The sequence below is a fragment of the Lepidochelys kempii genome, chromosome 1 (genome assembly GCF_965140265.1).
Source record: "Lepidochelys kempii isolate rLepKem1 chromosome 1, rLepKem1.hap2, whole genome shotgun sequence".
In the NCBI taxonomy this organism is placed as follows: Eukaryota; Metazoa; Chordata; order Testudines; family Cheloniidae; genus Lepidochelys; species Lepidochelys kempii.
In genome coordinates this window covers 303,362,492-303,434,580 of record NC_133256.1, presented here as the reverse complement: position 1 = coordinate 303,434,580, position 72,089 = coordinate 303,362,492, and positions in this window count along the sequence as shown.

The window sequence follows — 72,089 nt, the reverse complement described above, 5'->3', positions numbered from 1 at the left end:
GTTGAATAATATTCAGTGAATACTTGTCTTTATTATTCAGACAGCTGTAGTGACATCACTCTTGTGCTAATTAGGAGGGCAAAGACTTTCAGTACCCGCAGCTGACCATCTTTTTAACTGTGAAAAATGTCAATTGAATAATAATCACTGTTCTGCTAAAGAAACCCAGCAGCTTATCCCAAAGTACAATACTCAATCAAAAAATGTTGGACAACATTCATGTGACCTTTGCCCGCTTTCAAAATTTGGTATTAATTCAATTGTTTTTTGTACAGGATTCTCCAGTGAGTAATGTGGGTTAGATTTTCCAGGATGACCCTTGCATTTTAGCAAAACAGTGATTATATTTGGGGTAATGCTATTCAAAGGCTCTAACCCTATAACCTTACTCACACGAGTGAGAAACTTTTGCTTACAATAAGGACAATAAGCTCTACTTTTATGTTAAGGGGCTGCAGGGTCAGACTCAAAGGCCCAATTCAACAAAACATTTAATAGTATGGATTCAATGGGACTTCAGCATGTTTCAGTGCTTTGCTGAGCAGGAGTGGACCATCCTAGTTAGTAGTATGGTCAATGTTCTTAAACATAAAGGATTTACAAAGAATCCTATTTAATATTTTAAATCCCAAATTAGGCAACTGTCTGGAAATAGAATGCGTAGGAAAAGAGGTGAGAAAGTTAACATGGGTTAAAACATAAAAACAAGGTGTGGGAGGCTCCCTTGATCTGGGGTTGCTTCTATTCTCTGGCAATTGCAGAGTCCTTCTCCCGCTTGTGCTAGACAAAAGTTTATCCAAACAAACACAGGAAAAGAGTTCTTTCCCTTTTCCTCCCTGGGGACAGGAAGAGTAAGAGTAAAAAAAAAAAAAAGTTCAATCTCTTAGGCAGTTTCTCAATCACCTCTTTGGGGCTCATCTTATCAATAGGCTTTTAGTGTCCTGGATCAGGGCCAGGCCCCCTCCTTTTGGGAACCCCACTCTGCACCTGATCTGTACCATCTCAGGGGTGGCAAGATCTGTGACTGTCTTCACTGTTTTACCCCTACAGCCAGCTGTCTTCAGAGCATAGCAGTCTTCCCCTAGTTGCCTCCCCTTCCTGTGGCAGACTTTTCCCTTTTACTCTTCCTCCCTCAGAGGAGTTAGCCTTGCAAGTGTGTCTGGTTAGTGCTGGCTGGGCCCAGAAGAGCTCGTTAGCTTCCTCTCTACTAGGGTGAAGGTGTGTCCCCTCGCAGACCTCACTCCTCAAGTTGGAAAGGCTGTCTTGGGGTGGGTTGTCGCATCTCCAATTTCCAGAGGAAAGTCCTTGGCACTAGTACCGTCCTTTCCTGCTTGGTGTTGCACCTTGAAAAAAACTGTAGGGCTGTAATATGCGGTACCACCACATCATATGCAGGTCTGAACCTTTTATGATATGGAACTAGCACAGGGGAGCATGATCGTTGATCAAGGGGAAAGGGTTGCCTAACAGGTAATACCTGAGGTAATCCATGGCACAATTAATCACTAGTTCCTCCTTTTCAATAATCAAGTAGGCCTTTTCTTTAGGGAATAGCTTCCTACTCAAGTATAGGATTGGGCATTCTTCTTCTTCAAAGTCCTGCTAGAGCACAGTGCCAAAACTGACATCTGAGGCATCTATGTGCAGTATGAATTCCTGGGAAGAACGGGAGCTGAAGAATATAGATGTACAGCACAGTTGTTCTTTCAGGTCGTTAAAAGCTGTTTCACAGTTCCCATCCCTTCAGAATTTCTTCGAGTTGCTACCTTTTATGCCATCCATAAGGGAGACTGTTTCTGAGGCAAAATCAGGGATAAACATCTGGTAATACTCTGCCAGGCCTAGAAACCATCTCACTTGCCTCTTCATCCAGGGAATTGGGAATGTCATTAGGGCTTGCACCTTATTGATCTCTGGTTTCAGGAGGCCCCTATACAGTATCCCAAAAAAGATTAGCTTAGTCACAACAAGACTACATTTCACAGGTTGGCAGTGAGGCCTGCATCTTGAAGGGCCTTTAGCCCTGCTCTTACATGCTGCTGATGGTCTCCCCACATAGGACTGTAAAAGACAATGTCATCTATGTAGGCAGCAGCCTACTGATGATGAGGACTGAGATCTTATTCATGAGCTGCTAGAAAGTGGCAGAGGCCCCATGGACCCCAAATGGCATAGTCTCCAGCCGGAAATGCCTGAAGGGGTTGAGAAAGAGTTTTATCCTGTGAGGATGGGGATAAAGGGATCTGCAAATTACCCTTTGTGAGATTGATAGTGCTCAGATACTTTGCTGGTCCAAGCCACTCGAGTAACTTGTCTATCCTTGGCATCAGGTAAGCATTGCATTTTGAGATGGAGTTAACTTTCCTGAAATCAATACAAAACTAGACCAAACCATCCAGTTTAGGAACCATGACTAGTGGGCTCTTCCATTCACTTTTAGACTCCCTAATTATCATCTGCAGCATCATTCATACCTCTTCCCAGATTGTGTTCCACATATTCCTTGGTCAGGGTCCAGAGTGGTCTCTAGCTGGTGTTAGATTAACTGTGTTCTCCCTGGCTAAAGGGAAAATACAGTAGCAAAGACCTCAGTCAATTGGAGGAGTTGCTTCCTCTGTGTAGGGGTAAGTCCCTCACCCCCAGGCACTTTTTTGTGGACTTGGAGTACTTGGTGTCCTAATTTGAGCTCTGTAGGGGAAGGAGTTATCAATAGGGCTTCTTGTGTCTTCCAAGGCTTAAGAAGACTCACACAGTAACTTTGAGTTTCCTTCCTTCTACCCTCAGTTTTATTTTATAGTCCACTGGCCCTACCTGCCTGACAACTTCAAATGGACCCTGCCACTGGGCCATTAAGTTTGACTCAGAGGAAGGAAGCAGAGTCAGGAGTCACCCAAGTAGAAGGTCCATAGTCACACCCCTCAATTATAATTTTGTTCCTGCACATGTTGGGCCTTTCTTAAATTTTTTGGAGAAAAACCCGTATGTCCCTGAATCATTCCCTTAGATGTGAGACATACTGGGTTGCACTTAACGCACTTACGCCCTGTTCCTCCCAGCCAAAATTCCCAGTAGTTGGCAGGCATAAAGTAAGCCAAAGGGAGACAATCCCGTAGAGACCCATGGGACCTCCTTTATGGCAAACAGAAGCTGAGAGAGTAGCTGGTCCCAGTGCTTGGGGTCATTACTAACAAAGCATTTCAACATTCCCCTCAGAGTTTTATTAAATCTCTTCACTAGGCTTACAGGTGGTAACCATGGTTTTCAGGGCTTGACATTCAGAAGAGAGCATAACTTGTACATCAGCTAGGAGGTGAAATTAGTCCCTTGATATATAAATATTTCCCAGGAAAATCATAAGGTGAGAAGAGCTTTGGGAGCTCTGGGGCTATTGCCATAGATTTTACTGAGAGAAGGGGAACAGCCTCTGGATACCTAGTCTCATAATTGACAATTACTAATATGTACTAGTACCCCAATGTGGTCCCATCCATGTGCTTGACCACACCCATTCTGATTCTTTCAAAGGGTTTCTTAATTAAGGGCACAGAGCTCAAGGGTATGTTAGGAACCCCCTTTTTGCTGGTTATCTGGCAATCTTGGCATGTTTGGCTAGTAGAACTGAGTTACCTGTGACAGTGTCTACTCTCTTCCCACGTGCCCAGTGCATGGGTTACCATGGGTTGTCATGCACAAACTGCTGTGCTGTTGGTGGTAGTTATGTGGCACCAGAAGTTGTGTCTTTATTATCCCAGTTTGTTGATTTCTTTCAATTCAGTGTGGATGCTCTTTCATGAGCACAAAGTGCTTTGATGGTGGCCTTTTTGTTTGTTTGTTTTTTGTTTCGGCGGCAGAACTCCGGCTTTTTTTTTTTTTTTTTTGCTTTGGCGGAGGCACAAAAGAAATTTTTTGTGCACACGGCCTCTTAAAAATTATTGGCTGGGACCCAGAGTAGTGAGCCAGCCTGGGTCCCCCCCACTCACCACTAGGGAAGTGGCTAGACTACAGAACTGGGAGATACTTCCCCCCCATGCCCAAGAAGGGAGAGAATATGGATGGTGGCACAGCTGGAGGCTGAAATGTGAAAAGGATGCTGCAATTCCTGGGTGGAGACAGATCTGCAGACAGAGAAGGTAGCAGGAGAGGCACTACCAGGAGAGAGTGTGCTGGCTGAGAGAGCTAATCCCTGAGATAGCCAGCAGGAGGTGTCGCTTTGGTGAATGAACCCTGTCAAAATCCTTACAGATTGTTTGGTCACAATTTACTCCACCACCTAAGACTTTCTTCCAGGTAGAGCCATTTCCAACAGTGTTCCCTCAAGTGCTGTGCTACAAGAGTCTGGCTCCATTGAGGTAGGTTTCAGGTCTAAAACATTGGTCGTGGGTTTCCTTGGAAACGTCTAAGTAGTCCAAAATATTAATAGTCCTTGTTTATAGTCCTTAGTCTGCTCTAAATCCAGGTTATGGTAGGTCATCTGTGGCGGACCCATCAACTATGGAGCCAAAATCAAAGCCCACTGCTCAGGCAGCCATGGGAAGCTAGTGTCACCCTCTCAAATGTTACTAAACAGGCCTCACGATCATTATCTGGCCCCACATCAGTTATCTTCATAGGTATGGAAGGGGGACCCACCTCCATGGAAGCATGCCCTGCTGGGACTGTAGGGGAGTCTAAGGCCAGCCCTATCTGTTGTATCATTTCCTTGTGGCACTGTTCCTGCTGGGTCATCAGTACCCTCAGCAGCGGTTGCATGACTTGAACTTGCTATTGGGTGGTCCACTACTGAGCAATTGCTGCTGGAACTGCTGTTGCTGAGCTGCTTGCTGCTGCTTCTTCATTAGCCATTTACACCATGCTCAGGTTCCATCTTGCTCAGAGCTGCTAAGCTCTATCTCCCTCCATGGATTTTTTAAGCCCTTGCATCAGGCATAATTGTGTCTGCATTCTCCATCATTTGTGGTGTGGGGCAAGCCCCCTTGGTTCCCCATCAACCACAATTTAGGGTTATTTCTCTTCCCTGGCACTCAGAGTCCTTCTCCTGCTTGTGGTAGACAAGAGTTTCTCCAAACACAGAAAAGGGGTTCTTTCCCTCTTGCTCCCCGGGGACAGGGAGAATCAAAGTAAAAAATAGGTGTTCAGTCTCTCACGCAGTCTGTCATCCCTCTGGGGCTCGGCTTATTTGTAGACTTTCATGTTCTTGATCAGGGCTAGGGTCTGTCCTTAGCTCCCCACATTTTGCTAATCCCACTCTGTATCTGGTTCTTACAGTCCCAGGGGCAGCAGGGCCCTCGACTGTCTTCCTCTTGGCTGATCTAGTCCTATAGCCAGCTGTCTCCAAGGCACAGCAATCTTCCCCTAGCTGCCGCATTTTCCTGTTGCAGACTTTTCCGTTTAAGCTGCCTCCCTCCAGGCAGAGCAAGCCTTGCAGGTGAGTCTGGCTAGTGTTGGCTGAGCCCAGAAGAATTTGTTAGCTTCCTCTCTATTAGGGGCATGCCCTCTCACACATGTACAACGATTAAAACCCTACCTACAGCCAGATCTCTCAAAACCAAGATATATTATCCAATGAGCCAAGGGAGCTTACTAAATAAGCTAGGCTGTTCTTGTGCCACTCATCTGTCTGTGACAATATCATTCTTCCACAAGAAGATCTTCCAAGGGCAGGATTTGGTCATTGGACAAGGCAAGATATTTCATGAATTTTTGCAGTTAGAATTATTCATTTAAAGTTGTTCAAAGTTTAACAAACCATGACATGACTACTACCTGTAACGTGACCTCCACATCCCACTGGTAGAAAGGCTAACGAGCATTCCTGCACTCAGGCAGCACCAGATAGATGCACCTGCAGAACATGGCCACAGAAAAGGGAGTAAAATTTGCCCAGGAGCAGAGAGGCTGCTGGGGACTTCTAGTGAGCAACAAGTATGGGGGAGCCCACCTGAAGCAGCGGCTAGACTTTCCTCCCACCACCCGCCCCTTTGGTTGGGGCAAACAAACACTACGAGCTTGATTCAGGCAAGGGGCCCTGAATGACTACATCCCATCAATGACCTGTGGCAATCTGGGGAGCACCTCTACAGACAGGTGAACTGTAGCTGGACTCTAAAAAGACCATGGGAGTGAGATGAATACTGCCAAGAACAGTAATATTGCCCAGAAGTTGGGCTCCCATAGGAGACCCGGGGCAAAAGACTCAATGAGACTATGGCAGAGCCCAGGCTGAGGGTTGGCCTATGGCATTATATTACTGAAACAAAAACAAAAAAAGATGCTGAAAAGACAGGCGTAACTTGTGTTACAATACAGCAGCACAGTTTGAGGCATTAGGTTATCATTTCCATTCCAAATTCTTATTTTCAGGGGCACATAACTTGGTCATAAAAAATCATTCAGGATTTCCGTGAGGTATACAAATGTATCATACCTGAAAGCATCTTTTGGACCATTTTTAAGTTGCAGAATGGCTAGATGATCCAAGTGTCAGATATTTTTTGTGCTCCTTCAACTCAAAAAAGTAGTGCATTAACTAACATTTCATAGGCTGTTAGACCACATTGCTAAGTAGTCTGCTTTAGGATACTGGGGAAGAAAAAATAAATGTGAAATAACCAACTTATTTCATATAGAAATGCAGTTTTCTGAATATTGACGATTTTTAAAAGTGATGTATTCATGAAGAATTTTAGCACAAGACTTTGGACCATATTCAGCCCTGACATAAATAGCTGCAATTCCTATTGAAGTCAATGGGAGAAGTATCTGCCTATACTGTACTATGTAGCCATGTCGGTCCCAGGATATTAGAGAGAAAATCTATGAGGTAATATCTTTTATTGGACCTATTTCTGTTTGTGGGAGAGACAAGCTTTTGAGCTTACAGAAGAGCTCTGTTTAAACTCGAAAGCTCATCTCTCTCAACCAGGGAAGTTGGTCCAATAAAAGCTATTACCTCACCCAGCTTGTCTTTCTAATTTACTGTACCATGCCCTTTATTTCTATGTCTGGGAGCTAGAAACATGTAATAGCCTTAAATAAGCTATTATACACTAAGGCAGGGGTGGGGAGAGGATAAGAAGCAGCAAAATTTGGGAAGGCAGGCTGAAATTATCTTTATTTATATGGAGAAGTTCCCATATAGTGTGCTAAAAGTATGCATTTAGTCATGCAACAGAAAATGCGAAGATATAGCTCTTTTGGAACCCTAACTGGAAACATAAGATGGGGCACCACCCATTCCAGCTGGCCCTGAGCCACAGGGCAGCCTTGGGCTGGGAGGGCCGGCCACACCCCTGTGGATAGCAATGGCATCCTCTGGCAATTAAAGCCCTCCTTTGTTGGAGGGGGCTGCTATTGGTCATACCCAATGCTTGTAAAACAAATTGCTTGCCTGATGGTAAGCTGCTGACCATAAAAGACTCCTGGCATTAAAATTAGGTATGAGTCCACTGTCACTGAAGAACGGGACTGGATTCGCAGGGAGGCCTGAGCTCAGTGCAGTACCTTGCAGAATATTGCAGGTCTTAGGCCATAAAATGGCTGGGAGTCTTGGAAAGGCTGCAGGTCTATGAATAATGCAGGCCTGGTTGAGCCTTGGGTTGAAGTGGTTGGTAACTATGGGATATGGCAGAAGTCTGGAATTGAGTATCAAAAGGGAGGAAAGCCAGTGACAGCTCAGAGTGGTGGTCGCCGCTTTTCCCTCTTTGATGGTAGCAATGACAGGTGGCCCTTAGCAACTATCTTTCTTTCCTTTTTTAAGTTAAAGATTTAATAAAGTTGCCGTCATTTGGCCAAACGATTCTAATTTCTGACTCCAACTTAGTAGCCCCTGCCTCCCGAAAGCATCAGCACTGCTAGATGGTGTCCTACTACTTATTTCTAATCAAGTCAAGCCAATGTTGGAGACCATTTAAAGTGCCCATTGCTCATGATGATTTGTGTTCTTCTTAATACAGTAAAAAAAAAAAGGAAACTTTTATGTTCATCTATGATGAAATGCACGTAATGGGCCAAACCCTGTTGCTCGGGACACTGCTGAATATGCCTTTTTTATCTATTAAGGAGAATACTGTACAGTGCATCAGGGCATTCATCTTGCCACACAGATGATTCACAATTTTGGAAAAATAAATCCTGACTGTTAAAAATAAAATTGGCTTTTAACCTGCTAAGTAGTAACTATAGGCCCTAACATCCCCTCCCATTATGCTATATGATGAGGAGCAACTGGGTGCTAAGTGCATGAAAATGGATCTGGGTGAGAGTAGAAAAAAGGGAAGTAGGCTAGGTAGCAAATGACCTACTCAACATGTGATACTATCAGCTCCTCTATACCAACTCTGTACTTACAATATGGATAATTGATTAGCAATGGGGGGCGTGGTTTGGCCATGGAGAAGCTGGGGACTAGCTGATCAATACGGCATGCTCCCATGGCAAAGCAGAATAGTGAAATTTACACAGAAGAATTCTGTTTCCATTATTGCTGAATTATGGATTACTAACTCTGTAGATTCCAAATGCCTTCAGAGGTGGCAGAAGGGTGCAGTGAACTAGGGGCATGCTAAGAGCCAATGCTCTAAGCACCATGGAGACAGCCTGATTATAGAGCAAGACAAAAAAAATGGTAATGGTTTCCCACAGACATTTTTGAAAAATAAATCTTTAAAACATTTCTTTCCACTTTCTTTTCACACTCTCTTCCCTTTCCCCTTCCACTTTTTCAGTGGCAAAAGGGAAAGGGAGAGAGAAAGAAAAGCTGAAAACCTGTTTGAGGGAGGTTTTTTGTTGTGTAAAAATGGGAACATTTCAAACAACACAAACTTTCAATGAATGTTTTTATTTTAAAATGTTGTTTAAAGGCCCCTTTTTTTGCAGGGGAAGAGGAACATTTTTGGATGAAAAAAAAATTCAGCCAGGTCCACTGTTTCTGCTCGTCTGGCCTCAGATCCATGGAATTAGATGTAACTTTTCCATGGGTCCCTGCCTTCCGCACACAAGGCATTCTGCACAGCTGCAAGCTGTGCCTCATAAAGATGAGAATGTGGAATAACTTGGCAGACATCAAACTGAGATCTTTTTGGTATGCTCTCCACTTCCAAACAAGGCCAAACATAAGAGAAAATTCTACTTGCCTTAGTCCTAAAAGCAATTCCATGGGACTTTTGTGGGATAACTTGAGAGGAGCTTGGTCTACACTTGAAAGTTATATTGACAAAGCTCCATCAGTCAGAGGTGTGGGGAAAAAAACATGTGTCTGACCTACATAGCTTTGCCAACAAAACCCCCTATGCAGAAGCAGCCACTGACATAGCTAATGTTGTTCAGGGAATCTTTTCCTACACCAAAAAAAAAAAAAGAACACTTCCTTCTCCTTTACTCCAAGCATATCTGCACTATGGAGACTATCCAGCATTGCCAAGTCAGCATAGCCCTGTAGTGTAGAAGCAGCCTACATTGACAGAAAAACCCCTTTTGTCGGTGTAGTCTGTGTCTGCACTTCAGGGCTATGCTGACATAGCTCTGCAGGTACACTCTCTGTAGTGTAGACATACCTGGAGTAAAGTGAGAACGATTTGACCTGAATTTTGTAATTTACGTGATTTTCAAAGCACATTTTAGTTTTGCAAAGCCACTGTAATATGTTTCATCTGTTCAGGTGATTTTGGCACAATCTTTATACAGTTTCTCTACTTTGCTATCTCGCATACCCTTGTACTACTGAGTAGGTAAATTGTATCTTTCACTATTGCACAGAGTGAAATTTTGCAAGTAAATTTATAATCTAAATTATTAACTAAAAATAATATTGCTCTCCTATTTTGTTTTACTGACATTAAAGAATTTTTTTTATGATGGAAGTGAATAAAAAGAAGAGACGCAGTGTTTTTAAACAGTACCCAAAGGATTTTTAAAAAACAGAAAATTGAAATAATTTTGTAATGCTGGCATTATTTGCTATTTAGCTATTTTTTAAAAAAAATGTGCCTGTCATTAAAACCACCTTAAACTACATTCCTTATGAAAGAATTGAATCTACTCATTTGTATTAGTTTAGCTTTAATGCCAGCACTATGGCTTATAAGTGCAGTATTAGAAAAACAATAGATGTCATATGATGCTTTTATATCTCCTTTATGTTTGATTCCTCATTGCTTTTTCTCTTTTTTTCTTCAGCTGCTAACCACTCTCCCCCAAATACAGAGCATCTGCCAGTTCCATTATACATGAACTTAATACTACTTAATAAAATATAGAGCTCCAGTTGCAATCTACCATCAAATTGGATGTAATTTAAATAAAACAATAATGGCAAAGTATCAGATAATTCCTATACATTTCTGTATGATAGATGCTAATATATTTACTCTGGATTTTGATGAGTTAGTATCATTTGCACAATTAAAAAGAAAACATTTCTGTACGACATATTTGGGGCTGGAGCTGTTAAAGTGGCTTTAGACTCAGATTTGCACATTTTCTAATCTGGTGTCAACATTACAAACACCTCTAACACAACTGGCATTAATTCTTGGCCGCCTCAGCAAAGGGGCCAAGGCAGTGACAGCTGGTGCAAAATAAGTGGTGGGGCTGACAATTATATCCTCACTTGCCCCACATACAAACAAATATTTCTGACCCCCCCCCTTCCAATACACAAACAATACAATCATTTCTGATTTCCCTAGTAAAGTCAATAGAATCATAGAAGATTAGAGTTGGAGGAGACCTCAGGAGGTCATCTCGTCCAACCCCCTGCTCAAAGCAGGACCAATCCCCAACTAAATCATCCCAGCCAGGCTTTGTCAAGCCGGGCCTTAAAAACCTCATCTATCAGCTAAACAATTTGGAACTCCCCCACTTGACACCCACCTCCCAGCCTTTCTTCTGTAGCTTCCACCACTGCTCTACTGCTTTGCCAGGCAGCTCCCCTTCACTCTCCTCCCTGCCTCCCACCTTCTCTAGGTTACAGGCACCACTGATCCCCTTTTTTCCCAGGTCACAGGCTCCCCTCACTCTGTCTTCCATTCTCCCTTCATTGGGAGGGAGGGGCCTGAGGAGCTAGCAGCCAGCAATCCCACCTGTCCCTCCTTCCCATGGTGCACTATGTGCTACTGCACACTGCCAGGACTCCCCCTATCTCCTCCTCCCCAAACAACCACAAATCTGATCTAGTCATAAGAACAAAGGACTTCACAGCTGGGAGACAAGAGTAGATTAGCAGACTCAAGCACAGACATGTTATTCTGTAGACTCCTCATTCTACAGCTGCAAGTAAAGGTAAAAAAACCTAAAAAGATTATAAGGTAATCAGTCTAATTCAAAGAGTCTGTAAGAACGATAAGGGAGGGGAAAAAATCTGTCATTTGGGAAGAGTTCAATACAGACAATTCAGCCAAGGCCAGGGTACAATGGAGACTTGCATGGGTAGAAAAGCAGTGAAAACGTATTGCTACTCCTCGAGCTGGTTGTGAATTTTCTGATGGAATGTTATTCCACTGGAAAATCTCAGTTCATGGTTTGACAAAAGTGTGCAGATTTTGACAAATTTCCATTTAAGAGAGAAAGAGAAAAAAAAATCTGGCATGAAGCATTTCAATAATGTCAGAACAGAACATCTTGACATTTTTGGAACAGAATGTTTTGATTTTTTTTTGCTTCAAAAATGAAATTTTGTTTCAAAATTGCTTTTATATTATAAACATTTTTAAAAAATTAAATGCGAAAATCAACATGAAACGGTTTGATTTGATCAGAACAAAGTGTTGCAATTGACCGACAACAAGCATGGAATATTGTTTTGCAGGAAATTTTTGTTTCCGTTTCATTCCTGAACCAAAAGAAATTTCAAACACGTGGAGTTTCCCTTGAACTAGAAAATCCAGCTCCTGCCTTGCTCTGATTGGTGTCATTTTCCCATGTAGTTTGGGGGCATTGGAGTGGGTCAGTTTGTTAGAAGAAAAGTGACTCAGGATATTTCCTAGTCTAAGTTATTTATTTAAAATATGCACAAAAATCTCTGTTTACTTTGAACAGATATGGCAAAAACAGCAGCAAGGCTACACTCGTAATTCCGCTTACATAACCCCCAGCTAAGGCATAGTTGTGTTCAGCTCCATAGCCAGAAATGCTCCTCTAAATCTGTGTCTCTCAGCTTCTCACTTCCAGCAGACAGTCAGAGGGTCCTATACTGCCAATAGGAGTTGTATGAGCAAACAACTGAATTAATTTTGCGAGAGTGTTTAACAAATTTATGAGTAAGATTGTATGACAGGGTTGCTTGTGACAGCCCCAGGGCTCACTTCTAGTTTATGTCTTTTGTTCCTCAAAGAACATGCTTCGGGGTTTCAGCCAGCCACCTTCAGGGGTCAGGTAGTGATCCTCCCACGCAATGTTTTCTGTTGTTTTTTTTTTTAACTCTCCTTCCTCTGAAGCATCAGGGTTAGCCACAGCTGGAAATGGGATGTAGGACAGGGAGGGCCAGGGCTCTGAGGTGGCACTAAGTGTTTGTCTCTCGGATGCTTAGCTGGGTGGGTCTTGCTCACGTGATCAGGATCTGATTGCCACATGTGGGGTCAGTAAAGATTTTCCCCCCAGGTCAGATTGGCAGTGACTATGGGGTGTTTTTTGCCTGCCTATGCAGCCTGTGGGTACAGGTCGCTTGCCAGAAGTATCTGGGTATATTTCACTTATTCAGTTCCCCGCCATTGCAGAGACCTCGGGCCCTGGTGAACCTTGATCCCTCCTATTCCCTAGCTGTGGCACATAATAGCCCAGTCTCCTGTGGGCTGTAATATTTTGGTTGGTGTGAAGGTTCTGGGTGGTGAAGGTGCCCAGTGATATACTGGGTCAGATGATTTGGTGGTTCCTTCTGGCTTTAAACTCTAGGACTCATTTGGGAAACCCCTGAGCCCAAAGTCATATGGCTTTCATTGTTCCTAATACTGAGCATGGGCTAGTTTAAATGGGCTTATTCCATTCTGTTTAGATCACTGTGACATCTGCATAAAGCAATGCAAAAAGCAACATTACTGACAGCTGCCACATGAGGTTTCTTCTGCACTGTTTTTCTCAGAGGAAATGTGCATATGGTGGCAGGGACATTTTTTATTTTTGGCTTTGTTTTTTTTCCACGTGATGTGCTCTGTGCCTTTACCTGTGCCCTGTCTGCTGCATAAATGAGTTTTACTCTTGTAGTGGACAAGTCCATTGTACCTGAGGAGTGGAGTAATGGAAAGTGGTCAGGTCCTGATGTTTTAGGTGATCTTTTAGATTTCCTGGGCCCTTTAGTGCCTTGAAGATAAAGCCTGAAATCTTGCTGTGATGCAGTGTTCTATGGATAGCCGGCATAGCATATGGAGGGCAGGACCAACACACTCATGTTGGTGAAGAGCTCTGGTGCTGCATTCTCTACTAGCTGTAATTTCCTGAACACTGGAGCTTTCATGCCAGCTAGATTGCAGAATTGTAGTCCAGGTGGAAGGTGATGAAGGTGTGAGTTGCCACGGCCATGTCATTGCTCAGTCAGCTAGCTAGCTGGAGGCACTACTGACTGCTCAGTGTCAATGACAATCCAGGAGCATTCCTAAATTTAGGACTGAATTGATAACTTCAGAGCATGTATCTTCAATCAGAGGAGACTGTAACAGGATTATAAGCTCTTCAGAGTGGTTTACTCTGCCTACCAACATAAGGTCAGTCTCACCAGGGTTTAACTTCAATCAGTTCTTCTTCATCCATGATCTGATCTTGGCCAAGCACTGGTCTAGATGACAGTGGTGTACTCGTATGGTGTGAAAGCCAGGCAGAACTGTGTGTCAGCAGCATGTTGTTGGCATTTGTGTCCATGTTGTCAAACTAATTCTAGTCACTGCATGTAGACGTTAAATAAGATTGGAGAGAGATCCCTATGCCATTCTGCATGTGAAGGATCTGATCACTGAGCTGCAAGTTTCCCTCATTACACAGAATTGACAGCAAGGTCACCCTCTTGTGGTGTCTCAGCTCGGTGGGATGGTGCTATAGAAACCTGTGGTTTGATGTGTGAGAAGAAGCCTGTTGAATGTCAGGAAGATAATCAGGTTTCAGAGTAGCAGCCGTGTTAGTCTGTATTCGCAAAAAAAAAAAGGAGTACTTGTGGCACCTTAGAGGCTAACAAATTTATTTGAGCATAAGCTTTCGTGAGCTACAGCTCACTTCATCGGATGCTCAAGTACTCCTTTTCTTTTTAGGAAGATAATCAGTCACCTGGAAACTAATGAAAAAGGATATTAAAATAAGTGTCCCACGTTTAAGTCAGTTAACACAGCGCGTGTCACTTTTCACTGGCATAAGTTGGTATTTATACCAATGTGAGGCAATTTTATTAAAAATACATAACACATTAATACTAATCTATTTACATGATGCCTTTCCCCACAAAGGATCCCAGTTCACAGATGCTGCAAATTATATATACAACAATTATTTTACTCATCACTAAAATACAGATGCCTCTAGGTTAGAATGTGGCACTCTTTAGGAGTGCAGAACAATGCTACCCAGTTTTCGGAGGGAAGTGAAGAATACTGTTTATAGTTAAACATGGATAATTTACACAGACAGAAAATAAGTGTGACTCAGCTGAACAGTAACTGAGAACAGAATTTGTTTGGCTCCTTAATCTTGTGAAAAATATAATGGGCTACTTAATGACTACAGGTGACCAAGACTGGTTGTACATATCATCCAAAAGAATGTACCACCACCACCAGAGTGCTCCATAACGTCTTCCTGTAGCATTGGTTCAATAATCACTATGGGCCTGATCCAAAGCCCACCGACATCAATGGAAATACTCGCATCGGCTTCATTTGGCTTTGGATGGGGCCCTTCGAGGGAGAAGTACTACTTACTGAATCACTAACACTTTAAAATCCTGTGCTGTCCTTGGGGAAGTTTAATCCTTGTTAAATGTTTTACTTTGTCATGGAAAAATTTAACTGTGGCCTTTACTATTTGAGAGCGAAGTGGGACTGATATATGTAATGGTGATACCAAAGTACCAACCCACTTAGATGTAGTATTATCTTCAGTAGGCTTGTTATATGAAATATTTTTAAAAATACTTACCTATTCTGCCGTTGAATCTGACAGTGATCAAACGTGGAGCAGCTTTTATTTTTTTAAATGCTTCTTGGAAATATTTTTCATATTTAGTTCAAGTTTGCATCTCAATGTGACAGCTACTTTCCCCTAAATATAGGCCATTATTCTTTGGTTATTATTTTATTAGTGTTTATTCGTGATTCTGTAAGAATAGCCTTACTGGAGTGAACTGTCTTTCATGATCTTTCAGCACAGTGTACACTTTTATATTTCCCATATTACTACCCATTCAGGGTGTGATTGTGTTTTAATTAGCAGATTTTCTGTTTTACAGGAGTGGAACTCATTAGCTTCTCTCAGAAAACAAACCACATCCCAGGAAAAAAAAAGTGTTCCACGCAGAATTTATACATGATAAGAAATTCATTCCACAAGTGGAGTAAGACCTTTAAAAGACCTTTATCTACCTCACAGAATAAATTTGATACGGCTTACAAACCATTATGTGAACTCTTCCTCTCTGTGCGTGCAGATAAAACACTCTCCTCTCCTAAGTGCTCCTGCCATAATTTCCATTCAGATGGTAACACTGGGGCAGTTTACTGTTCTATACTTGTTTATGGTTACATATCAGATTGTAAAATATTAACATTTATTTCACTTCTTCTAATAATATTTTTCAAAATCTAAGCAGTTTAAAAACATGTTTGTATGAGAAGATCCATTCAGTGGGATTGGACACCTTGCTGGTGGCACTGCTGAGACTGCTTAAAAAGTCCAGTTGAATATCTATCTATCTATCTATATATATCCTGACAGTACAGGCTACAATGAAAGATGGCTGCACTGTAAGAACTTTTGGTTTATATAGACTTGCTAACTTCTGACATTGGGATGTTTAGCTTTATATGTGTGAAGCATTGCTTTGGTCAGTTTATAATAGCTTGAAAGGTGAAAGATTTTGGCAGTCTGGCACAGCAGCATTCAGAAGTGGACACAATATTGGCAAATGGAAAGATCGTTAAAAGATGCATTGCAAGCTTAAAATCCTTAGGCCCCGACTTTCCAATATGTCTGCGCCATGCAGGGGCTCAGGAACAGCCTGATTCAGAGCCACCTGGCCCTGGCACAAGTTAGGGTTGTCCCTAAGCAACACTAACTTACACTACTGGCACAAGTCTTCAAAGACCTTATGTCAGCAGGGGCGTGCACAAGAGAGGGCGAGGAGGGGCACCGGCCTTCCCCAATAATTGACAGGGTCACAGAGCAGAGCTCCTCCAGCCCTGGGGCCACCATGGCTGGCAGAGGTGTCACCTCCCGCCAAAGGAGCTCTGCTCTCCCCACCCGGCCAGAGGAGCTCTGCACTCTCCCTTTCTTTTGCTATAATGAAACTCTGGCTATCACAGCCAAATGGCTTGGATCACCAGGGGTTCATTATAGCGAGGGTGTGCTGTGTTTCCTCATAAAATCATGTGTTTAACATGCCCCTCTAAAAGTGGTCAAATTTAAATTCCTGTGCCCACCTCCGTCTGTCAGTGAAAGATCGGACATAGTGGAGACCTGCTCCATCACATCCTCTCCCCTCTCTGCCCTGCCAATGACCGACCCCCTGGTATACTCATGACACTCAGTCTCCTTCCTCTTGCCAGTGGTGGTGGTATTACAACGGGACAGAAAGTGACAGAGCCACATTTATTTCAGGGAGGAGATTCCTGAGTAGAAGGGTAACTGACACATTTTGTGGTACATACGGTGCAAAGCAGCCTTTGCAAAATAGAGAAACCTGCCCATATATTGTTCACATAAAAACACCTACAGCATTCAGCCTACCCAGTAATGATCAGCAGACAGTTTAATAGGAAAGAGCTGGAAACATAAGCTGAGAATCCTATACATTTTGTAGACTTCGTAGCTGTGCTGGCCCAGTGGAAAGGAAATTAAATAAATGTGCAATTGTTAAAATTCAAACTTTTAAAAAACTGTGTGTATTAATTATTTTCGACAGAATGAAAATCTTTGCTAAAATAACAAAATATTAAGGGAGTGATTCTCTAGTGTGTGACTCCACTTTTATGCCCAGGTAACTTGTTTGACGTCAAAGTAGTTACACCAATTTTTGTTGCATTTTGCTTAGCCAGTTAAATCCACAGGCATGTGTTAAGAAAAAAAATACACATTCTATGGTGTATGCTTCCCAGCTGTGTGTAATGTTGGCTTCAGTCTCAAATAAACATATTGTATACACCTCAGAAACCTATCACTTAATACACAGCCAGCTTAAGATTGTTGACTTGAAATTCAGAAGAGGATTAATTATCCTCCATTTCTTTAAGACTGGCATCTTAATTGTAGCTGGGAAAGGCAGGTTGGCTTTGAGGAAAGTTAATTTTGTTCATTTGTCATTGACAACATCACCTGCTGAGCTAAAATGTTGTTGAGGACAGACACACTGGAGGGAGGGCACCAAATATAATGCCCACAGTACCAAGTGCTGGTTAAGTGTTTTTCTGATCCAGCAGTAGGGGGAAAGTGTTGCCTTGCATCTGACTATTTAAACAAACAGGAAATGTTGTGAGAAACATTCTTCTTAGAGTATTTCCGTTTGGGAATAATGTGATAAAGCTTTTTTTTCCTATGTTATTTCCAACTGGAAATACGATGAGGAGGCATGTTTCTCATTATATTTCCTATTTGCTCAAGTACATGCCCGCGCCGGGGGAGCCGTTGAATCAAAAAGCAGGCAATGCCTTGGAGTTTTGATGCAGGCAGGCAAGCAGGTGAGAGAGAATTCAGTCTCTCTTTTTTTTTTTTCCAAATTGGTCCAAACCTTGGTTCAAAATGAAAATGGAATTATGGCTTGGCAGGCTTCCACAATGGTTAACTCATCCATGCTGACAACAACCCTGCAGCTAACTGACCTAACTCAGAATCCCACATGCTTTCCGGCATTAGTTATTAAGATTCTATGGATTGGCAAGACCAGGACTGATGGCTGCAACCTATTCTTTCCATAGAAATCTGCTGATACCTTGAATATGTCTCTTTGCTCTTTTGTTTCTTCTCCACTGCCTATGCAATCAGCATTGTTTCCCTTTTGAAACCAATATGTACTGTACAAAGTCATTTTATCTTTGCACCGTGTGAAAGACGACGTACATCATTGCTTTTTTTTTTTTTTTTTTGCTATTTGTCAGAGAGCCAGGGCCAGACCAAATCCTACATACACCACGTAAGTCTTACAAAATAGGGCTGAAATGGGACTTAAATGGCGCATAAGCCTTGTGCTGACACTCTGTGAATGAGCTGCTCTCAACAGAGCTAACACCAGAAAAAGAAAGAATGTGATGCTGCCTGTAATGTGGTTTCCTGTCAGTCCCATTTCTCCATGCCCCCCCCTCTTCCATTTAAGCATTCTATTTTGGCACAACTCAGGATGTGTGATTGAGTGTAAGAAGCAAATGGTGTCAATTAAGCATCAATACAATGAAGGAGCAACTCCCTGAAGAAAAGGTGGTATTTATTCGTGCTTGCCATCTAAATCCATTCTTCTTGGCACATATGCTTGAGTGGGGCAACTACGTTTCCTAGTGAGCAGGCAAAATGTCATCCCAACACATGGCCATGAGTGCAGGCAGCCAAGAGCTCAGTTACTGTGTGAACAGTAAGTGTATTTGATGGCAAGATTTCTAACTAGAAATGTCAAAATTGCTGTCCATCCTGAGCCTTTGTGTCTATAGTTAGAGGGATGTATGCCTTTATCACTTCAGCTCATATCTGGATTAACTTCAAAAATAAAATAGGCTTTCACTGCCACAGAAGGCAAGTTTTTAGCTCTGTTTAATCAGGATTTGTGTTTGGGGGGGAGAGGGGCGCAGAATGCTCTGTTTTATGAAGATCATTAAACAATTTCTGTGTCATAAGGGCTTTAATGTGATATCTTTTTTTATGGTGATGATAATGTTTGGCGCTTGTAATGGATTTTTCAGTTTCTCTCTCTCGCACTCCCTAGTGATGTACAGAGCAAAGTTATTAAACCTGTAGAATGGAGAGTTCTTATCCACATTTTATTTTCAGTAGCTATATGCTGATCTGTTTTATCCCCAAAGCATTTTACTTGGACATCATTTTAACATTTGCATTTTCTTTCCCAGCGACTTTATTACAACAACAACAACAACATCTTTACAAAAGGGTAAGCATTATCCCCACTTTACAGATGGGGACACTGAGGCACAAGAAGACTTGTGACTTGCCCAAGCCAATTTGTGGCAGAGATGGCAATAGAACCCATGTCACTTTGCTCTCAGTACTCTGCTATGATTCATTCTTTAATTGAAATGGACAGATAAAATGTTGAGAAATAAAATGCCAGACATAACTATTAGTGTGAAAATGGTGTGTTTGCAATGGTTGTAATGTAATGTTGTTATATTGTACAATTTGTATCTTATTTACATACTACACAGTGCTAAAACCAAATATCTACTATCACTATCCCTTTTTAATACATTTAAGGTTCCAGGAGGCACCAAAAAAAAACAACCCAAACCTAAACAAAACCTTGGAACTTAGTAACGCATGTAAACTTGGAGATTGCCTAGGAACTAGGAGATGAATGAAAGAGACTAAACTGGTCAAAGAAGAAAAGCGTACTGCTTCCTTCATTGTCCTGGAAAATGTATTTGTTAGGTGGCTCTCTGACCCAGAAAACAGGAAAAGATCCTTCCTAGGGCAGAAAGGAGATCAGTGTCTTTATAGTAATCTCTTATGATAAACAAAAGATGAGTTTTCCCCTTTTGCGTCATATAGGATTTCAGAATTGCCCTCCATTATTCCCTACCCCTCTTCTAGGTGTCGTGAAGTTGCAGACATTGAGGCACAAGTGGCTATGACTTAAAGCAGAACTCAGTCTTAACATGCAACCTCATCTTCTTTGCTTTAGAGTGTAATTTTCTTATCTATTGGTCAAATTCTGCTTTTGGATGAGCACGTATAGCTCCTACTGAAGTCTATGGGACGTTTGTGTGTATCTATGGGGAGACTGTAGCCTTTTAATCTTTCTCTCCCAATTTGTTGGCCACACCTTGTTCCATACCAAGAGAGTGAGGAAGCAGCTACTGTCGAAGACAACATGAATGTAACATTATGTGAAGTTGCTAATTTTTAAGTTTTTGTCAGTTTAAAGAAATGGAGCTTAATTCCTTGATCAAAGAATACCTACATCATCTATTCAATGCACCTGCTACTTGGCAAGTGCTTTTCAATGTGTGAAAAGCAATCTTTCATAGAGGCATTGTTCATGTAAAAGATATACTTGGTTAGTAATAATAATACATGGGGAGTAGGATGATCATAAAACTGGCCTTTGTTTCTTCACAGGAATTGTTTCGTGGGATATACCCTTACCAACAAAACAATGCTGTGATCGTAGGATGATGAGTCAATGTGAATTTGTAACAGTCCTGAGCTCCTGCAGACTTTTTTATAGTTTAAGAGCTTGAACAAAAGCCCAGTGGAGTCTTTCCAGTGATTTTAATGGGCTTTGCCTCAAGCCTCATATGTTCATAGTAAAACAGTTCAGCATAATTCATAGGCTGTCTTCAGCACACATACATCATAAGATGTCTCAAAGTCTTCACCTCAAGTACAACAATCCTCATATTTGTGGCCACCAAATTCTGACCTTTACTTAAACAGACAGAGGTTGATCACCTCTGTGGTTCCCATTATCAAAAACTTTGCCTCTCTATGTGGGTGTGAACACTTCCATATGCACTTTCCAAGCACTGGTGACCAGAGGCGCTGACGTTTTAATGTGCCAGGAGGTTTTCCCCCAGGCCCTGCCCCACTCCCCACCCTTCCTCCAAGGCCCCACCCCCCGCCCTGCCTCTTCCTGCCCTGTTCTGCCCCCACCCCTGAGTTCACCTCACCCTTGCTCCTCCCCTCTCCCCCCAGCACCTCAACAGTTGATCATCAGCACGCTGGAGACACTGGAGGAGAGAGAGAGGTGCGGACTGCTGGGGCTGCTGGCGGGTGGGAGGTGCTGGGGCAGGGGGAGGAGCTGATTGAGGGGATGGGGCTGCCATTTTTTTTCCAGAGTAAGTGCCTGTGCTGCTGACTATGTGTGACATGTGTTGACTATATATGTGCTCACATGACACATGAGAAATTGTGTGCAGACAAATGAAGGTAGTGTGAAGTCCCCTAGACAATTCAGTGCTGTACCTCAATAGTCTAGGAGATTTTCAATAGAAATATCTCAGTCAACTTTGACTTTTCTGAAGAAAAGCATGAGGCCTTAATTAGCTGGGAAAAGAAGTACAAGATAGACTCAAACTCATAGACTTTAAGGCCAGAAGGGACCATCATGATCATCTAGTCTGACCTCCTGCACATTGCAGGCCACAGAACCTCACCCACCTATTCCTGTAATAGACCCCTAACCTCTGGCTGAGTGGCTGCAGTCCTCTCCTCATGATTTAAAGATTTCAAGTTACACATCATTCCATTTGTTAAAAGCAATTGAAAATCTCACGAATCTCTGCTTGTAGTTATACACAACAGTGACAGTCATACTTCTAAACAGAATTGATTGGATTCCTTTTATTACATTATATCAGTAACATTCTTTTTTCATTCTTCATGCCACTGTGCAATGCGGCTACACCTAAGTTTTAGGTGTAAAATTAAAAAAAAAAAAAGTCAATGTGGTCCCAAACGCCCAACTGCCTTTTTCCATGGGGCAAGACTCAGGCCACCTTCCCAAAAGGATTTCATCCCTGTTTGTCGTGCACATTCAGTATACGGGGGCCCTTTCCCCAAGCATTAGATTTAGATTTAAGAAGAGGAGAACTTGCCAATTACCACCTCTGCCAGGATGTACCTTCCAACCCCTGGACTCTGATGCAAGTATGATAAATTACAATGCTGTAAAATGGACAAAACAATCACATATTCATACAGGACCTGATTCTGCCACTCTTACATTGAGCACTCTGTCACAATCCAAGTAGCCACTTTTATTTCAACTTCAGTAAGGATCCTCAAATTGGGACTACAGACATTAAGAGGAGCCACTGCTAAAGAAATGGTAGATCAGGGTGAAAAGGTACAAAACAGCTCTCAGTTCTTAACACAGAAGGTTCACAAGATTCCTACATAAACCTAAATCACAGAGAACAAACTAAAGTACTAACAAGCCTGTTGTAATCCCTTACGGAAAGTCAGGTTTGGGGAGGGAAGGTACTACAGCTGCTAAAAGAGAGCAAGGCAGCTAATCACACTCTGCAGACAGCCTAAAAAGCTGGTCTGGGAAAAAAAAAATCAAGGGAAAACCATTTCAAGAAATTTTGGAAGTTATTTTTATTTCACAGTTTGAAATGTATCAATTGTCACAATGTTTCGCAAAGTTTTCCCTGACCATTTCTTTTTTTAACCAAAATCTTAATCAAAATCATTTTGACTTTTTTTTTTATTCACCCCAGTCCCTGTTTTTCTTTCCCCAGGCCCTCTGTTTTCACTAAGAAAACCTTTCTAGTAAACAGAAAAATTTGAATAACTATTTCAAAAACAATTTTGATAACATTTCTGTAAAAATTTCTGCATAAAATATAGCTGAAATTTCATGAAAAACAGAACATTTTGTTCATGATGATTTCTGCGAAAAAAATCTTTTTTTTTTTTAAAGGGCAATGTTTGATCAAAATCCCCACCCTCTAGTTGTGAAAAAAATTAACCAGCTCTATCAGACAGTTTGTACTAGCCCACTCATTTAATCCAGAGCGATGACAGTTTAAAAACTCACTAATCCTGTGTCTCTTAATCATTGTGGATCCATACCATAAAATAGATTGGAAGTGGACTTTGCAAAGCCCCTGCTGCACAGTGGGTTCCTGTAAAACCTGCATGTTTCTGAAGGAGGCAGAAATATTCATTCTTACCATTGTCTGTAAGGTAAATAAATGATATGATATAATCAGAATATTTTCACTTGCATTAAATTTCACAAAAAGTTTTGGTTTTTAAATGTAAGTAGGAGCTGATACTGCATTTGCAGCAACTGATAGTCAAAATGTTCATAACTCAGTAAAAGAAAGACTACAGTTAGTCAAACTACTGGTATTCATGGTACCAAAAGGGATTATAAGCACTTGCTTGATGTGTAAGACAATATTAGCAGTGCCGTTGACCTTTTAAGTTCTGCCAGTAGGGAGAGCCTGAAATCTTTTCAGACAAAAACCAGATAGCTCAAAGACCACATAGTGCATTTTCATAAAGCCATCCTGACACAGAGAATTTAACCGCCATGATCAATGTCACTGGGCCAAACTCATGTACTGACTTGCATTTCTATGCTATGTCACTGAAGTTTCACAGGGTGTAATTTGATTCATTGCAATTACATGCAATTTAAAATTAATGATCACTTTTTAAAGGAGGTAGCCAAGGGCAGGTGTACATTTGTGCAGCCTACTGTGTACCTACCTATATATGTACATTCAGTTACCAGGGTTGAAAGTGCAAATCAGGTAATTGTATGTATACATGGCTATCTAGCCATTTCTCATGCAGTCACCTAATTTGTTGTGTAACTGCCATGAGTGTGCAGTTATTTGTGCATGTAGACCTCAGGCCTCCTTTTATAAGTGATCATAAATGTCCATGAATACTGGTCCAATTTTGGGTTAGAGCTGTGCAACCTCACTGAATGTAATGGGTTGCAATGGTGTAACTAAGAATAGAATTTGGTCCCATAGCAATCAGTGGAATTTTAATGAGTAAGGATTACAGAATTAGGACCTGTATGCTAGGAAACTCGAGGTTATGTTGGGTATATGTAAGGTAACTAAAAATTAATCTGAGATAGTTTGGCTAAAATATATTTTGTAGGAAAATTCAATTCTTCAGAGGTCTGTTATTTAAACATTTGCACTACATAAAAAACATAAATGCCACTGTCTCTCAGTGTGCTACGTATATAACAGACATGAACTGAGAGACAACAGTGGACAGACGCATGATACAATTTACTTTAATTGCTGAGAAATAATGCGTAACTCTTCCAAGGTAGATCATGGCATGGTGAAAGCCACTAGGTCAAGAACATATTCTATATTCTAAGTGCGATATGCATTGTATTAAGCCACTCCTCAGAGATAATGTATTAGCCCATTTTAGTAAGTCTTCATGTGAAGAACTGCCTGTAAGCACAGAGCGCACACAGTCATTTAGATAGATGTCAATATCTTTTAAAAAAACTATTTTACTTCAGGGTAACCATTTGTGTAATAAGGTGATACACTTATTTTCATCGAGTATCAGAATCTGGCCCAAAGTAACATAGACTCACAATACCCCTTGTGAGGTGTCTGTTATTTTCCCCATTGAGTAAATGGAAGCATTTAGGCTTTAGGGTCAAACTGACTTCAAAGTAGCAGTAGACATCCAATAACTTTGAATGCAAACAGGTGGTTCAAGTTGCATACTCAAAATCTGAGCTAGAAGCTAGCAACCAGTTTTTCAAATGTTGCCCTTAATGTCCATATGCCTCAATTTACCCAACAGGTAAAACAATATTTACCACACAAGGAGTAAATTACTTGCTTAGCATCACACAGTGAGTCAGTGGCAAAGGCACTGATAGAATCCAAGTGTCCTGCCCTGCAGACTTCTTTAAACAGTAGATACATTCCTTCTTTATAAATTGAAGCTCTTGCTTTATCCATTACTGCTTTGGGTTATGTCGTAGCTTTTCTCTACCTTTAAAATAAAGGATAGATTATTTCAAAAATTATCTTTCATTTAAATTTACTTCAAAAGGAAGGTCAATTTCATTGCTATATTTTGTTTCTCTGTGTTTAGGTATCTCTCACATTTGTCTCTACACACTTTTCTTCACATTCATACCTTGTCAGGGACTGTCTGAGCTAGAGGTCAGAACAGGAGTCAGGGAAAGGGACTTCGGGTCAGAACTGGGGTCAGAGGCTGTATGCTAATGCCATGTCACAGTCAGGAATCACAGCTGAAGATCAGGAACAGAGTCAGAGGCCAAATGCCAAAGCCAAGGGTCAAAGCTGGAGTCAGAGAACGGGGACAGGAACAAAGCTGGGAGTCAAACAGCATGGTCTGTAGCAGAAGCAAGCCAAGATACACCTTGCATCCCAACTGGCTTATATAGCATACCTGGTCCAATCAGGGGCTCAGGAGCTCCTCCAATCAGCTCCCTCTGGGCAGTACCCTTACTGGAACTTAAGGCCCTACAACTCCCAATTCTCTTGTCACTAGTAGAGCTATTGGGTAGTGTTGTGGCTGCGGCAGCAGACCATCAGCCTGGGTTTCGGATCTGCAGATCTTCCTTGACCAGGCATACACAGCTGTGACTCGCTTGTGTTCCATAGTTACACCTGATCACGCCAAGTTTTAATGTTGTCTTTTATGTCTGATCATTGTTTGTAGCAGTACAGTAAACACTTCAGGGGTCCTCAGACTTTTGTACTGGTGACCCCTTTCACACAGCATGCGACCCCCCTTTATACATTAAAAACACGTTTTTATATATTTAACACCATTATAAATGCTGGAGGCAAAGCAGGATTTGGGGTGGAGGCTGACAGCTCGCGACCCCTCATAACCCCCTAAGGGGTCCCACCCCCAGTTTGAGAACCCCTGCACTACACTATAAATGCTAAGAAAACGAAATACAGAAGTGTGACAATTTTCAGGTTTTAAAAAGAGACACTATTTAACATTCTAAGTCCCAAATAGGAGCCCAAAAATAAAGCTATCATATGGTTCAGTGGACAGGACACTGGACTAGGTTTTATTCCTGGCTTGCCACTGACCTGGCCTCTGAACTTGGATAAGTCACTTCACCTCACTATGCCTCTGTCTCCCCTCACATCTTTTGTCTGTTTTGTGCATTTAGGCCATAATTCTAAAAAACCTCATGCAAATAATTAATTTGACTCATCTGAATTGTCCCATTGAAATCAAGGGGCTACTCATATGTTTAACATTAAACACAGAATCTGGGCCTTAAATTGTGACCTTTTGGGAGCAGGGACTATGTCTCACTATACGTTTGTGCCGGTCACAGCGCAATGGGCCCTGTCATAAATATAAAGGGAAGGGTAAACCCCTTTGAAATCCCTCCTGGCCAGGGGAAAACTCCTCTCACCTGTAAAGGGTTAAGAAGCTAAAGGTAACCTCGCTGGCACCTGACCAAAATGACCAATGAGGAGACAAGATACTTTCAAAAGCTGGGAGGAGGGAGAGAAACAAAGGGTCTGTGTGTCTGTCTTTATGCTGTCTTTGCCAGGGATAGACCAGGAATGGAGTCTTAGAACTTTTAGTAAGTAATCTAGCTAGGTATGTGTTAGATTATGATTTCTTTAAATGGCTGAGAAAAGAATTGTGCAATTGTGCTGAATAGAATAACTATTTCTGTCTGTGTATCTTTTTTGTAACTTAAGTTTTTGCCTAGAGGGATTCTCTATGTTTTGAATCTAATTACCCTGTAAAGTATCTACTATCCTGATTTTACAAGGGGGATTTCTTTACTTCTATTTACTCTTATTTCTATTAAAAGTCTTCTTGTAAGAAAACTGAATGCTTTTTCATTGTTCTCAGATCCAAGGGTTTGGGTCTGTGGTCACCTATGCAAATTGGTGAGGCTTTTTATCCAACATTTCCCAGGAAAGGGGGGTGCAAGTGTTGGGAGGATTGTTCATTGTTCTTAAGATCCAAGGGTCTGGGTCTGTAGTCACCTAGGCAAATTGGTGAGGCTTTTTACCAAACCTTGTCCAGGAAGTGGGGTGCAAGGTTTTGGGAAGTATTTTGGAGGGAAAGAGGTTTCCAAACAGCTCTTCCCCAGTAACCAGTATTTGTTTGGTGGTGGTAGCGGCCAATCCAAGGACAAAGGGTGGAATATTTTGTACCTTGGGGAAGTTTTGACCTAAGCTGGTAAAGATAAGCTTAGGAGGTTTTTCATGCAGGTCCCCACATCTGTACCCTAGCGTTCAGAGTAGGGAAGGAACCTTGACAGGCCCCTAATCCTGGTTCGAGCTTTTGGGCACTACCATAATATCCCAATAATAGATAATCATTGTGGGCTGACCTAAACCATAATAAATTGACAGAATTTCCACTATAGTCTAAAGGGCTGTTTCACCACTGTCTTGCATCCTGAGCCAGATTCTGCACCACGCACCTTATGTCGTGTGCAATACCTGAACAAAGTAGGTGTAAATGCTCCCAAATCAGAATGGCTGTATTTTACACTCACTTGCCCAACTGGAAGTAACTACAGAGGTACAGAGGATGCAAGGCCCTAAATATGTAGATTTTTTTTAAAATGGCACTATTTCCGTAATTTAGTGAACCTCCCACAAAAAAACCCAATATTTTCTGCTGCTTGTTTCTGTGCAGCAACATGTAGCCCACATGATTAGCAGAACTATACTGACATTATCCAAGATGTTTGGTCATCATAAAGCGAATGTAAAATGAAGTTTATGCTGTTTTAAATTTAATTCTCTTCTGGCCAATGTATGTGGCTCTATTATCTTCAATGGATTTTCACCCTTTTACACCAGCAAAGAACCAAACAAGTAACCAATGTTTACCAAATGAAAAAGGAAAAAACTAAGGGGGAAGATGTTAGGTTAATCCTTTTTAGTGGATCATACAAAAAATGTATGGTGATAAAAGGCAAAGTAAAACTATTAGAAATACTTGATGATATCCCTGTACATTTTTTAAATAAAAAGTTGAATAGCATGTAAAAGCCCTTTTAGCAATTGAATCACATTGTTATAAACTTCAAAAATGCCAGGAGGAACACTCAACAATCCAGAAGCTAAATTCCTGATTGCTATTGTTTTTTTTTCTTCTTTTTCTTTTCATATATTTATTTTGGAGTACACCTTACTGTTGCTTTCATATACTTGTATAATGTTCATTGCTGCTAAGAGAAGTCACACACATGTAGAGATTAGAACTCTCTTATCCAAAGAATTCAATTTTGAAATGAAATACAGGCAGAGCAAATATGAGATACATAAGGGATTTGGAGACTTTGTTAAAAGTAAGGAAATGGTATTGGGATTTTGTTAAATGATAGGCAAGGAAATCTTCCAGCTACCACAAAGTGATGTCAGAATGATATTTCCATGAACTGGGAGCAAAGGAGGATTTTCTTACAGGAGGAGGGTGGGTGGGACATCTGAGGTTGCTCCCTGTGATATACATGGAGCATACATTTATTGACTGTAGTTACAATTATTTTCTTCAGCCAGCATGTACAGAAATGAATGTGTAATACCATATAGGTATTGGAATTTTCAATCCAAATCAGAATCCTAATTAACTGTAAATCAGTAAAGCCAGTAGCCCGAGGTAAGTTAAAATGAGAACTTTGTACATGAAAGGCTATATGTGCCCCCAAATCTAAGTATTCTCTACTTATAAACTGCCAAATTCACTGAATTAGCTTCGGTGGCTTCAATTATGCTCCTCGGGGATATACAAGAAGAGTTAATCCAAAACAAATATGAGTTTGCACCTCAGAGAACAAGTCATTTTATGGTTTTATATCAAAAACCTCTGACATAAGAAAGAACACAAAATATTTGTGCTAAGGAAAGAATATAGTATTAAAGCCATCAGAGAATTTGGCCTATTGTATTTCATCAAGTGCCTCTTTAATCCGTACATTTTTATGTTGAAAAGACATTAATATAAGGGGGGAAACTACATAAACATCATTGAAACTTACAAGCACATTTGGAATTCACACAGAACCAAGCTCAACATTCGAAGAGAAGCATGTTACAAAACAGATGGAACAGGACTGAGACCGAGCAGTGTGTTGTCTGAGATACACAGAAGGCTTTTGATTGCATAGGTCATGGGCTTGATTTTGATTTCAATGGAATCAGGATTAGGCCCTAACTGAAAATTTGGCTCTATGTGCTCATGCAGCACACAACAAAGCAAAATACCGTAATCCCTCTGTGCATGTTGGGGAGTGTTTGATTCCTTGTAACCCTTCTGCCAGGTGGAGCCAGCAGCAACCTGAGCTGGGTTCAATATCTAGGGGTTCCTTTCCATTGATACAACACAGAACCGGCTCGAGCCCCCTCCCAGTAATGTGGGAAATTTACACACCACCTCTGAGAGGCAATACTTCCCCACTCTCAAGCACAGAGTCTGAGTGTAGAAAAGAAACTTTTAATAAAAGGATGGAAGTAACTGGGTGTTAATCTGGGAAAACACTGCAAACAGGGTTCATAAACATAAATCATAAGTTAAAGACCCACCCCCAAGTAGGCTGGGCAGTGTCCTTTTCCCCTCAGGTTCTTAAGTCCAGCAACCCAAAAGTCCCTTTCACAGGCCTGACCCTTCCCTGCGCCCCACTCACAGTTGCTGTCCTTGGTCAGTGCAGACCCATAGTTCAGAGGTGCATCTGCAGAGTTCAGCTCCCCCCTGGGTGGAGTAAAGAGGCACCTTACTCGCTTTGCTGCACAGGCACTCGCTCGCCGGCCCTCTCTGCCAGCTGCCGTGCTGGCCACTCCTGCTGGCCGCCTGCTCGCTGCTTCCACCGTGCCTCTCCACCAGCTGCCCTGCTGGCCACTCCTCTCTGCCACCGCCCTGCTGGCTACCTGCTCACCGCTCTTGCCGTGCCTCTCCACCAGCCGCCTTGCTGGCTGCTCATTGCGCCTCTCCACCGCACCAGCCACTAGTTCACCAGCTGACTGTCAGTCGCCTTCTGCTGCCACTTGCCTCTCTGCTGTGACCTCTGCACATCTGTCTCTTAGTAATTTTCAGCTCTTGGCAGGCTGGGCAGAAACACTGCCCCATCTCAAGTGATTTCAGCTCTCAGTGATTTTTAGCTCTTAGCAGGCAGGGCAGAAACACTGTTCTGCCACAACTGATTTCAGCTCTGATTGGGCATTTAACATAAGAAAGAGGCTCCTAAGGAAGCCTGTTTAGTTCTATTTTTGAACAGTGGGGAGGAACAGGTTAAACCAGTCTAGGAAATACCCTTGATGCGGTTGTACAGCCTCCTGGCTGGGGATACCTGCCCCCACCCTTCTTACTTTCACAGGGCTCTGACATTCGAGCCTGTGGCTTAACGAGGTTCTTTCAACTGAGGGTGGCCCCCTCATTTGGGACAGGTTAAGCACAGTCCTGCTTTCCTGTATTCCTACAATAATTACAACATTGGTAACCATATTTCACTACCCCTGCATTCAGTACCCAACACCAGCCAAAGTTGATCACTTTGACACCACTGTATCTGCTGAATATGTGAACAGAGCAGGAGCAAACCATATTTACATAAACACACCCAAGTCATTCCCTCTCCCAGCTAGCTGTCAGGGAAGCATTCATTCAGACCCTGCTTACATCCTCCCCGCAGCTGAGAATTTCTTAGGGTCGGGGCATATTAAGGCAGGGGTGTCTACCTCTTCTCTTACCCCAGCAACCTCCTCTGGAAATTCCAGATGCACTATGACATACCCTTGGTAGGGGTATTCATCCATGCTGAGGCCACACAGGCCAAGGCCTGTCAGTGGCTGTATAGGCAGGTGCCTAAGCATCCATTGGTAGAATGATTGAAGTATAATCGTCACTTGAGATCCAGTGTCAACCACCGCTTTACATTCTGTCCCTTTGACCTCACAGTCACCTCTGCTTGAGGCCCTATCAGTCCTGAAGGGATCGCAGCTGGACAGTCTCTTCTAGGGGAGTCTTCAAGTCCTGTGGGCCTGGGTGGCCCCCTTTCCCAGACCCTTTGGCAGTTCCTCATCCCCTCCCAACTGATCCTCAGCTTTCCATACACTAAGGAGGGATTTTCTTCATTACAGCACTTAGCAGCACTGTGTCCATCTTGACCACACTGGTAGCAGAAGAATTGTCCTTTCCCCCTTTGCCTGGGTGGGATGGTGGCTCTAAATGCCCACCATCAGTACACTGCTCACCATCAGTACACTGGCTGTTCGTGTGCTGGCTGGCTCAGAGGGTTGGGCTTCCCAAAACTCACTGGCAGCCTGCCTTGCTTCCTCCTCTCTGACTTCTTTTATCAGCTGGGAGTAACTTGGGGGCTGTTCCTGTTGTTCTCTTAACTGGAGAGGAAGTAGAATCAGGTGCTGATATTGAGTTCCTCTTACAATTTGAGCTGGTCTGTCCTGATCCATCTGCTCAGCAGTCATGGCTCCCCTCTTGACAGCTCTCTGAAGCACTCTCTCCAGCATCTGTACATAGGCTGAAACCTTCTCGCCCCTTTGCTGTCGGGAATTAAGGAACTTACAATAACTGTCTTCACAGCCCTCCACGCTCCCAAAGGTGTGCTCGAGGGCCTCTAGGGTGTGCTTCACACTGACCCCAGGGTTAGTGAGCTTCAGGGTGCGAATCACATCTAATGCTGGGCCCCTGAGGCTCTCTACTAGACATCTTCACTTTTCTGCATCTGGTATGGCCCACTCCTTCAGCATTTCAGTGGTATGTTCTAACCAGGGTTCCAACTCCTCTTCCCCAGGTATTGGTTCCTGCTCTGCTTACACATGTAACTATCTTGTTTCATTAATGCTTAGTCATCACATAATTTTAACACAATTCACAGCCAGAGTCTGCTACACTTAATCAGGCTGAGTAGTACCTCACTCAAGAAGTTGCCCTGTTGATTCTAAAGTTGGGATTTGGGGCCCCGTGGATTCCAAGGCTGGGATCTCAGCTGCTGTACTTCAACATTCTACAAATGCAATCTTGCCAAAATGTTGTGCATGTCTTTCCTCAGGTATATCGTCATTCACTTCAGCAGGCTCCTCAGTCCTACAAAGCACACTCTGAAAACTGTCAGATATAGTGAAAAAGAAAGAATAAGAAATAAGCATAAGTAAATTCTGACCACAGGCTAATACACCAATGGACTCCGAAATCTCATTATTTAGGTTCAGAATAAGAAAAGGGGACCTGCCCCTTCTCTCTACACTTTCAGAACACACTTAAGCGATCAGAACGACCTGTTACAGAAACTGCAAAACATAACAAATCTGAACAAAACAAAAAACAGGCAGTGAGAGTGAGGTAGGAGGAATCCTGGGGACTATCCGATGCCACAAGGTCAATCTGCCCTAATCTCCCCAAACTGTGAATCTGAAATGTTGATGACAGAGAGTATTGCAGAAAATACTGATGGGAAAAAAGAAGCGTGGTGGGGAACAATGAGAAGGATTAAACAATGCTAAAATCTGTGGGTTTTAAACAATGCTAAAATATCAATGATCATCTTCTGATGTATACAATTTACCATATTGCAGATATAAGTAACAGAAACAGTAGGAAACTGAGCAATGGAAATTAGGCAGAAAAGCAGGGGGGAAAATACCTACTGTAGAGATCCATTCAGTGGTGGATTAATGATTTTGCCTCCCCTAGATCCAGAAATAATTGCCCCCCCCCACCCCAGCTCACCTCCGCTCCGACTCCACCTCTTCCCCTGAGCGCACTGCCGGGTCCTGCTTCTCCCTCCTCCCTGCCAGTGCTTGTGCGCGAAACATCTTCGTGAAGGAGGGGGGGGCGGGAAGGGGGGGGGAAACGTGGTGCGCTCAGGAGAGGAGGTGGGGCTGGGGGAATTTGGGGAAGGGGACCAATAGGGGCAGGAAGGGGGCGGGGAATGGGGGCGGGGAAGGGGTGGAGTTGGGGCAGAGCCTGGGGCAGAGGGTGCGAACTGGCACTGGGGGAAGCAGCCTCTGGCTGCTATTATAAATTTGCTGCCCCTGCAAATTTGCCACCCTAGGCCTAGGCCTTGTCAGCCTAGGCGTTAATACGCTGCTGGATCCATTACTCTCCCAAAGGAAATGGTGGAAGCCCCACACAGCAGAGAACAAGTCCTCACTGGAAGGAGGATGAATGACAGAACCTCTCTTCTTCAAATCCCACCTCCAGTACCACTTCTTTCTAAGGGTTGTCTATGGGGTGAAACAAGAGTAGGAATGGCTCTGGCTCAAGCAATGAGCCTGTTAGAAACACAGATTTCTGTTATGCGTTGTCAATGGATATGGACAATTTTCTCTGTAACACCCCAGAAAAACCACCCCTAGCATGAAATCTTGGCCCCATTTAAGCCAATGAGAGTGTTGCTAATGACTTCGGGGGGGGGGGGGGCAGGATTTCATCCCAAGCGTTTGACTACTATAGGCATATTAACAAATATAAAACAAAACATCTATGTGCCAGATACTAAATCTCTGTGTACTAGGTGTGCCCCTGCTGGTTTGCAGCACATGCAAACTAAGAAGGTCATGTGGTACTATCAAGAAGTAGACTAACTTCAGCCATCCTGGGTACAGGACCTAATGTGGTAAAAAGCCCACACTGTCAGGGTTGTGGTGCAACTTAGATCTGCTCCCAGACCAGAATAACTGCCACCAATGGAAGGCAGGAGTGCCAGTACCACCTTTGTATTCACTAAATGGTTGTCTAATAGCATGTGTTTAGCCACATCTGTCAGCTACATCAGAGAACCTGCTAAATGTTCCATTCGGGAATGTTATGGATATGTGCAACATTCCTTGGAAGGGTTTAAAAGATCCATACACTCATGAATAAATTATAAGAAGATATAATTATGGTATTTTCATCTCTGACTGATATAATTTTGCTCCAGTATTATCTAAGCACATGAAGGGAAGCTACTCAGATCAGCACTCTAAGATTTCAAGAGAAAAGAAGCAACTCTAAATATTTGTGAAAAGTGACATATTTGGTAAATATTGCCCCAGATAATTGTTCAGATTATCCACTGGGACCTCAACAGAAATGTGTTTCAGATAATGCTACTACTGTATATTCACAGTCCAGATGATGATGTGTTTACTGTGAGTTACAAAAGTATTTTGAAGCCAGTCAAAAGTATCTTGAATAAATTAAAAAATGCTAAAATCAGACTAGATACAGGGATAGTTACTGGCAGAATACTATCCATGTGTATCTGCAGATGTCACCCACAGCCCAAACCACAAACATAGAGCACAGTCCTGAAATTCTCAGTCAGGTCCAGCTGGTCTCCTCTGTGCAAGAGGGTGTGTGTGAAAAGGACACTCCCCCTCCTTCTCTTTCACACGCACACATACACACACACACACCTGTGCAGTGGTCAATCATAACTGTAGTTCACGTGTAGATCCTGTTCTTTCCAGGGTACAGGTATTGCTTCCTTCATTCATTCGGTAAGACACAAGATTCCCGACAGGTCCCACAGCCCCCACAAACTGGTCAACAGATCTTTTCAGCTACATAGATGCATCATAAGGTAGACCCTTCTGTGCTCCAGAGAACTGAGGATGAATACTTTCCAATGGTCCTTTTAGGCACTGCATTTCAGAACTACACCAACAAAAAACTGAACCCTAATAATTACTCAGGCACGTGCTAGAAAATTTAGAGTGGAATTTTCAAAGGGCTCAGAGGACTTAGATGCCCAACTTTCATTGAAGATCAATAGGAGATGGATGCCTTAGTCCCCTTTCAAAGTTTCAGCTTGTATAATTCAGCAGTACATCCCTATTCAATAAAGCATTTAAGCACTTGCGTAACTTAATCATGTGTGTAAACCCCATTAACTTCAATAGCAGTTAAGTGCTGCTTCAATGCTTTGCTGAACTGGTTTCTTTGATCCTGATCCAGCAAAGCACTTAAGCACATGCTTATCATTAAGTATACGTCTACTCCCACTGACTTCAATGGGCCTAACTTTCATGCTTAAAGTTAAGCATATGTGTAAACACTTTGCTGAATCATGGCCTTTTTAATAACACAATGGTCCAAATTCATCTGTCATGCAACTCCAGTTAAATCAATCGATTTAATGCAGAGGCCTATGGTCCAATATATTCTGAAGGCAAAAAAAAAAAAAAAAGTCCATTGGTTTGGAAATGCCAAATATTCTAAATAATAAAATTAAACAAAATTTAAATAAATGGAATGCTTTTAAATAATTTTAAAGATAATGTAAATCAAATTAAAGACCCAGTTCAGGAAGTACTTAAGCATGTGCCTTACTTTAAACACATGCATAGTTCTGTTGAAGTCAACAGCACTAGTCACATGATTAACTTTAGGCATGTACTTTAAGTACCTTAATGAATCAGGACCCAGGTATATAAATTCTCTTTCATGTATTGAATTAAGTAAAATCCTTAAGAATTCTTAAATCGTGTCGCTTTGCCTAAGAAATCAGAAGTGCTGCTCTACTCTGATGGTTATATGTTCACAATAAATCCAGGCACAAAAATCAATAGAAATATTTAAGCCTGTGATGCTGAAGGAGTGTCCTTTGGAAAAAGATCAAATGTTAAACAATTGAATCTCATATCACTATGGCACATTATTACTACAGGCAAAGAATTGTTGACATTCATATTTATTAATCTTTTTTTCAGAAGAGTGTGGAAACATTTGGCAAATAAAATATATGTGATTTAATTTATGACACCTAATTGTTCTAGATTTTCTGGGCTTCTCCACTGTGATGCAAATTAATGTGAACACGTTTATATAAAGTACGTTGTATAAGCAACTTACTAATTGGTCAGATATTTCAAATTTTATACAAGTAGTTTGTTTCACAAAAAAAGAATTATGCAAGGAAACTAAATAGATTCAAGAAAAAAATTAATGAGGTCATACGGATATGTTTTGTTTATGCAGGATGCCACAACTATATCCTAAATATATCATAGGTTTATGTTATCATAACAATGTGTCATTCCCAGCTATTAATCTATGCTACAGAGTACTGCATGTATATTTAATATTCCTCAGAAAGACCATAAGGCTTATTTACATTTTCTATAGGTATTGAGGTTTTAAGGATATTTTAATATTGGGCTCTAACTCTCTACTGTCAGAATGCTGTAAAGTAAGTAAAAAAGATTAAGCAATGATCTAAGCTTAGTCAAATCTATGTTCCGAATGCCAATAATGATGATTTGCCCTCAACAAAGACAGTTTCTAAAACGATGTCATTCTTCAACTTTCACAACACTGTGCACTCATCACTTCATACAGAAAAATATTTGAAGAGGAGCTGAATATTATATACAACACATGTGATGGCATGTGTTCCGATAATTTTAACAGCAAATCATAAGGTTAAAGAAAGTATATACATCAAGATGAACAAATGGATTCCTAGTTGTAAGAGTAATCCTATTTAAATAAATCTGGCATTTAGCTGAAAAATTACTGCTAGAAAGTTGCAATATCTAGAGTAATGTGATTTTATTTACTTTTAACGTATAGTTAAAAGCTTGGAATCATTTTTCTGTACTTCACTACAATGTCCGCATCTTAGTCACAGGACAAAGTGTAATTGGTTTGTTTGTTTTCACCATCTTGCATTGTGGAAAGAACACAGTTTGCAGAAATTTAATTTTGATTATTAACAGGAAATTGGTCACAACAACGAGGGAAAATTGTGAAAATTAGTGTGCACAAGGTCTAAAAGAACAAAGCATGGCCATTATTATCATTTAGAATTTATGAACTAAAATGTATTTTTAAGACAAAGTTAATGCCTCCCTTTGAAATACTTGTGTTAAAATCAAAAACACAACTTTAATAGGTGACAGACATAGGTACTGTATGAAGAATTACAGCTTAGAAAATTAATAAAAATAGTATCTAAAACAGTATTAGTAAGATATGAAGCTCATTCATTAATGGTCTCTGTGATAATATATCACTGAAAATGTTGCATGAAGGACAGTCTTTGATAGGATTATGTACAGTATAATAGCAAGATATTGAAATTAAAATTCACTGAGAAGATACATCTTGTGAACTGAAGGGTAAGAAGATAATAATGGTAACATTAATAATAATAAATAACAAGTATAAAATGATTCACATAAATAGAATTTCCATCAGCAATCATTATTGTAATTATGGGAATGATAAAGTAATAATCTACAATAAATAGCTAATCTTTATTGATTCACTATTTAATTTCTTTTTTAAAAAAGCCTTTAGAGTTGCTGTCAATAACAATAATGTGTACAAGGAGAAAAAGTTATACAGTGCATAAATGGTAATAAAACAGTACTGCATAATCTGTTTCTAAAGAACCATTTGAAGATATTTATATTCTTTGGTGCAAGAAAAGAAAAAAATATTCCTAAAAGAATTTCCCCACTTATTTAATGAATGCTGTGGGATTTACTTTAACACATGGTTCTGGGGGGTTCCAGAGACGTATTGGGAAAATTCAGAAAGTTCAGTATCTGGCTTTTTAATCACAACCTTCTCCAAGGTTGGAATTGTTCTTCATCAATGGCATCTAGGAAGAAAAGACAGACCATCAGCAGTCTGACCTACAGCAGCCCTAGGGGCAGTTCCACTGCCACCAGCAAAATTAGCACTAACGGCAACCAAAAGGCCAAGCTAGGGGCCAGATAAGAAAAATAGCAAGGAACTAACTATTACTGGTAGGAAATATATTCCAGAATTTAGCATATGGGTCCTTCAATTGCCAAACAAACGTTCTGCTAGGCAGTGGGACTTCATTCTAATGCTAAAGCAGATAAAAGAGAAAGGGTCAGAAGGATCTCAAACAGTATTTAACATTGGGGGCTGACAAGATCACTGGCATCGTATTGTTGAAATTAGGGTCCAGTTTTAATTCCCTTTGGATTTGTAGCAGAACTTATGGAAAAAGCTTATGTTGTGTCTGAAAAAAAATACATTATTATGAAGAGAAAGACTAAGTTTTAATTCATTTTTTATTTATTCTTCACCATAAAGATGCCTTTTCTTAATTAATAATATAGATACACCTGGCCTTTGAGCCTGCAAACATTTAAATGTCTCTTCAGCCTCTTTTATTTCAAGTTAAGAAGGAGTTGATTCATAAAAGAATATTTACTTCTATGGTATATAGCATTTTCACAGTTGTGCTACGTGTTGTAAGACAATGCAATGTATAAGAGCCCCAATCCTAAAAACATGTAGGCAGGTGAATACCTATGTAAATAATCCCTTTGAACTTAATGGGCCTATTCATTTGGGAAAAATTACCTACATATGTGTATGGATCCTTACTGTGAAAACATGCAAGAATGTATGGACAGTGTAATACATTAGAAAGGAAGTGGCAACTAACAAAAACAATTAAGGAAAAGAAATGCCAGAACTCTCGTGGGAAAACAGACCAGTACTGGGTGCATGTTGTTATCTCCCTCTCACAGCTTAAATTCATATCCTTCCAGTGATGGCATCACACATGCAGGCATTAAGACGAGAACAAATGATCATTGCTGCACTCCAGGTATTTGATGTCCAAGTAGACTGTGCTGCTCGTACAAAGTTGTGGGCACAAAAATAGAGGCCTGGTTAAAGTTGAGATGGAAATTTGCCCCTGAGAACGTTGCATTATTTCTTTGTAAACTGTATAAGAAACATATTAAAAGGAGTTGCTGCTTATGTGAGATTAACTGGTGATAATTTGAAATATTTGATATGCTCAGAAGTTCATCAAAAAGACACTGCACCTTTAGGACAGACGTCAATGATATGGTTTGCATGTAGTAAAAAGCAAAATGTTTTATTAGCATGACAACTAACCAGAAATATGCAATGCTTAACATTGTTGTTTTGTTTTTAGAAAGAACATCTCACAACCCACCCATACCCAAGAGGGGCCAGATGACACGTGGTGCAGAGTATTGACAGATGTGGGATATGTCTAGATATGTCTAAAGACATAGAAAAAATTCCATATGAGGAGAGATTTAAAAATTTTGCACTATGTAGTTTAAAGAAAATATGAGTAATAGGACACAATACGCAGATATAAAATAATATACGATATATAGAATATATATTTGGAAGTCCTATTTACCCTTTCTCATGACATTAGAACAAAGAGACTCCAATGAAATTAACAAGCAAGACATTTGAAAATAATAAAAAGAAATACTTATTTTTCATAGCCTGTACTTAACCAGTGGAACTCATTGCTGTGAGATATTATTGCAGCTTACCAGGATTCAAAACAGAAGTAAACATTTATAATACCAACTCCCATAGTTACAGTAGACAGGACAAAACATTCTATAGAATATAAAACTTCATGTATTAAGACATAAACCAGACAGCTGCCTGGGTTTAGGAAGAAACTTCTCCCATAGGAAAGTTGCATAATAATTGTTCATTAAGTGGTTTCTTGCACCTTTCTCCTTAAAAGCATGAAGTACTGGCCAATCTTGGAAATGGGATAGCGTACTAGATGGACTGTGAGAATTTCTATATTCCTTTGATATTAATAGTTTTCTTTGATTTTCCACAAACCAAGATGGACTAATCTGACTTCATCCCCTAACAGCCAGGTTCCTCTTTTAATTGTTATTGGTATTTTATCCACTTAATTGCTCATCTTCTCTGAGTAAGACATTTGGTACTAACACCTTTGTGGCATTTATGTGTGCCAAATTTGTGGGATGGCTCTGATAATTATTCATTATTCATGACTATAAGGATAATTCTACAGCCAGATACCCTGCAAATTGTAAGTACCTATAATAGGGCTGTCCTGAGGCAGACTTCTTGAATGTTATTTCCATTTGAGGAATTTAGATAAGTTTGTTTTCCCCTAACTTGAGTTTGAATATCTCTAATATTACCAATGTGGCCATCCCTTCCTGAAGCTGATCCTTCTTTTCAGGTAGTGCACTCATTGCTGTGGATGGAGAAGTCTAAGGATTGGGAGCCAGTCAGACCTAAAAAGGAAAAGAGCTAATGGATTGCTTTAAAAAATTGAAAAAAATATGTGAATAAGTATGTGACATTATACACACTGTAAATGGGGTATGCAATCTTAAAAGAATAAAGCCATAAAATTCTGCTGTTTAGCCTATTGTTAATTAGATCATTTAAATATATTAAAAAATAACTACTGAATTTAAACTGTTCCCTTTTCTATACTTTTTTTCTCTTGATGATTTCTTGTAAAAGTAAAATGATCTCATGGTTATTTGATAGCTCTACACTTTAGTCAAGATGCATTGTATAAAATATAATGCAGTACAGATGTCAAACCAAGAGCTAAATAGCTTATATTTCTAAAGACCCATGAAAAAATATTAACACTATAGAAACAATGGTTCAGTAATTACTTTTTGCTGTGGAATAAGGTTAGGCATTTATCCTTATAGATCCCTAATACACTTAAAGTCAGCTCTGCCCCTGTGGTCCTTTTACCTTTGTTGATAAATGTATTGCACAGGATAGCTTGTATGACCACTACAGTATTTGAGGTCATGCTAGGCTGTTAGCACAAATGGTGTGAACAATAGTTTATATGCCACTTAACTCCTTGGGAGAAACAGTTAACCTTGCCAGAGAGGACAGATCAGTCATGTACAGTTATTAAAGTCTAGAAGGTTTTGTTATACTCTGAAATACTTTTATAAAAGTACAGTACTCTTCTGGTATTAGTGTTCCCAAGCAGGAAAGCAACAAAGCAAACAGTCATCTTTAGTATCTTTATGAAAGGGGTATTCAAAGTAAAAAAAAAAAAAAAAAAAGTTTTCACAGATATGTCTCACTCAACACACCTGCATTGCAGAAGCTGCAAATATATTTTATGTTACTCCATCATTAGACTTCCTGGTGCCTAAATTCCACCAAATTAACAATACAGAAATCTATAGCTCTGAGAGATACAGATTATGAAAGATTTCTTTTGGTGGCCATAGCACTGAAATCAAAACACAAACAAAAGTGGATCATTTTGATTATAAATTTCAAATTCCGAGACATAATTTACAATTATCTAAAGAAAATACCTTGGAAGCAATTTTAATCCCCATAGTCACTCATGGATAGGGAGGGCAGAGTGAGCAAGGAAAAATGAAATAGAATGGGAATTTTACTATGGACCTATCTCCATCTCAAGAACAGAATCTGGCAATGAGACTGACATTAAAATCATCAACTACATTTTAATTATGTAGTAATGTAGCCACACTACTATGTACTGTGAGCCAATGACTCTGTTAACTTAAACAATCTAAGCAGGGCTGGCTATGAGATCTCCAAGGAATGCCGAGGTACCACAGGAAATGGTGCTGGTGATTCAGTCAGTGGCACTCTTCATTCTAAGACAATATTGAAGAAAGGGGCCTCTCTCAGGTGAAATATAAACATATAAGTCTTCAGCAATTGGTGTCATTCAAGATTCCATGGCACTTTTGGCCCATAGGAATGCTTGGGCCATCGGGAACCTCTGGATGTCACAAAGGAAGGTTGTAGCAGCTACACAGCTTCTGAATGCCCAGCAGAAGGTGCATCCTCTAGGCAGTTTGTCTCCTTGCTGCCCCTAATGAGAGCTGTACCTAACTGGTAATTGAACAATATATGAAGACCACTTTACCACAACTGAAATGGCACCACCTATGGGATGACTCACAACAGCTGTGCAGTTGTGTACAGAAATGGTACACAGCAGTTTTAGGAAAGAAGTAATAAAGAATACCATTTCCCACATGCATGTGGGAAGAAATGTCTTAAGGGGTAAGCTGTAGCAAAAATCTGTTTCTAGATGCTTAGTAAACTACATAAGTTTATGTACACATTTACTTATATGTCAGCATTTTGTTATTAAGAACTGATACACCAGGAAGGAAGTCAAGTGTATTTTCCATGGCTTTAAGAGTAGGGAAGGAAAAAAAAAAAGAAAAAAGGAGACTTTTACCACCACTGCCTATTTAAATCTTCCAACTGGCAAAATTAAACCATGTCTCTTTATTTATTTATTGTACTTGTAAAAAGATTAATGGGGATGTGATTCCTTCAGGCTTTTACATATAACCCCTTCACACAAAGAACAAAATTATACAGTGCGGCAAACGAACTAAATTAGCTACATTTATTTAAATAACTGCTATGGAGGAAACAATAAATCAACAAAAATCCTCACAAAAATGTGTTTACAAAGTGTCTTGTAATTTGTTTTAGCAACGACACAGATTTTTAGCTCTTAGCTAAGCTTCCTTCTAACAGGCTATTATCATATCATCTGTTAATGAGTGTTTGCTATAGAAAGAGTCAGATTTCTAGCAACCAAAAGTATTTGTAACTTCTACCGTACTGTCCTCTAAGACATGGCTGCCCTACCAACATGAAATAGATTTTCCTAATAAACATTTTTTCAGAGGTTTTTAAAAACTTGGGAGACAATCAAAATTAAATGACAGAGCTTTGTTAAATCAGAAAAAGAGGTTATTTGAATGGTCATAATCATGCAATTATCTCATCTTCACTGAATTTCAAAGGGCTCTATCTATATCTAGTTCTATATCAGGAGTAAGTGAGTAGGGGGAGCTCTAATGCTGAACCTGTGATGTATTCATAAATCAGTACTTTCAGAGCCTGTCATGGGCTCCATAATGAGGGTCATTATTCAGGCAGAGTGTCAAAACTACTATCAAAGGACCTTCTCAGAATCACAATCATTCTGTTTCTTGTTAAATAAGCAATGTAGTACACAAAAATGGCAAACAAGAAGCAGGTCAATTTGATACAGTATGAGGGCACAGAGACCTCTAGAGTAATTTACCCTCTGGGAATTCTGATGGCTTGTGAGATAAATTATATACACCCTCGGAAAAGATTAATGGTAATAAAATCCCTGGAATATTTTCAGAAAAAAATGTCCGTATGTATGTACGGCAACTTCAGTAACAAAGAAGATATTTTCTAAAGACATTTTAACAACTGCTAGTAGCTCTGTGGAAAGCTCCTAAATCTTATTAGCAAATTGGCAGCACTCAGTGGCAGTGCCATATTTCGATTTTCTGAGAGAGTTTATTTCAAAAAACCCGACAGCTTTCCTATGTCAAACAGAAGGGGGTTTGGAAAAAGAAAAGGGAAGACACTCATTCATTGCCAAAAATAGATTCCATGAGATGTACATGTATTGATCTCCTTTTATTACCGGCAATAAGAGATGCAACAACAGAAACTATTAACAAAATGTCATGTGGACATTTGACCAGACATGGTAAACTTAAATTATTTAAAATTGATTGAGATCAAGCCTGCTAAGTACTCAGCACTCTCTATGCCTTCTGAAACCAATAGGAATTGAGGAGTTTCAAAGCTTCACTAGTTCAGGCTTCAGCAGTACTCCATTTGTCCACCTCATACAAAAATATCACACCCTGTTCATATGCATATAGACACCTATGTATGTTCACATACAGTATATGGCCAAGATTTTCAAATATAGGTGCAGAAAGTTAGGTTCTTAAGTCTAAAGTTCAGCTCCTACATTCCTACATGGAGAACCATACAGGCTTACCCCTCTGAACCTGCAGAGCTCCATTTACTTCAATGGGGCTTTCTCATGGCTGCAAGGGTCAACTGTACAGAACAAGCAGCACAACGCGAACCAGCATCTAAATTAGATTGCTGATTTTTAAAAGTGGTTTCAATGGGAGCTTATGGGTGCTCAGTTCTTTTGAATATCAGGCCACTTAAGTCATCCCCAAATGAGGATTTAGGAGCCTAACTTTAGGCACTAATTTTTTTAATATCTTGGCCACACATGGATGTTGGTGTGCAGTGTTTGTGTTCTGTGGAAAACTCAGCAATCATTGCATTCAACAAAAAGTATAAACAAAATATTGCTCAAAAAATTAAAGCTTGGTTCTTATCAAGGTGAGCAGTAGATTAAAAAAAGTCTCACTAAATTCCTCATAAATCCCTCAGCTTCACTTTACCAAACTGAATTTTGTGTGACAATCAATCCTACCCTGTCCAGATTTATTGTTTAAGTAAATTTGTATCTGTGGAACAATCAAAAGAAAACCAATTACATTCAGGCATTTTTTTATCCATCTGTTTGGATATAACTGTCTATTAAATGGTGTTTGCATATGAGGCAATGTTCTATTGTATGCATAGATACTCAATTATTTAGGTTATACATTTGAATAAACTGTGCAGTTAAAGGAATACCCGTGTAATGTAGGACAATTACATTTTCTACCACAGTTTATAGGTTATTAAACTAATATTAATTTCGCCCACACTACTGGATATAGGAGCCTAACCTTCACTTATGAAAGTTCTTTTGTTTATTTGCATGTTTCTACCCCTACAATTAGCAGCCATTGTTAGTCACTTCAAATGATATCAAATTATGTAAAATAGTCATAGCAAAAATGTTGCAGGAATAGAAACTACCAAAAATTAATTTCACCAAAGTGTGTACATTAAAATGTAGGACAGTTTAATGCAATTGTACAAATCTTAACTATTTATGATGGGCCTCCAGTTTTATCTATAAGAAAATTCCCATTATTTTTAAAGTTTCTTTTTCTGACTAGTAGAAGAAAACAGCATGTAATTCTATCACTCCAGCAAATCAGAGTGGCTCCAAAGGGGAATCCAGTTTTTTTTCCTGTTAAAATAGGAAAGTCAAGTAATACTCAACACATAGAAATCAGCCAATTCCTACAGTCTCTGAAACATCAGTTTTCAGTTACTCATTAAGCTAAATGCTCTGAAGTGCCAAAAAACAAAAACCTACAGCCCCAACATTTAGGCAGTATAGGGCTTTCCACTGACTTCAGTTAGCATTGGATATGCTCTAGGATTGTGATTTGGTAGTGTTTTCCACCCACTTTGCACAGATATAAATGACTACAAAATGTGGTGGAGAATCAGGCCTTCTAGCTGTATATATATACTAAAAGAAAAGTCATCATAGACTCATAGAATATTAGGGTTGGAAGAGAGCTTAGGAGGTCATCTAGTCCAATCCCCTGCTCAAAGGAGGACCAACACCAACTAAATCATCCCAGCCACGGCTTTGTCAAGCCGGGCCTTAAAAACCTCTAAGGGTGGAGATTCCACCACCTCCCTGGTAACCCATTCCAGTGCTTCACCACCCTCCTAGTGAAATAGTTTTTCCTAATATCCAATGTAGACCTCTCCCACTGAAACTTGAGACCATTACTTCTTGTTCTGTCGTCTGCCACCACTGAGAACAACCTAGCTCCATCCTCTTTGGAACCCCCCTTCAGGTAGTTGAAGGCTGCTATCAAATCTCCCCTCACTCTTCTCTTCGGCAGACTAAATAACCCCAGTTCCCTCAGCCTCTCCTCATGTGCCCCAGCCCCCTAATAATTTTTGTTGCCCTCTGCTGGACTCTCTCCAATTTGTCCACTTCTCTTCTGTAGTGGGGGGACCAAAACTGGATACAATACTCCAGGTGTGGCCTCACCAGTGCCAGATAGACCGGAATAATCACTTCTCTCAATCTGCTGGCAATGCTCCTACTAATGCAGCCCAATATGCCGTTGGCCTTCTTGGCAACAAGGGCACACTGCTGACTCATATCCAGCTTCTCGTCCACTGTAATCCCCAGGTCCTTTTCTGCAGAACTGCTGCTTAGCCAGTCAGTCAGTCCCCAGCCTGTAGCAGTGCATGGGATTCTTCCTTCCTAGGTGCAGGACTCTGCACTTGTCCTTCTTGAACCTCATCAGATTTGTTTTGGCCCAATCCTCCAATTTGTCTAGGTCAAGCATTCTTTTGTTTTTGTGTCTGATAATGCATGTATACATTAGTTTATAATTTTAAGCTAATCAAAGTAACGTTAAAGAAACAAGAACATCTCATCATCATTCTTTATCAAAATATCCCAAGCACTGAAATATTGCAAAGATTGCTGTTATGTTTTCCTTTATGCAAAAATGTAGGATTGCAGCCCTATAGCTTCTTAATGGAGAAGTCATTTGCGGGTTGTTCAATGCGTAACTTGAATGTGGTGTTCAGGAACCAGTTTATTTGGCTACCAAAATCATAACCCTCCTTAGCTAAACCTCAGCTATGGCTGAAGATATTTTGCCACTTGATCCTTTATTTTTTGTTGGTTTGTGTTTTTATTATGATGTTGCCTGAAAGAAAATGCCCTTCTAAGTGAATTTACAGGAAATACAGGAAATACAAACTAACGGTGAGCCTGAGTCTTCTCCAGTGCAAAACCTACCTTATTAATGAAAAAATAAATGTTCACTGTACAATTACGTTCAAAATGTGATTGTGAAGGTATAGTATTGATGGTTCTTCACTTGTGTGCCTGTTATAGATTTGTAATAGCATTACAGCTATTTAAGATGGTATGTTAGTGATACCCATGCTCCCACCCGCTCCCACACCCCAGCCACCTCCCCCAACCAGGGGCACACAGAGACGTGCCAGCAGCGAGCTGCTTCCGGGAGCGGCATGGGGCCACTGGCCACAGAATGCAGGCAGCACTGTGCCGCCGGCCAGGACTCAGGAGCAGGTTGTCGGGATGAGAGTTGTCCTGCATTTGGGGGGCCCCCTGTGATTGGGGGCCCCATGCCACTGCACTGTTTGTTTCATGGTAAATCTGCCTCTGGTCATGAGTATCTTACTTGTAAGTACATTGCAGCCTCTGTACTTCAGAAGGCAGAGTGACACCAGGGATATAAAGTTTAAACTACAATTTTCTTTATTAGTTATCTAACAAGATGACTTCTACAGACTCTGAGACTGCAGACTCCGAGTGTTCCTGATTTAGATGAGGGACCCCTTCTACAGGGAGGCCCTCTGGTGACTATACAACTAATTTTAAAGAGATAGTAACACAGTATACCCACACCGGTATCCCTGGCATTGCTTTGCCACAGATGATGTTGTTTATATGTCATGACACAGGCCAAGCCAATGAGACATCACAGTGTAATTATGGCAAAGCTATGCCTGGAAGATCCACAGCAAATAATTTGAGGGTCTCTATAAGTCCACTCAGTGATGAAGTAACTTTACAAGGTGAAGTATTGCTAATTTTTCATAGAGATCATAAAAGAAGAGAAATAATCCCAGATCGGTGAAATGGCATAACAACATATATATGTGAAAAATGGTATTGTAAGCATGGCAGAAGGTATATTGAATACACGAAAAGCCTTTCAAAGGCTAGCAAATCTTACTCTGGAGTTCTGAGCACAGTTTTTTAACTTTCCACATTCATTTACCCACTGAAAATCAAGTCTATTGAAGGCCAACTGTAAGCCATGATTTTCATCAATAATACTGTCCCAAGCTAATCAAGGACATACTGTGTTGCAATGTATTTTCTCCTTTGAACATGATGGAAATTTCATGCCTTGAGTCATTGTTTCCCCTCCACTTTAACTATGAGGGTAAAAATAATTAACATCATGATAGGAAAACTTGAAGCTATCTTTTCTTTTTGTGTCCAGTTAGCGTTTATATTGTAGATCCCTTCTAAAACTCAAGATTAACCTCTGAACCACATTGACTCCCAGCCATCTGCCCTGCAGAGGTCCCAGCGGTTCGCAAACTTCATTGCACCGCAATTCCCTTCTGACAACAAAACTTATTACACGACCCCGAGAAGAGGGACCAAAGCTTGAGCCCAAGCCCGAGCCCCTCCACCTGGGGGCTGAAGCCAAAGCCTGAGGACTTCAGCGTGGGATGAGGAGGCTGTAACCTAAGCCCCTAATCCAGGGCTGAAACCATTGGGCTTCGGCTTCAGCCCCAGGCAGTGGGGGGCTCCAACTTCGGCTTCAGCCCTGGGCCTGAGCAAGTCTAACACTAGCCCTAGCAACCTCATTAAAATGGGATTGCAACCTACTTTGGGGTCCCTACCCACAGTTTGAGAACCGCCGGATTAAGGAGATAAAATGAATACAAATGCATTTTAACGTGATGGGAATGACTATTTTGTTACATTCCACCACTGTGTTTAATGTATTTTCTTCGATGTAAGACTTTACATTTTTAGTACCAAATCACCCTACCTTTCTGTCAACCACTTACCTTTCTGTCAACCCCTTACCTTCCCCCCACCCAACTCCCTTCAGGTCACTTGTAATTGGTCCCTTTTCTTGTGTGCTTGCTAATCTTTCAGATTTATCCGTGTATCTGTTCACAATTGAATTTATACTAAATAAATTCTGGACAAAGACAGCTATGACTCCTGTGGAGAAGATGAACAGGTGTTTGCATTTTTTAATTTGAGCTGGTCACAAAAGTCTCAGGAGCTCCTCTGAGTCCTACTTTTTTGAAGTCTGACAGATGTTCCACCACTCTGAAAAAACCTGGAGATACTCTGAGACAGCCTCCCTCCCCCGTGATAAAAGCATTGCAGCATATGTTCCCTCTCTGCTGGCCAGTGTGAAGCATAGAAAAATCCCAGAAAACCCATGAAACATGAGGGATGGGTAGCTAAGTGGTAGCACATCTCATAGCTGCCATCATCCACTCCATGGCTACCCGAGAGCTAGGTCTGTACAGCTGTGAGAGTGTTATGGCCAGCACGAGTATGAAAAGAGCCAACAGTCTCCATGCCATGATGACTTCTCAGGGCTCTGTAACTTACGATGTATTTTCTTTGTGACATTGGCTTTGCCTCCTAAAGGTCCAATGAGAGGAATTGGAATAGCCTGAAGGCTGCAGCGCTTCTGAAATGAATCTGTGTCACATACCCCCACCATACACACACACTTTTTTTTCTTTACATGCAGAGGGAAGACATGGGACTTAGGGATCTATTCATGAATAACTTATACAATGTTTACATGGGGATTTTTAGGAAGTTTGCTCAGAAGGGTTTCTGCATTGACTGCATGTAATTGGTATTCATCAGTCTGAGCTTCTCTGAGCAAAACAGGACACCCAATCACCACAAAATGTGAGCGGTCTGCATTCTAAAAGAACAGCAGAGAAGAGGGGATCAGACAGGTGTGGTGGAATGACCAGGTGGGCAATAAGAGCCTCAGAAAGGGACTAAATTGTAGAAATGAAGCAAAATGGGAGGTTTTTATGTTTGTTTTTAAATAACAATCTAAATGCCTTGGGGACTGGCACTGATTGCCCTGCTCTGGGCATGAGGTGATTCAAGAATCACACCAAAAAGAAAAAAATTGAATCCTGAAATGCTAAAAAAAGGAAACACATTAAAGGGTAAACTTAATTACGACAATTATATTGGCCTTATATAAGGCAGTGATGCCCAGTCTTTCTCGCTGTCGGAGTCACTCTTTCAACAGATTGATAGCTGAGACTGTACATATCTGTTTTTCTCTTTCTCCCCTGTGATCCTCTTATTATACCCCACTACAGATGCCACGTCTCCATTCTTTTCTATCTGCTATCTCCCCACTCCTACACCCACCACACCCCCATACACTTTTCTGTCTTCCTTTTACTTCCTCTTTCTCTTCTTCTTTCTTGTTTATTTTTTTCTGTTTGCTTTTAGCACCAATCCTGATTGCTCCCCATGATTTTCACATGACGCAGAAAGTGGCTACGTGGGAGGCACCCATTGGTGAGCTTGTGGGACTAGGACATATGCTCTTGCAGCTGTTGTGAGAACAGAGACACAAGCTTGGGCCAGCGAACTGCTTCCTGAGCCTGAACACATGAGCTGCTCCTGTGATTAGGGACCACTGGAGGAGATGAAATATAAGGTGGCTTTCAAGAAGGTGCCACTCACTTTATTCACAGCACCCTTTTGCAGTGGGAAGTCTGAGTGGATCCAGAGTCCAACACCACTCTTCTCCTGTCTTCTCCCAAATGCCCACCCTGCACCAGTCATCCATAACTTTATGAAACACTGGTTTAAAGCATTTATTTATTGATAAAGTAGCCACAAAGAGAACAAAGCTCAGTGTTTCAGCTCGTCTGGGCCTCTTTCAAAAAGTACCACACATCACACACAGTAACTCTATGTGAACTAAATAAATTACTTAAGCCTTATCTACACTGTGTTCTTTTAGTTTTAGTGCAAACCCCTACAATTGCATTGGTGCAAAACCACAACACAGACATGATTTACATCAGTGGAACATGATTTGTACCAGTGCTTATTACCCAAGTGTGACAGTCTGTACCCCTATGTTCACCTCTTTTACAAGACTAGGATAAATTTTATACAAAGTATGCCTTGTGAGGTATCCATATGAAAACTCATAATTTGCTGATCATTATTGTCCTGACAAAATATATGTGGAAGAATTGCATGTAAAGTTATAGAATGCCTCTGTATGATATTACTAGACATGTTCCAAGTCTGGGGGGAGCAGCCACAAACCAGTTCCCCAGAGACAAAAGGTTAGCCAATGCCTCAGCCAGGTGTCAACAAAATCAAATGGACTACTGCCTGGTTAAGTGTCCATTCTTTGGCAGGAAAGAGGATGTCAGTGAAAATCTACATTGTGACAAAGAAATAGCTGGGAGATCCTGTCCACACAGACTTTCCATCTCCTGAACCTCAGCCAGCAAGGATTCTCAAAGAAGAGAAAGGTCTATAAAAAAGGGGAGCAGACACCCCAAATGATTCCTCCCTTTCTCTCTACTCATGGCATCAACAAGAATTGAAGAATAAAGGAAACAGCACTGGATTGTGAGAAGGATCCTGACAGAAAGGAATTCAGTCAATAAGACTGCTGGAACATGCGGTGAGAGAGACCTTTGCTTTGAATTCACTTAGTTTGTTAAGTTAGGCATTAATTGTGTTTTACTTTTATTTTCTTGTAACCAATTCTGACTTATGCCTCATTACTTGAAATCACTTAAAATCTATCCTTTGTAGTTAATAAACTTGTTTTATCTCAACCAGTATGCTTGGATTGAAGTGTTTGGGAAACTCCATTTGGGATAACTGGATTTGTTCATATCATTTTCTATTGCTAAAATGATGGATTTATATGAGCTTGTATTGTCCAAGAGAGAAGGGGGAAGTACAAGACATACATTTCTGGAGAAAATCTGGGACTGTAAATTTGCTGGTGTTGCTCTGCAGTCTAATGCAAGAGTGTCTGGGTACAGCACTCATATACTAAATGTGGAGTAACTTGCATGCTGGAGGCTGTGTGAGAGGAGACCAAGAAGGTCTCCTCTCACACAGCCTCCAGTGAACTCTCACAGCGAAGCAGTGTAAACGGTACCCCAAATTCAAGAACTGAGGAGACAAAGCTGTTCATTAGTCCAGACAGTATGCTTGGTAATGTCACACCTAGATTTAAACCACACTGCACAGGTGTATAGCATGTTTGAACAAGAGGTTTGCAGTGGTGCAGCCAAACCAGTGGCTAAAACCCAGCGTAGACAACACCTCAGTCAAACCCTTTCGTTATCTGTAGTACTGGCATTGTGACTTCGACACATTTTGGGAGCCAAGAGCAATACTCCAAATCTTGAAATACTGAACTTTACATAACTGGATTTCCTATAAATCTGTAAACACTACGTTCTCAGTAAAGCATCCTTCACCACAGTTAAAAACAAACAAACAAACAAAAAACCCAACCAAGTGTAACCTGTATGACTTATACAGCAGCATTTGATTTTTCAATTAGGGCTGTCGATTAATCACAGTTAACTCATGCAATTAACTCAAAAAATGAATCACGATTAATTGCAGTTTTAATCACATTGTAACAGAATACCAACTGAAATTTATTAAATATTTTTGGATGTTTTTCTATATTTTCAAATATATTGATTTGAATTACAACACAGAATACAAAGTGTACAGTGCTCACTTTACATTATTATTTTTATTACAAATATTTGCACTGTAAAAGTGATAAAAGAAACAGTATTTTTCAATTCACTTCAGACAAAGTACTGTAGTGCACTCTCTTTATCATGAAAGTGCAACTTACAAATGTAGGGGTTTTTTTGTGACATAACTGCACTCAAAAACAAAACAATGCAAAACTTTAGAGCCTACAAGTCCACTCAGTCCTACTCCTCATTCATCCAATCACTGAGACAAACATGTTTGTTTACATTTACGGGAGATAATTCTGCCCACTTCTTATTTACAATGTCACCAGAAATTGAGAACAAGTGTTGCATGGCATTGTTGTAGCTGGCATCGCAAGTTATTTATATGCCAGATGTGCTAACGATTCATATGCCTCTTCATGCTTCAGCCATTGTTCCAGAGAACACACTTCCATGATGACTCTTGTCAAAAATAATATGTTAATTAAATTTCTGACAGAACTCTGGGGGAAAATTGTATGTCTCCTGCTCTGTTTTACCCACATTCTACCATATATTTCATGTTATAGTATTCTCAGATGATGAGTCAGAACAGAGTGGTGGATGTAGAGTCAGTGGAGCCCTGTGCTCAGCTTCATTTTTGCTCCCCCCCACCCTTGGGACCCAGCCAAGAAAAAGAACATTCTCTCTTATGTCCCCCATTTTTCATTCTCTTTCTTCAGCCTCCTCCTATATTATAAGTAATGGGAAGTAAATGAAAATAAAGTGAAGTACCTTGATTGGGGCAGGGGCTTGGGGTACAGGAGTGGGTGCAGGGTGTGGGCTCTGGGCTGGGGCAGGAGTGTGGAAGGGAGTGAGGGGCGTGGCCGCTGGAAGTTTGGGTGCAGGGTGCAGGCTCTGGGCTGGGCCATGGGCCTGGGGTGCAGCAGGGGTTGAGGGGCCACGCTTACCTCAGGTGGTGCGGCTCCCAAAGCGACCAGCACACACTCCTCTTGCAGTAGCTCCTAGGTGGGGGGGGGGCACGGGATCGCTGCATGCTGCTGCCCACAGGCGCCACCCTCACAACTCCCATTGGCCACAGTTCCTGGCCAATGGGAGCTGTGGAGTCGGTGCTTGGGGCAAGGGCAACGTGCAAAGACCCCCTCCCCCAGGGGCAGCATGGACATGCCGGCTGCTTCTGGGAGTGGCGCAGCGTGGAGGGACAGAGGAAGCACTGAGGCAGAGGGACAGAGGCAGACAAAGGCAGGACAGAGGCAGAGGAAAGGGAGCTGCCTTACAGGGAGTGCCCCTTGGGGGAAGAGGGACAGCAGGTCTCTGTGTGCTGCCTGGGGTGGGGGCAGCACGTGGAGCCACCTCTCCCTGCCACTGGCACACAGAGACATGCCAGCAGCCAGCCACTTCTGGGAGCGGCGTGGGGCCACCAGCCACGGAATGCAGGCAGCACTGCCTGCCTAAGCCCTGCTGCGCCACCTGACGGGACTCAGGGGCATGTTGTCAGATGAAATTTGTCCTGCATTTTCGGACTCCCCCCACCCACCCGTCATTTGTTTCACAGTAAATCCGTCTCTGTCAGAACATGTTGTTCATTTTAAGAACACTTTTGCTGCAGATTTGAAAAAACACAAAGAAGGTACCAATGTGAGATTTCTTAAGATAGCTACAGCATGTGACCCAAATTTAAAGAATCTGAAGTGTCTTCCAAAATCTTAAAGGGACGAGGTGTGGAGCATGTGCTTTCAGAAGTCTTAAAAGAGCAACACTCCGATGCAGAAACTACAGAACCAGAACCACCAAAAAAAGAAAATCAACGTTCTCCTAGTGGCATCTGACGCAGATGATGAAAATGAACATGTGTCGGTCCACACTGCTTTGGATTGTTATCAAGCAGAACCTGTCATCAGCATGGACGCATGTCCTCTGGAATGGTGACTGAAGCATGAAGGGACATATGAATCTTTAGTGCATCTGGCATGTAAATATCTTGTGACACCGGCTACAACAGTGACATGAGAACACCTATTCTCACTTTCAGGTGACATTGTGAACAAGAAGTGGGCAGCATTATCTCCTGCAAATGTAAACAAACTTGTTTGTCTGAGTGATTGGCTGAAGAAGAAATAGGACTGAATGGACTTGTAGGCTCTACAGTTTTACATTGTTTTATTTTTAAATGCAGTTATTTTTTGTACATAATTCTACATTTGTAAGTTCAACTTTCATGATAAAGAGATTGCACTACAGTACCTGTATTAGGTGAATCGAAAAATGCAATTTCTTTTGTTTTTTACAGAGCAAATATTTGTAATAAAAATAAATACAAAGTGAGCATCGTACACTTTATAGTCTGGGTTATAATTGAAATAAATATATTTTAAAATGTAGAAAACATCCAAAAATATTTAAATAAATGGTATTCTATTATTGTTTAACAGTGCAATTAATCGCACGATTAATAGCAATTCAATTTTTAATCACATGATTAAAAGCAAATAATTTTTTTAAATTGCTTGACAGCCCTATTTTAAATCAAAAGAATTGGAGGGAAGCAGTGAGGAGACGTGGATTTTAGTTTGAATATACTGTGCAGTGAGCTAGAACGACTTAGAAACATCCAGAAGCAGAATGTGGCAGTTACTAGACATGGTCACTAATTCTTTCTGAAGCAAAGAAGTTTTCACTGAGGGCAAGCAGTCTTGCAGTTTCTACACATACTCACCATCTGAGAGTGGCCAATCAGAGCTCTCAGGGAAAGGCTGCAATTTACAGGAATGAAAGACAGCTCTTTGGACTCAGAAGTTGATTGATGCAAGATCAAGAGATGTGTCTGCTGTGAAGGCTCAGTCCCGATACAGGATACAGATTTGGATACAGGATACAGATTTCCTGTCTAACCAGGAACGAAAGGGACCAGTCAACTATTACCCAAAGGACTGGAATCCTGCAAGCTGTAAAAATGCCCAGACTTTTGTTAGCTGCCAAGGCTCAGAAATGTTTGGCAAAGAACTGAGATGCTGCCATTCTTCTCAAGCTCTGAAAAATCCGGATGATATACATACACACATACCTATTATGGCAACACTAAAGAGATTGAGAAATAAGCTCTGAGAGAAAATGAAAGGATTATATATATTTTAAAGTACAGAACTGTGTTATATTTAGGCCTGAATAAAGACTGGGAGTGGCTCTCTTGATATTCACCCCTTCTTGTCAACTGTTGGGAATGGGCCACACCCACTCTGATTGAATTGGCCTCATTAGCACTGACCCCTCACTTGGTAAGGCAACTCCCATCTTTTCACGTGCCGTATATTTATACCAGCCTACTGTATTTTTCAATCCATGCATCTGATGAAGTGGGTTATAGCCCACGAAAGCTTATGCCCAAATAAATTTGGTAGTCTCTAAGGTGCCACAAGTACTCCTCGTTGTTTTTGCTGATAGAGACTAACACGGCAACCCCTCTGAAACATGTCACCATGCAAGGCACTGAATTTATCCAGGCTCTACTGCAAGATCAGTGTGCTGCCTCCATCCTTTCACTGATGGGGTGTCTAAGGGGACAGGGAGGAGGGTGTATCTGGGTGCATTTCTGTGGCATCTTTTGCTACAAACAAAATAAACACAATCTTTTTATGTAAGAGCCAAAAAAAGAGGCATTTGAACAACAGCCAAAATCATAGCTTCCAGGTTGCTTTGTTATTTCCCCATTTGGGAACCAGGGACAGGAACAGCCAAGCCTGTGGTGTCTGCAGACATGGCAAAAACGAGACCTGAAATTCCCCCCAATCCCTCTAAACAACCTACAATATGCTGTTTAACAGGAACGTGAAGGTTGCACTCTGACAGAAGCATAGACTCCTTCACCAGAAATAATGCTGCTAACAATGCTGACACCCCTACCCCTCCCACAACCACTAATGACAATGGCTGCAGCTCTTGTGCCATCATCTTCAGTGCCTCAATCACTTACAATACTACTGCCTCCCACCATCAGCACCAATGAATTTGTCAGTATTACTGCTCCTGATTCAAGTCCAGCCAGCAGCCCTTTTTAAACACCTTTGAGCCCTTCCTCTGTCTCTTGCACATTGAAAATTTCAGCTGACAGTCTATTTTTTAAACATTCAAGTGCTAGCTTTTAAAGCATTTGATGTCTCTAGCATTTCAGCCTCTTACTTCACACCTCTTGGTCGTAGGGCCAAGTGACATGTGAAGAATTTCTTTTGGTTTGCCAAAATATTCTTTGTTTTCTTTTCACAAGAATTCACCTCAATGCCCATGTTTGGCTGAAATGGAGTGAAACAAAAATAAACATGGTACAGCACTATCAGCAGATATCAACACAGTGCATATGCTGAATTGCTGAAAGACAAAGCATTTATCAGCCTAAAAATGTTTTTAAAAATGTTTAAACTGGACATTTGCCAGAACTGTTTGCTAGCTAATTCAGACCTGGAGCACAGACCCTTAAAATGTGCTGTTTGCAAGACCTTATCAAACAGAGATATTTTTTCTCTTGCTTATCTATATGTAACTTTTTTTAGAATCAGAAAGCTGTTATATAAATTAATAATTATTATTCAGATCAAAGTTATGTATGCTATCCCCGTTACAAAAATAACAGGCTTGTTGTGTTGCACTTCACAAGAATTTGTGGCATTGTTAAAAAAAAATAGAAGGAATCAATGAGGCTAAAAGATAATGGGAAAAACCAAATCAAACCAATTGTTTCACCGGCTGTTTACATAAAGTGGTCATTTCTTTCCTGTTTGTAAAAGCTGATCACAAACACAAGTACCTCAATCCCCACACATCTCTATAATGAATTATGCATTTCCCTAATGGGCATGAAGTCTAAGAACACAAGGTGCCATTGTTAATTTGGAACACAATAAATTCAGGGAAAGAAATGGCTCATTATCCTAGTAAACTGAAAAAATATGGCAAACCATCTATTAAATGTTAAAAAATACTGGCCAGATCACTTTCTCCCATGAGCCAGGGTTTGAATTTAGGACTACATTCTGCCCTCAATCGTCATCTGATCTCCCACTGATGTTAACAGAAGGTTTACACAAAGGACAAGAATGAAATTCAGCCTATAGTTAGCAACTGAAGTTTACTTATCATTATTTGTACCTTGTTGTCAGATTTGGGTAAATATGCTCCCCTTTAGAACCATGCCTATTTCTACCCTTTGCTTAATGCTGACATTTAAATCCCAGTTTGATTAAAAGGAAGTGCAAGATCTCACGCCCCTCAGAGTCATTATTTCAAGCTGTCTGCCCATTCAGAGTCAGCACTGCATCGGCTGACAGTTCATATTTGCAATGGTCTGGGGGAAAAGGTGTCAACCAAGAAGGCTTAGATACTTTATTTTTTTCAGCCTAAAACTAAGGCCAAGATATTCAAAAATGACTAGTGATTTTTTGGTGCCCAAAGGGGGAGCCCTTAAAGAGATGTGATGTTCAGAGTTTGAGTGCTCTGTACTTTTGGAGTTGTCTCAAGCTGGAAACCCCAAAAAGTTTGTCACTTTCGAATGTCTTGGCCTTAGTTCTGGTGAATGTGCCGTGCAAACCACACAAATACATCAAACAGGCCAGGAGTTTGACACCACTGACATAGACAGATAGAAACCTAGAGGGAGGGTGAAGATAAAAGTAATACCTGTCCTCCTATGGGGCTAAATCCTCCACTGGGCTCAGCTGTTCACGCCAAGATAGAACCGTATAAATTGTAAATTCTGCCAAAACAGGCAATGATCAAGTTCAACATTCACATAAAATCATTGTAACTAACAGTCCAATTTACCACACACGCCTGGGCTCTTTAAAATGCATTTTTTTCTTAAATATGTCTACAAACACTATGTTCTTTTGACTACAACGTGCTTCATCCCATTCTTATTCCTTTGTGGTCCATATTTTTAGATATTAGCTATTTCTCTTTTGCTCTTGATAGGGCATTTTGACAAAAATCCTAATAATATGACAGGAAAAACTGTAACTGGAAAATACACTTATTTAAGATTTGATATCTCCTATCAGATTGAACAATGCAAATACAACACAGAAAAACATCCATGGATTGGAAGAAGGCAGAATTGCAGTGAATGCGGGTGCTCATGAACTGAGGAATCTGGTGATTTGCTGAAGAGCCAAATTAGTTTGACAGTTCAACACCTTAGTGGAAATGATAGTCTGCTCCCATCTATAATTTTTAAGAGTCACAGCTAATGCCATAATCTTATTTAAATTCATTCAAAACTGATTTTGAACCCAGATGGTGGCTTGATTTTCTGAGCTATTTCACTCTCATTGCTAATTGTCATACAGTACAGTTCAGAACAGTAGTGTCATTCATAGGAAGATACAGGCTGTAAAGTATCAGGCTCACATGATGTTCATGGGGAATATTAAAGCATTGTTTATCCACTCCATGAGAGTAATTTTAAAAATGATATTGCCGGAAACTAATGAACCTTCTTCTAACTTATAGAACTTGATATTGCATGAAGAGTTTTAAAAAGTTATGTGGAGGGTGGGGAAAGAGTTCATAGGTGCAAAGAGGGTGCACATCAGGGAATGTGAATACTAACTTGTGCATGCCCTTAAAACTTGAGGAATTTTCCAAGTTGAGTGTGGGCAGTGCCAAAATTTTGAAAATTTGGCTGCTGCCCAAGGTGCCTAGACATTCCAACACTAGATAAGCACTTAGCTTCAGGGATTTTCAAAAGGCAGCTGTCAAGTTATATTCTAGTACCCAGCTACTGCTCTGTCCACATGTTGCCAAAGGTGCTGCTCTTTGAGCCTAGCACTCATCAGGAAGCTAAACAAGTTTTATGTGGTGACTGCCAACACCACCGTTCTGTATTAGTAGGCTTGCACTTGGACTGGCAAAGACATAAACCTTCACCCAGCATTTGCAGTTAACCCTCCACAGGAATGCAAAGACAAACTGTTCCCGTAATGTGTGCAGTAGAGCTGCACAAATAACTGATTTTTTTGGTCTGCTGGCAGTTCTGAAAAAAAAAATTGGGTCAAATCAAAAAAATTTCAAAATTTTCAGCAAACCAAAAAGTTGAAAAAAATTAATTTCAAGTCAAACGAAAGGTTTCAAAACACAGAAAGAATCACTTCATTCAGCCCACAACTAAATCCTTTGTTTTGATTGTGACCATTTTTTAAACTTTTTAAAAATAAAGTTGGAGGCCATTTTGAAAAGAAAAGTAGTTTTGAATCAAAAAAATCAGAACATTTCATTTAGAAAAAGGTTGACATGAAATATTTTGACATTTTCAAATTTTTTTCCACCCCCAACACGAACAGTTTGGCAAAACCGATATCAATTTATGAAACATTTTGGTGTGGCCAAATCTATTTTTTGTCAAAAGAAAGTTTTGGTGAAATTTTTTTGCCCAGCTCTAATGTGCACCTCCACAGCCAGCTTAGTTCACCTCTGACCCACTGATACCTTGGCCCTGTCCCTATTAGTGACTCTACAGCATCTGATCCAACTCCTGAATGAGGAGAGGGAGAGCAAGAGAGCTACCTACTAGTGCCAATCTCTCTCACCACACTGTTTGGGATAAGGGCCCCTCCAAGAAGACAGCTGCTGTAAAAGGGAAAGAACAACACAAATCAGAGAAGTAACCCTGCAGTGCAGCCATGGATCCACTCCCCATGCCCTTCTCATTGTAATCGCAGTCAAACTGACTTTTTGTTTTTGCTTGGCCCAATGGCACCATGATGTTACTGAAGAGGTCATTCTGCACCCTACTCATGACAGTGTGACTAATTTAACCCTTACTCGTCCCCTCTTCACTGCTCACCTGCAAATTTTTTGTCAAACTGCCTTTGATGGCCCTTATTTTGGTTACTGGGTATGATCCAGCTCCACCAACTCCATCCAGCACCTTCAACCCATCAGGTCCATGGTCTCCTCAGCCCCCTCCTCATCTTCATTCTCCTGGTTCCCTGAGTGTCCAGATAAATGGCCAGCTCCATTTGGGGCACAGAGTGGGCTGCTTATGCCAACACAAGGTTTTGAATATTCTAACAATAGGGAGCACGGTCCAACTAGTTCATTATGTAAAGCCAGACCTGCTGATGGGGGGTAGGGGAAGAGGGGGCAATTGCCCAGTGGCCTGGGCAATTTAAAAGGACCTTGGGGGCCCCAGTCCCGGGCCCTTTTAAATCACCTGGGCAGGCTGCAGGGCTGTGGTATCAGTGGTGGCAAAGGCAGCTGGGAAGGCATGTGGAAGCCCTGGCCGTGCCGGAAGAGAATGCCCAGCAGCGTAGCCAGCAGCAGCTCTGGTCCATTGACTGTTCTGCCTTGGAGCCCAGAATTGTTGTCGGCGGGCCTGTGTAAGGAATATCTTTTCACCCACGTAGAGATCATTGAAATCACTGAAACTCCATGTGAGTGTTGTCTTCCAATAGATCACTTTGTAGGACTGGAGCCTCAACCTGTAACTGAACTTCTACCAAATATGACTCACACCACCTTTCATTTCTTTAAGGAAGCTGGCTCAGCCTTCCTAGCTCATTGTGCTGTGGGCATTCATTTACCATTCTGACATAATCTAGTGCTGCACTGCATGATGCAGCTGATGTTTTTGTCAGCGTGAGGAGTGCAGTGCAATTGTTACAGAAATCATCTAAGAAAAGGAGACCTTAATATGTACCATCTGTTTTACAAAAAACCTCAATGTGGTAATGCATTTGCAATACCAGAAGCAATATCTCTAAGACATGAAATGAACATATGTTGTGTAAGAGCCTTCAGGCTGACACTGAAAAAGAGAAAAGATACTACTTCAAGGCAAATATTGTCCCAATAGAAAGACTGCCAGAACCAATATGGCTCAGTCTATTGACAAGTCTCTGGTGAACAACATCATATAAAGACTTGCACATTGTTATGGTTTGTACAGCTCTATGCCCTGGGTTTGTTTTTTTTTTTAGCTTAGGAAAAACGTAGAAAACACCTTCACTGTCACACTGGCTATTCTCCTGTTCCATATCAACAGATGTCAGATGAAGACGTGCTGTCCAGTATTCTTTGATTAACCAATTTAAAAAATATGTCTGTTAAACTCACACTGGCTTCTTATGCCAGACTAAGCAAGCAGTGTGTTTGGAAGGAAAGAGAAACTGAAAGAAGACGGTTAAAAGATGCTTTCAAATACATTTGTCTTTTTGCTGTTAATATGAATACTTTTTGTGTGTGAAGGGGTTAAAGGTCTCTCTCTACTTTGGTACTAAAATTAAAATGGTACTGCAGCCCCACTCCTTTCTTCATGAAATTACATGATTGGCAATACAGAGCTAACAATGATTTTGTTTTAAAGAACCAAATGAAATCCTGAGTTATTTTCTTGTCAGCCACACTTTCAATAACTATAATGTAGCAACCATAAACCTCTCAGAGAAAATGCAAACAAAAACTGTTGTGTTACATTATGTAGATTTGGCAAACTCTGCATAAAATTTTTTCACTATAAACCAAATTTTGACCAGTCAACCAAAATTGGACAAACTCACCTAAAAATTCTCATAACTAGTATTCTGCCAGAAGGGTATTTATCTGGTAATTTGAAAGTAATTAGACAAGAAATTCATTAAATATTAATATATGAGACTTTTTTCCTCTTGCAAAGGTTTCTTAACTTTTTAGGTCAGAAATGGCTTGGTCCACAAACTCCATATTTAGTTTGCTGTGATTGTCCTCAAGAAGGACTGGTACCTTTGACCTCATCTGGAGAAATCTGGTCAGCTAACTTTGGAATTAATTGCTGTGGGTTAGCTTCTGCCACCATTACTCACATTAAGTAATGCATTACTCTCATTGTAGTTCCATTTATTTCAGTCAGACTACTTGAGGAGTGAGATACTGTTTAAAGTGAGTAAGGGGTTTTTATAATCTATGCTACCTACTTTATATACATCTGATTTACTGCTGTGGTACTCCAGCTTTACCCCCAGTATAATTCCATTGATTTAATTGGAGTTGGGGGAATCAGACTCAACATTTGTAAATCCTAGCTATTGTATGTGATGGAGTTTAACACATTTGCAGCTACCTACAACTTTAGTCTCTTTAGCCAAAGTGGTGTTTTAGAATTCCACAGCATTACTTCTGTGAGTTGTATTCATTTCCCAGAAGAGAGTTTTTCTTCTGTAGATTGTAGATGCCACAAACTCTCCTCTGAGAAGTTTACAAACAGCACACAAGGAACCTTTCCTCCATCAGATCTTATAAACACTGCAGGAGGGAACTATTCTACTCTGGATCTTAGAAGCACACACTATTTCTAAGAATAGTACTATTCTGATTATCTTCACCGCCCGTTATATCGAACAAGATGTGTTCACTGACCTCTGAGTAAGAAAAGAGCCATGAAGGTGTAGAGTTTGCAAGCTCTCAAGGAGAGAGCCATAACCTCCTCATGTTATCTTTTATCGAGTTTTCTAAACTCTGCATATACACCATCATGAGGAATTTATAGGCTCAGCATACTCCCTTCTTACTGAGCTGATACGATACCCTGGTTCCAGCAATATATATATTCAGAAAGACAATCCAAGACCCTGTGTCAAATCTAAGGTCATTTTGAATAAGTAACTGTTGACTATCAAGTACTGTTAAAAACAGGGCTAGAAAGAAAAATTGACAATCTTTTAGAAATTTGGGGATTTGAAAAAAAAAAAGAAAAACATAGGCAAAAAGCTTTGTTAAGATACCTATTTACAACAAGAACCATTATGTAACATAGTCATAGCAATACATCAGAAAGCTGAAATGTAGAACATTAAGAATTAACAACCAACATAAGTAAGTGTTGTTGCTGTAAATTTAAGTAACTATTTCCAGACCTTTTGATGTTCAGGGCTTTTGAAAATGTTGGTACAATATTATAATCTCATGAATGACAGCCTTTTTTAAATATAAGGTCAGGACTCTAGTGATGTTGTTTAAATGGCCAGATAACTCTTTTGAAATGTGGTTTTATTGTAACGAAGCTTTTTGTCAGGAAATAGTTCAAAATCAATGTAAAATAAATTGCAAACACCAATAACAAAGCAAGTGAATGGATTTTGTCAGAAAACACATGACAAATTAATTTCCAATAAGGTCCTACCATTGAAGTCTACAGTATGAAAAGTGAAGGGAAGACAATAAATAATGACTCTATCAATTTTCCCTAAATGCTGTTCAGAAAGAACAATGTGTATATCAAGCTTAAAAAAAATAATCTAGAATCCAGAGAACAAATATATGCCATTGGGTGTGCTTATTATTACATTAAAGTGATATTGTTAACATAAAAATCACATGTTGTAAGCAAATATTTTAACCTATACTATTATTAATAGTGATTATTTATTATTTGTATTGTAGTAGCTACTAAGGAGGCCCTATCATGGATCAGGACCCCATTGTGTGAAGTGCCATATAAACAGAACAAAAGCCAATCACTGTTCCAAAGATCTTACAATCTAACAAGTCTTAAGCCCCCAGCCTGCATTCAGATCCACCAGAACAGAGTCTGTGTCTGTGCAAAATCTAATGACTTTCTCCAGAATTGCCATATTTTTCACATTGCTCATTCTACAACCTTTGGAAATACATTGGGTAATCTGACTTTAATGTAACTCCACACAAATACAGAAGTCTATGTGAGTTGAGCCAACTGGATTAGTTTCTTAGGCTAATGACAGCACAAGAATTTTAGAAATCCAATTTTCTTGTCACTGTGTATGTGCCTTGCGTACAACACTACAGAAAAGGGACCACAGAACCTTAGTAGTTTTTGCATATTAACTTGCTCCATAGGCATGCATTGACTAATAAAAATATTTTCTAGACTTCTGAATGATTTTACAATTAATTTCATATGATACAATTAAATTCTGGTTTGTAACAAATAGATATATAGGTGGGTTGATGAAAAGTGACCACAATTTATTCCACCAATGAATGTTTTCTAAGTAGATACTTTAACCTGCTAATTTTGATATCAATTTTGCCTGAGTAAGGACTGCATACTTGGACACAGTGTTAGTCTATATGGTGTCAGTACTTGAGCATCTTTATATATATATATATATATATATATATATATAAAAGCTAAAAACTGACAGCACAGATGCCTGAGTAATTTTTCATGCATTTATAAAGATTATTGATGGAGCAATATGAAAAGATTTGCATTTCAAAATAAATTAGTAAGACGAGTGCTGGATTTTTGCCTCATTTTCAGTATGTGGAGACATACTCTTTGCCAATGGGATTTAACATTTTTGTCAGATGAAAACAGTTTTTGTCATGTGTGCAGCACATTGGATCTAGATCTGAACGTCCAAGCTGATATAAAGTCTACTGGGTGATTTAGACATAATCTGAAAATCACGCAAAAATCTACACATCATTGCCAGAACAGTTGATAAGGCTGCATGAGTTGAGACACCAGTAACACCGGAAATAAAGTTTGTGAAAACTCCACTGAAATAATCAGAAGCCTTTCAGTGGGAATAGGGATCGTATATGTGAGGTTAGAATACAACCCTATTCAGAAGCATAACAATGTAGGAAATCAGAATGGGCAAATAGCGAATGAGGATCAACAAATTAAATAGGGGAGTAGATGAAATTAGTATCAACCAAAACTCTAAATGATTAGTTTAAACTGGGGGATGTAGGACTTAAGCAAATTAATCTGTTCCTGCCTCTCTAGACTTGTCTGATGCGTACCTACTTTGCTGATTGTCTTATCTAATGTGTTTAGATGAATGAGGGAATTTCTTCTTTTTTTCGACAATTTGATATTAACTTATCTACTGGTTCACCAAAGAGCTTGTTTACTGAGCAATTTCCTAAGTTGCTTCATCTGAATCTTGGATTTTATGTGCCACAACCACATTTATCTGTTGTATGCCTGCCATTTCAGACGTGCTGGGACTACTGGGGTAAGGACCTTTGTAGCGCTCCAGAGAGTAATTATCATTCTTCTGAAATGCAGACCAACTGATACAATTCTGAGACAAGTCAGGTAGTTATAAGAATTCAAAAATATTTGTGTAAATAATTTAGGAGTGTCTTGAATAAGGAGGCTGTACGGCTCTACAGAAGGAGGTCTCTCCATCTGATGCAGCTCTGGAGGCAAAGCAAACTGGTAGGTATTTGGATGGGCTGCGCTTAGTCCCATGTCACAGTTTACAGGTCTGGTTCTTTTCCCAGAAATGCAGGAAGACATACGTTCCATTGTAGACCTACGGACCATATTACACATATTGCTATATACCATATGTTGCCATCATTCAATCATCCTGTAACTTACTCTGAATCTTTGATGGTAGAAAATACCAAGGAATCCTTCTGAACTCATCTTTGTACACTCCTCTGCATTTTCTCATTTCACGGGGCTGGCCTCTGTTCTCTTACAATGCTTTTGTCAAAGATTGATACATTTCTGTCTTCATATTTTACCACCACTGAAAAGAAGTTATTTATCAGTTCTAATTTAAAAAGCAAGAACTGTATAGGAAGGAACAGAAAACAATTTTTTTTCATATATGGAGCACATTTTAGAAATAATTTTTTTGATATTTTCCTTTGATGGACTGACCATCATCCTTTACCATCCGAATTTTATCATTTGTGACAATGAGCTCTGTTGAACATGCGGGAAGATTTAGATCAAGTGAGACCGAAAACTGAGCTTGAACTTTGACCTTCTTCCAGAATCCTTTGTGATGTGCTGTTCTGCTAGGTACACAGCAGTTTTCATAGGAAAAACAAGGCCCTTTTTATGGGATTCCTCATTTCCCATTCATGAACACTAACGAAAAAGCCAATTGATTATTTTTGCTTTACAGCAAAATATTTTTCACAACTGTACTTATTTACTGTAACTGGGAAGAATAAAATTAGAGTAGCCTCTGTTCATTCCATCAGCCAATATATATAGCTCATAGAGTGAACAGTAGTGGGTCAAACAGTGGGGACTAATAAGACTAATAAGACTTATTCTATGTTAGAGCTAACAAATTCTTTATCAGTACTTCAACCATTCTGCTTATATGGCCTCATTGTTAAGATTATGCCTTTCATCTATGGGAACTAATCCCTTACATATACAATTTTAGCAAGAAGCTTATAAAATGTGTATTAAAGCAGTATTGACTTGTCTAACAATAAAAAGTACAATTAGGCTTCCAACACACAGCATTACTAATTTGCATAAAAACCTTCTCTAACCTATTCCTTTTACTGGAGAATATAACCAAAAGGTTACATTCTATACCATGCACCAATAATTTACTGTAAAATCAGCAGATAGCTGTACCTATGTAATAGTGTTCACTTTTCTTTGTGCAAATCTTTTAAAAGTGAATTTACATGCTGCATATATCAATAAGAAATAATATTAAAGATCATTAGACTGAATGGCCAAACACAATGGGTTCCCTTGATAATGTCACATAATGCAATAATTCAAGCCTGTTACTCATCAAGAGTCACTGTCCTGATAGAATCACCCTTAGGGTCAGACTGTAGATACAGTTTTATCACTCCTTACAGTTGTGGTGACTCATTTTCATAATGTACTATTTAAGCAAGAAGCTTATAAGAACCATAGAAGAGTAATAATGACCAGTCTATGCATAAAAATGTATAAATAGTTAGGCTTCCAACACTAGGTATTTCCATCTAAGAAGATTACTAAATATCCCCTCTCCAACATTCCTCATTTCCATAACCAAATAGGTGCCATTGTCTATTCACTCTCCATGTACTATGTCTGTTTGTAATATTATAGCAATTCTTTTTCTTTGTGTACCACAGCAAATAGTAAATTAGGCTTGTAAAATATATAATCAACTGTAAGTAATAGTAATAGGTGATTCATATTGATTTTAGTTTCCTTAGAATTCTCCAAATAGGAATAAAAAAAAAAAGGATGCTTGCTACCCACCACTTTTACTAACAAATAGCATAAAAATGCTTCATGCCCACAGATGATTAGCCTTCTACTCACTTGTTTAATAAAGAACAATATTTCTCTACCAAGGTAACACAAGATGACATTGCCTCAGGTCATGGCAGGGCATGTCACATCATGTAACACAACATAGCCTGATGTAACCTGATCCAACAGGCCATGTGCCTGTTGCCTATTTGTAGAAAATACCACTTTTTTCAGAAGAGAGGGCATGTCACCATGGATAACAAAATGTTAGTTCTCTCTGGGTCCCAGGGCTCCCTGTGTTCATAATTAGCTTGGATTTTCTGACTCACATGTAAAGGGAATAAATTTCTTCCCAATTAAAATGGGCTCTATTCAGCGGTGACCCGTTGTTAGTGGCATTGACATGAAAATTGCTATGCAAATTGTAACTAAATTTTATAAAACTGCCTTTAATCAACAAAAGTTTGGAGCAACTGGACAATGGAAGCTATGACTATGCATGGGGAGGTGAAACCATCCAAAAGAAGCAGGGAAATGAGGTGAACTCATTATAATAATCAGTAATTAAAATAACTAGTTACTCTGTCATTGCTGTTGTTGGATATATTATGGAGACCTACGCATCCTTTGAAATGCATATTTTGATGTCTGTTCTTTGCTAAACATTTCCTATTTGATTATCAAGTGACAGCATATTTTGCAAGAATATTATAATCAAGGTAGGTTTTAAATTGTTTATACCACTTTTAAGCCAAGGAAATTCCAGTCGGTAATGAAAGTTTAAAACTGAGATGTTATTGATCAACTGATTACATGGGAAGTGAACTTTAAAAAAGAATGTCTAAAATGAGCTGTCTGGGTAAAGTGACTTAATTAAAAAAAACAAAACATAGGTATAAATACATTTAGCACTACTTTGAATCTATAATCCTCCTTAACTCAATACAGGAACAAATGTTGAGAGCTAAGGAAAACATGTTTAGAAATCAATAAGCAAAAAAATAAACTAGCATTCTTCCAAATTAACAAATAAAGAGCCTAATTGATTTTTAACAGTGTATGAAAGGTTTGCTACATTAATTAGGTAAAGCAGTACACATTTCTCTGACAGTCACGTGAAAGGCAGTAAAGATTGTTAAACAGAGGACTTTGTCCAAATTATGGACCTGATTCTGCAACTCTTACTCAAGTGAGTAGGCTTTACATGTAGAAGTAATCTAACTTGCTTCCAGGACTGTTCTTCTGTTATGTCCGCAAGAAGTGAGTCAGCACTATATTCAAAGAAGAAAACAACTTTTAATAAAGCCATCAAGATACGAACATTCCTCAGCTGAGTAACTACCTGACCTGATTGCTGTAATTCTTGGCCTTTACAACTCCATCCCCTCTTCTTACCACCATATCATGTCTAAAATTAGATTGCAATCTTCTCAGGGAAGGGACCTTTCCTTTTACTACAGAGTGTGTTGGATCCTATTGGGAGCTCTAAAAATAATAAAGGATAATAGCAACTCACATAATTATATTAATATAATAATCAGGCGAGGTAGATATAATACTCAAGCTCTACATTATTTGCCGTTCTATACCACATACTGAAAATCCTTATTCCATTAAAATTATGGGCTGATCGGTCATTCCCATACTCACATACATAGTCTTTCCTTATGTGAGATGTCCCAATATAGTCAATGAGAACATTTGAGTAAGGACCACGTCATATGAATGGGAATTCCCAGGAGCAAGCATTTCAGCTATGGGCACCAACAGGCAGTTGGACACCTAAAATCTGTTATTTTCACCTGCAATTGATTACTTGGGCCAGCAGCTTATTGATACTAAGAGTTACAAAACTAGAGTCTTGTTTAAAAAAAAAATCAAGGCCTTTATATGCATAGTTTGAGCCCAATGCAAGTTCAAAAATCAGTGTTGAACAGAAATGAGCTCAATTAAAAAGGGTGAACCCGAATGCCACTGATCTTTGGGACAAACCAAAACCATTAATGTGAACACAACCTTCCAACACTGATATCCACCACCAAATCTGATGAAGAATCGATTTGGATCTGAACTTTGCATCCTGGGCATTTCTGATTTAGTATGGAAACCTTAAACCACCCTTCATCCTTATCAATGTAAAATGTTATGAATGCTGCAGCAGTACACAGATGTAGAACCAGCACAAGCATTGACATGGCAGAAGAAAAACAAACGGGACTTTTTCTGCTACAGAGGAAGTGCTGTTTTTCTATTTCCCCTCAATCTGACCCTGGCTTACATGCATGATTCAAAACAAGTGCTTGAAGATTTGCACAGACATGTATTAACAAGGTTTAGCTGGATTTACATGAGGAAATCAGATATGGGAATAAAAACTCTTTTTTGTTTATGGAAAGATTGATAAACATGTGGTCAACACCTGGATTTTATAAGGATCCTATTCCTCTCCCAATAAAACTACACTAGCCACCTTCTAAGGCATTCAAACAATAGAAACAAAATGACAGCACAGAAAAAAGCTGCCACATGTAGTTTTCTTCACCTCTTTGATTGATTTAATAAAAATGAGTCAACTTTAAAACTAAGAAAAGTAAAGTAACAGGATAGACCAAAAAGGCTTATAAAAAGTGTTTTAATGTATAGGAACACATGTACTGCACGGCATATGTTTTTCTCAGAAACATTTTACACTGTAAAAATGTCATACTGCTGAATGCATTTCCACACAACAATCCTGCCCCCTCCACATTGCTCTGCACCTTGGAGATACCTTAAGGTGATTGCAGGAGGCCTTGGTGAGTAGACACTGAAAAGCTAATACTTACTAGATTTCCTGTGCTATTCTGCTGATACCAAAGGGCTTGCTGAGTGCCAACAGGTCCTTTAAGCGTAAAATGTGGATATTTAGTACAAATAAATATAGGAAACAGAGCTTGTGCTACTTTAAGACTAGATACTAGCTAGCCTTTATACCAATATGCGCTGGGGTGAAGGGAAGAGAGAAAGGCCTCTCTTACAGCCTACATAAGGGTTGATTGGAAAGCACTCCTTGTGCTTTCAGGAGCACAGTGAATACTCTCTCACTACTCTACTGGAAGTGCATGGCATCCCAAAGGGGATAGAGAGAAGCAGAGATTAGGCAGAGCCATGGTTTCATGCCTTCCTGGCTACACTGGAAAGCATGCTGTGAAGCATGTGTGTGCTTCCACTATGCACCAGGGTGCCTTTTTAAGGCAGTACTTCCCAGAGGAATCAGAGTGTAAGGGGACTGTTGCCCCTTACTAACATTCAGTGGGGGTGTTTTAGTTGCAAGCTCCCAGTACTAAAAGGGGGAAGGGTAGATGGGGAATCAGGACCCTGAGACTGCCAGTCCCTAGGAGCAATGGGGAGAGGCCAATGCTCCAGGTCAGCCTGAATGACAGGGCAGGCAGGCTAATCAGGGAGTCAGAAGGCCAGGGAGGTCCCGTCCTCCGTGTGAGCTGGAATTGCCTGGGTCAGACAGAGTGGGGCCGAGCTAAGGAGAAAGCAGGGGCCCAAGCTGAGCAGGGGAGCAGAGCTGTGCCAGATCTGGAGGGACCAGAAAAGCAGCCCAGAGAGAGCAGACCCTGTCCCGGGAGCAGAGCTGCAGCCCCAAAGCCAGAGGCACAGGCCAGAGAGAGCAGACTTGCCCTGGGAGCAGAGCTGCAGCAACCAGAGCCAGAGGGGCCAGAAAACAGCCCAAGAAGCTCGTCAGTGCTGGGAGCAGAGTCACAGAAGAGGCCTGCAGAGCAGACCTGTCCTGGGAGTGGAGCTGCAGCAACCAGAGCCAGAGGGGTCAAAGAAGCAGCCCAGGGAGCTGGAGGCAGAGCAGCAGCAGCAGCACTGAGACAGAGTGGTGGAGCTGGAGCAGTCCGGAGCTGGGTGCGGTGAGCAGCTGGGGAGAGCGAGGGGGACCCTGGGCAGCAGGCCCAGCACAGGGAGACACCTCAGCCAAGAGGCTCTGCAGGCCAGGCTTGGATCATAAGCCCGACAGGACGGGGGGGCGATACTGGGAAGAAGGGTCCTACCACTTAGAGCCTGAGAGCGTGTGGCCACCACCAGAGCAAGTGTCCAACCCACAGCATCCCCGCAGGCAGGGCCTGAGAAGAAGGCCTGGGACTTACAAGGAACAGACTGTGAACTGCCCTGACATGCCAGAGACACTGTCTGTGAAGTTCCCTGCCACAGAGCGAGTTGATGTGTTTCCTTTAACCTTTCCCATTTTTCCTTATTCTTTTTAAAATTAATTGTTGATTAAATAACTTGCATTTGCTTTAAATTGTATGTAATGATCAGTGGGTCAGAGAAGTGCCCAGTGCAGAGAGAGTACCCTGGAGTGGACACCCTAGCCCCTGTCCTAGGTGACCACAGCAGGGTTGGGGGTCGAGCCCCCCCCGGGAATCCTGGGCCCAGCCTTGTTGGGGTTACGAGGACTCTGCCAGACAGGAGAGTGGAAGGGGAGGCCTCAAGGGCAGGGAGGCCACTGGCTAAAGGAAGTGGGAGAGAGGACTCAGATCCTTTCGCTAGCCCACTTCAGCGGGGTAGTGCAGAAGCCAGGAAAGTTCCCCATAGTAGCGGGACTATTCCCCCGCTTACAAGAGCGAATGTGATTGTTGAACTCCTAGAGAATCCATAGCAAGTGCAAACCAATGAGTTAAAAAGAGAATTTATACTGATAACAACTCATCTCTGGGGGAGGATGCCAAGAGCATTCTCCTGAGTGCAGGATCTGCAATTATCTTTGTCCCTTATGCGGGCCATGCAAATGTTTTTAGTGCACCCACCTACAGGCCTGGCATAATCTGGCATATTTTGGAAGGGGATTTGATGAATGTGAGTGGAGTTGTGTGCAAACTGAATTCAATTCAGAAATTTACATCATCCCTAATTCATAATAAATATGAATAACTGATGCCAACAGAGAACTGCTAGCATACACCCATCAGTAACATTAATAAATAAACACATATACCAGATTGCCCACTTTGATGCATCATCATCAGGAAATGAAACAACAGCCAGAATCTTTACTAGCCGGAAGACACACACTGTTTTTCTTTTTACTAATCACATGCAGGGATCAGTGGTAAGTGACTGGTGATCTATAACCAAAACTCTGCACATCGCCTGAGTAACTGAGAAGGCACTGTGCACACATGGGCTCTTTTCATTTTTTTTATTTCCATTTATGGTTCTCATTTTCATTTCCCCTTTTCCCTCCCTTTTTCTTTTCTTTTTTTTTCTTTTCGTGTATGGCCAGTTTTGATTGGTCAGCTTTGTCACACAGTGGGGTTTCTTCCCTCCCAAAATAAACTTTCATTTTCAAAAGTTTTTGATTTTGAAACTGACTGTTTCATTTTCAGAAAGGAAAAAAGTAAATTAAAATGTTCTGTGGAGAATTTTGAAAAGTGTGTCAGTTCAATCCCTTCTGAAAGGTAGC